At 35.6% G+C, this 72,089-nt stretch overlaps 1 long non-coding RNA gene across 1 annotated transcript; it reads left to right on the top strand.

Moving 5' to 3' along the window:
* The first annotated feature begins 31,292 nt into the window (after positions 1–31,292).
* On the top strand, positions 31,293–53,708 carry LOC149786928 (uncharacterized). The gene is made up of 5 exons (XR_016425231.1): positions 31,293–32,184; positions 32,696–32,817; positions 43,548–43,662; positions 53,039–53,145; positions 53,598–53,708. It is a non-coding gene; the product is annotated as an uncharacterized LOC149786928 (long non-coding RNA).
* Positions 53,709–72,089: the final 18,381 nt, after the last annotated feature.

The raw sequence follows: 72,089 nt of genomic DNA, 5'->3' as shown, positions 1-72,089 counted from the left end.
AAACGTATGCATTATACTCCTCGCAAAGCGGCTAATATTCAATTCTCTAAATAGATTCAAAATGGATACAGTCATTTTTAATATTTTATAAGATCATATGACGGTAACTAAATATAATGCAATTCTTTGTGCTTAGTCATTTCTCAAAATCTTGCTGGGTCAGTGGTGGATAACTGGGCTTAAAATCATAAAGTTCGGTATGCTTTTACGATCTGTCTTCATATGTTGTTGTGTCAGTAGCGTTGCAGTATCCAGTGGTTATTCCCGTCGATGGACACAAGAGTCAAGAGTCGTGTACACTGATAATTTTTGTCTTAAACGCATCAGTCTTTATTCAGTGGATCTATCTACCTATCTATCTATCTATCTATCTATCTATCTATCTATCTATCTATCTATCTATCTATCCGTCCGTCCGTCCATCCATCCATCCATCTATTATCTAAATATCTATATATCTGCTTCACACCACTTTCTCTCTCTCTCTCTCTCTCTCTCTCTCTCTCTCTCTCTCTCTATATATATATATATATATATATATATATATATATCTACACACAATCTAAATCTGTCTGTACTGCATACCAATCTTAAATTTAACGTATGCAAAACTGTAAATTCATATATATTCAATATGAAGATGGCCACCATATTATGGATCCTTCCACTTCACCCGTCTCGGCCAAGAAAGCGTCTCTAATTTTGCAATGTCTTGTTTGCGTGATGTACTCTCTCTCTCACACACACACAAATATATATAGCTTATTTTTGCAATCTGAGCTGACTATCTGTTTATTCTTTTTAGCGGCTGTCTCTCGTTTCATTTTTCCGGCTGTTGTCTCTTTTTTCTTCTTTTTTTTTTTTGCTGCATATGCAGATCTTCTTTTTGCAACATTTTTTCCATTTCCATTTCTTTTTGTTTTGTTTGTGTCTATCTCTTTTATTCCCCTTTTTCAAGCTCATGCTTTCTTAACTGTATTTCATGCTTATATTTTCATTTCTGTTCCATAAGGTTAGAGCCAGATTCAGACTTACTAATCACATCCAAATAACTGTTGTCCAAATTACTTTTTCACAAAATATTGAAACAAGATATTTTTTATTTCTTGTTTTAACAAAGATGATTTTGCATCTGAAAGATCATATTGTCTGGCAAATTTAAGCAATTCGTCCTTTTCAAGGTCTCATACCGCTCCTGGCTGGGATTTAGCATACTTTTTTTCACTTTACTTGACAGTATGAAGGCTTGTTGGTTTCACTATATAAAATCAAAATATATGGGGGTAAGAAACGTTTGAAATAAAATCCATTTAAATTTCAAAACAATTGAAATTTCTCTGAAATTCCTTTTCCGGACGGGCCCTTAATTTCCCATAACGACTCTGTGTTCAAACAACCAAGTAACAGTAAAAAGCAAAACCAACACATTTTTGCAAAACTTACCAAACAATTTAACTATTAAGGTTATAAAGAAAAATGAGAAAGGATCTTACAATATTAAGGAGTGAATGCAAACTAAGTCCTAAATTAGTAAAAATTTCCAAAAAAATTAAGAAAAAAAAAGAAATGTTCCACCCCTTCAGGAACTGTAACGTTGTCGAGATGGAGTTGTCCAGAATTCCTAGAATAACTTCAAACTGTCTATATAATAAGCATTTTCAAATTTAGATGAAGAGTCATAACGAATGTTTCTCCTCTAAAAAAATATATACGTATACTGTAAATCAAGTCTGCAGACTTATTACAGAAAAACAATAAGTGAGAATGACTCCAAAAACGGAATACAACTGACTGAGTTCTTTTCTCGTAAACAGCATATATTGCGTTATGTTTTGTAAGAGAAACCACGTGACAAACAATACTACTGATTTGATATGTTAATGGGAAGTTACTAAATCCTTCTGGAAACTTCGAAATCGTTTCAGCGAACGAGAACATAAGCCAAAGACGCTATTTAAATCTTATTATTAAGATTATTGTTAGTAATGTAAAACACACGTAATCATCTATTTATATAACATCTTTGATGTTATTCTCTTAGTAGACTCATGCCCTGTAGGCAAACTTAACTAAATATATTTAGCATAATTTAGAGCCATGAATACAAATTAGAATATTTCATATTAAAAAACAATGTACCAAGGGTAGTCAAAAATTATATATTTACATAACATAATATATTGCCCATATCTGATACTATCAACACATTAACATAACACGTCAACACAAACAAATGCAACACATTAGCAAGGCACTACCAGCAAATTGCTCCGATCGGACACTAACATAGTTGTTAGACACTTGCAATACATTGCTCCGGTCTGACGTTTACAATGTTTAACTTGGTTTTAGTTTTAGTGTTGTAAGGTGCAGCAACCTTTTAAATTTTCATCGACCATACGAAAGCATAATACAGGGGTTTGCTTCAGGACACGCCACTGATATGATCAACACTCTTCTGCTCACGAATCTGACATGATAACCCCTGAATGCCGCATACTGTCATACACTTCGCAGGTTGACCGATATCATGGAACAAACACCGCACTTCAGACAAGCAGCTGGTAATACGCGGAATTATAGTGTGCTGGCTGATCTTCAATGCATATATTTTAAGATGTTGACTAGGCACAAGATATTGTGCATTATAGTTTAGTTTCTTGTTAACTGCCCTGAAGCATGGCTACGCATGTGACTCGATATACAAGAATTAGAAATTTAATAATATGTAGTCAAAGGAAATTTATACTATTCGGGTCAGCTTCAAAAACATTTAATACATAAATAGAACTATGTATTTTCAAACATCAACCAAGAACTATATTATGTGCAATGTTTTAGCTGTATTCAAATTTCTAAATTTTCAATTCATTTGTCTTATATGTAAACAGCGACTTTGGCGTTTGCCTTTTTTCTGTGTCTACATCTCGGCTGCCAATTAGGAGGTCGTGAGTTCGAAACTCGCGGCTTCGCAGTTTAAACAAAATAAATACTGTTTTATGTGTTTGCTGAAATTTTCTTTAAACTAGAGTTCCAAATGTTTATTTTTAAATTTTTATTTTTATGTTGAAACTTTGTTTAACGACTCCCGTCCTAGGACGAGTAATTAAACTTGTTTATAAATAGTTCTCAGTATGGTGCATGATCAGAGTCTGAAAGACGTTCCTGGGAGGTTTTAAGTTGCACAATCATCGTCTGAGTGAACGTGACTGTAAATTCAGCAGAATGCATGGTTCCGTTTGAAAAAAAGGTGACTGTAAACTAACTATGGTGCGCGACTGGCGTTAATGGTATAATAATATTGCAGCAGTTTAGTTTATACATCCATTGATTCATCCATTGACTGGAAATGCAGGTGTGTGTGTTTGTGTGTGATTAGAAGTTTTAACTTAGCTTTAAAAAAATAATCAGTCATATCGCTACGATGTCTCCAGTGTGGCCGTTTATAGTGATGTCTAGCACTGGGGTATCATGTTAACTGGTTTTGTAATTAAATAAATGTTTTAAGTTGATAGTTCAGATAAAGTAATTTATATTGATTAGCGGATATTTGGATAAGATTGCAATTACTGCAGATAATTACATAGCAGCATTCCATGCAATCAAAACTGTTAAAGGAAAAAAAAAACATAACGTAGCAATTAAAATTATGAAATAATATACACTAATCACCTTGTATTAATATCAAACTTTGCACGTGTTATAAAGAAAAGGTACATAAACCAATGTGCACTTTAGCAACACTAGACTAGTTGTCATATCACTTTGTCGCTGTAATAATTGCCACTATTTTCAGCAGCTTGCTTTGCACGTTGTGACGCGCCTCTAGGTACAACGCGTTGGATACCTTTTATGCGTCGATTGGTAAAATATGTTGAACAGTTGCTTGTTTGTCATGTGTCGCTAGGGACAACGTGTTGAGCAGTTAGATACTTTGGCCCGGATTCATGTATTTGATGTAACATAGTATGGTAAACAACATCCTGTTTGATATAGCCATTCATCCAAATAATAACTTTTCTTGTTTTCTTCTTTTCGTCAATTATGTTTTTTTTTTTTTTCTTCTTAGGGCTTTTCATTAATATCTGTCCTGTACTTCAGCTAGTGCTTTACCACATACGATATTACATCTACTGCCAATACTAATAATAATGCTAATAATAATAATCTACATCTTTGTCTCTTAATACGAGTCTCTACCTCTCCTTATTATCTCTCTCTTGCTTCCTCAATCCACTCTCCTATTCTCACCCTCTCTATCCCTACTCATTCAATCTCTTCCTGTTATCCTACTCTCTCTATCTCTCGCTCTCCCTCTTCGCTCCAACTCACCCTTACTCCATCCGAACTATGTCTTTCTTCTCTCTCACAATCTATCTATCCCTACTCTATCTTTGTCTCTCGCTATGAACTTATCTTACTTGCTCATTATCCCAACTCTCCCTCGCCTTTCTCTCTCTCTCTCTCTCTCTCTCTCTCGATCACCATACTAACTCTTCCCATACTCTCTCTTTCTCCCTACTCTCGTTCTCTCTCCCCGCTCTATATCCCCAATCTCTCTCTCTCTCTCTCTCTCTCTCTCTCTCTCTCTCTCTCTCTCTCTCTCTCCATGAATATACATCTCCGTCCTACTCCCTCACTCTCCAGACTCTTACTTTTTCCATACCTCAACTCTCATTCTCTCGCTTTCGTTCCTTTTCTCTTTCTCTCTCTCTCTCTTTATTTACTTATTCTCCTTCCTAACCGTCTCTCTCTTTGTATCCCTACTCTCCCTCTCAACTTTCCCTTCCCCTTTCACAACTATAGCTGTTTCTGCTCTCCATCTTTCTGCAATCTCTCTATATACATATATTACTCAATCTCCATACCCCAGCTCTTTCCAGTCTTACTATCTCTACCTAATCTCGCTCTCTCCATATATACATATATCACTCTCTTACTCGCTACGTTACAATCCAAATCACACAAATCACTCTCACATTCCCACTCACTATCCAGACGCTCACTATCCAAACTCTCTCTCCGCCCTAAATTTATCTAACACTTTCTCTCCCTACCCTCTCTATTCCAAATCCCCCTGATATATATATATATATATATATATATATATATATATATATATATATATATATATATATATATATATATATTAGGACAGAATTTTTTCAGTACAAGTAACACGATTGAAAATTCCTCTAAATTGTATTAAGAGTAAGTTTTGATTAAATTGTATCAGAAGTAAATTGATAAATCATATTGGAAGCAAGTTTCTACTAAAATATATTGAGATTGAATCCATTTATTCGTGTTACAATTATATACTACTATTCAACAATGATTACGCTATTATGGTCAAGTACGAACCGTCTTATACGCACATTACTTGTATCTCAGACACAGCACAAAAAGAGTACATTCATTAGGTTACGTAAATAGTGAACTAGACAGATTCCAAAGATTCCTATAGAAGGCAAATGTGCTGATCTTGCAGAAGTACCTACGTAATAATGTACATAGACCTAGACAATCATCTGTAAGAGACTGCGAAGCCCCACTTTGAGATTCTGGCCTTCGCAAGGAGTTAGGAGCGCGCCATATTTGGCGTTGTCTTAAGAAACTGGTATAAAAGCCCCAGCCACGGGCCGACACCAGTTTTGCTGGCCAGAAGCTCAAACGGGCTTTATCTTTGCAGGTAAGATAACCGTCTATGTACAATTTTTCATAGCATAAGACTTTTAGTGTTATAAGAATTATTAGTGTTAAGATGTTAACCTAACATCAGTATCTTTAAACATTAGATCATTTTAATATTTCTTTACTATTATTTAACATAATGCATTAGAAAGTTTAACTGTTTGAAGAACTCATATTTACTTATAATTATATTATTGATTATAGTAAAAACAACGTTCGCTACCAACTTCATACTCAGTAATAGTTAATTTAGAAATAAAATACTCTTTAAATAATAGAGCTTAATATGCTGACATTTTAGAATAAATTCAGTAATCATCTGTATTACATTCTAAACGGCAGATATTATACAAGTATGATGTTAGTAAGTGAAAGAATATCGTAGTTTTATATGTATTTCTTATATCCGAAAATTGAGCTTGTTGTAGTTTGATATTGAAATGTAAGTTTATATGTTGAGTATTTCAATAACGTTTTGCTGGCCAGAAGCTCAAACAGGCTTTATCTTTGCAGCTCGATCCCGAGTACCTTCAATTCCCCAAGAATGTAGTCACGTCTTCATCATCGAGTGACACTACATCAAATGACTTGAACTTCCTTCCTTTCTTCTCTCTCTCTCTCTCTCTCTCTCTTGGAATTGAAACGGATTGACTTAGAGTTTACGAAGCAAAACACTTCGTAATATATATATATATATATATATATATATATATATATATATATATATATATATACAACGAACAGCACAAAACTTGTTTCTAATTAGCCTGAGTGCTTTCCACTCTACATTAATCTTTTTTCAGAGGCAACTACAACAAAGAGACAAGGCAAACTAAAAGAAAACTACAAACAAAAACGATCGTTAAGGTTATAAAACTTATTAACTCTACATGAAATAAAAGCTTGAAATATTTTATGTCAACTTGATCCTGATGCTGAACAATATTTGTATTGACTTATAAATCGTTGAGCCATATCGCCATTTGTTAATCGTTAGTGACACCCGTCGTCCCTAGTTTTAATCAAAGCGACATTTCACTAACATGACAGCCACGAAGCCCACTCTAAGGTTCTGTTAGTGACACCCATCAGGCCCAATTTTAATGAGACTGACACGTCCTAACATGTCGATGACTATTCCCAGACTAAAGATCTGTTGGTTAAGTAAATCGAGTCTGACATTGATCCGATTGACTTGTACCTAACATGTCTGACATTGATCCGATTGACTTGTACCTAACATGTTTGACATTGATCAGATTGACTTGTACCTAACATGCCTTACATTGATCCGATTGACTTGTACCTAACATCTCTGACATTTATCAGATTGACTTGTACCTAACATCTCTGACATTTATCAGATTGACTTGTACCTAACATGCCTTACCTTGGTCGGATTGACTTGTACCTAACATCTCTGACATTGATCAGATTGACTTGTATCTAACGCGCCTTACCTTAATCCGATTGACTTGCACCTAACATGTCAATCAATAAGCTCATACTTATGTTTCGTTGGTGAAGCTCATCTTGCCAAATTTTAATCATCTTTGGAAGACTCAAACAAGCTAACTCCTAATACTTGCTGTACAAGTGAAAATGAACAACAATTCAGCTACATGCGGATGTGCACTCTGTAATCACTATAAAGTTGTTATTGCGGCAGTAAAAACCAATGTTCTATACAGAGCTTATAATATTCCATTATTATATAATACATCGTTGGGATAGAAATTTCAATGGCTTTAGATACACGTCATATATGGCAATTTAAGCTTTCTTTTCCTAATATTTAACTATGCAAGTAAATATCGTAATTATTTAAATAAAAGTCTAATTTTTAATTGTGATTTGTCTGGATTCAGATTCGATCATTTTAATCATAGCCTATATTGCTGGCATGAGACGGCATTAGCTTGAACGTATCAGGGTGTATAAAAACAACTAAACAAATTGATGGAGAGCACAAACATATAAATTCAAATCAGATCATTGAGCGTGTGCCAGAGTTCTTAAGGCACATAATATTCACTTTTGCTAAATGTATAAAATAGCGGTACCAACGGAGTTCGAATATCAATTCGGATTAATGTGTAATTCGCAGTTTTAAAAGTTGTCCCCTTACGTGTCTCCTGTGGGTTTTATTATTTATTATCTGCATTTGGTTTAGTGATTTTAATAAATCTATTTTAGAATGGTATAAGCCACTAACACTATCTGATGAAATACCTTGCATTTTATATGCAGCCGCGTTAATACATTTGTTATAAATTGAAGAGAGGACTAAGGGTGGCTGAGTGGTGTAATACGTTCGCCTTTAACGAGCACAGCCATGTCAATCAGTCTATTGATGTCTCTTCGTGTCGCGCATCCGGCCAAGCTGGTATGTCAGACAGCTTGTCAATAGCTTTCCTTGTGTCGGCGGAATCTTCGCGGAGAGTTCCCGGTTCATTTCTCCTCTATTTACACAGGCCGCATTATCGTTAAACCCACAACAAGAACAACAAAACAGACAGTTACAAGCTGTGTCCGCTGAACTTTTGTCATATGGCAACAGTCACCTGCGCAGATCGTCGCGAGGAAGGCTAATTACAGAAAAGCCAAAGTAATGATATTCATATTGTTTAACATTTTTATGGTTAAAAAAGTATTTCTTTATAAAAAAAATGACTGGCGTAATGTATAGAGGTATATCGTCAAGAGAAGGAATGTTTAATGTTTTACAAGTCTACTTATAACTACACCAACAAATATACAGAAGTATAAGTAAATGTCCAGATTTAAAGCTAGCAGCTAGTATTGTATTACCATAGGGTAATTATTCATTGTTCTCTTTCTAACATTTATTTTTAACCATCGTTCCTATTAACTAAACCTGAATGTTTAAATTGGATTTGTACTACTACTACTATTGCTAGAGTCGCTCTTTGTGATAAATATAAATATATATATATATATATATATATATATATATATATATATATATATATACTATTATTTAAGGTGGGTCGTGGGCAGTTTTGTCGTCCTCAGACGGTTTCGTGGGCAGATAAAAGTTCGTGGGCAGATTTCCATCTGCCCACGAAGCACGTCGTCCTTTTCTGCACTCTTGCCACAAATATCAATAAAATAAATGCATATTTATGCTGCTGAATGTTAAATATTCGATAAATATTCATCTGCAAAATAAATAATTGCCTTTTTACCTATTTATTTCCATTTTTTCATTAATGAATTGAATTGAATAGCACAACTTGAGTTACCTCCCATTATGTACTAGTATATATTGCACCTTAAAAATAGATTGACCCGGAAGTAGTATGTTTCAAATTTACTGCCCATGATGACAGGGGGTCGTTACAAAGAAAATCAAGGGATGGGGTTCTAACCTGTAACAATATAATATGTTAATAGTGTTACAGGTTAGAACCCAAATCTGTTGATTTTCTTTGTAACGAGCCACTATGCCCGTGATTATTATTGTGAGAGATCAAAACTGCCCGGGAACCAGGATGTGGAGTGAATAATCTGCCAATGTCGCCAACAAGCACCATACATATATACTATTTATTTTGATATCTAAGAAGTTTTCAATAATGCTAATTAGTAACATTATAATGAGTGAGCTGTTATATGTCTTTCGAAATACCTCTATTCACTATTGCTGGTCTTGAGCCCAAACTAAGAGGATTGTGGCTGTCATTAGAAATACAAGTGATACCATTTATTTAAATCCAGGCTTAGTAAGTTCATAACTTCACTTAAGTTCATATTATATGCTGCTGCATTTTCTTCTCTCAGTCTACCATTAACAACGACAACAAAAGAAAAATGGTGTTTACTCAGAATTTGTTCCTATATTTATCAAAAAATTTGTTTTGGAACAGATATTTTGTTGGAAAAACTGAAAGAATAAAATTGGGGGAAAATCATGATGGTATAATAATACAATTGTTTACTTATAATAAAAGAATACTGGATTTAGTGTACAGCATCCTTGCAATAATTAAATGGCATTGTGAATATGCAGAACCCCAATTCTTTAATGTACATGTACTGTTTAAGGTACAAAACTGTTTTGCATACTTCATAACTTATTTCTCTAATAGTGCAAATAATAGGAGACAGAAGACATTTAGAAAGAATTAATTTGTCAAAATAAGTTAAATATCAAGATTAGTTTAATGGACGTTTGAAAATTTACTATTAAAGTAAAATTGCCTATTTTTGAGAGAAACATCCTAATAGTAATACACGTAATTTTATTTAAATTAGCAGTAATGTAGAGGATGCTGATTTATTTATGAAATATACCATAAACGTGTGTTTCATGTTCATTACTCCAAAGTAAAATACCCAAGAACCACCTCAGAAAATCAGTAATGACATATTCACGTAAAACACAAAACACAATTCTAAAAAGGTGATGGAGATGCAGTTATCAGCTGTGAGTCACATAGCTAACACATGTTGAGTAGCAGACTGGATGATTGGTATGGAACGAATTGTATTTGCCTTGTCAGAATAGTTGGTAAAGATTTTAAGAGGACTTCCTGGTTGGAAAAAAAGTGAATTGGAGAAATGTATTATTTTTTTCATCGTATGTGTCCTTGTTTCACTTCATTAATAATAATGATATGACTTTTGACAAATCTTTTTGTCCGAGTGACTCAATGCTGATAAGTGTAAAAAAATGTCGAGGCTGCGACAGATGTGTCCTCTGTAGAAATGGGTGTTTATTAAACTAGGTCAAAATTAGGTAGTGTAAAAATAGGAAGTGGAACAATACACAATATGGAAAACGCTCGCTGTGGAAGACATTGGGCGGACATACAGACACATCAAGATGTATTTAATAAGATTCATACACATATTATATACTGTTGTATAGCTCTCCTTGTATGCTTCAGATTTATACTATAAACATTGAAGTGTGTGATACCGAGACAAACGGCAATGGAAGATGCACGTATCAAGGTTATGAAGATTGTTAAATTCACAAGCGATACAGAGTCAAATATACCAAAACTTTCATATTGCATTTTCTTACATTTCTACTATCACAGATCGATTTAGACTGATGCGAAACCTATCAATTTATATCAAATTTGTCAAAATCGGGGTTTATTTACTATTGTTATGAGTTATTCACCTGTATGGAAAACGATCGTATAGGAAGACATTAGGCGAAATGACAGACAAAGGAAGATATACTTAATAAGATACATACACATACTATTTACAGTTGTACGGCTTTAATTATATGCTTTAGATATATAGCAATAGCATCGAAATATGTAGTACGATCGCAAAACGGCAATGGTAGATTCACGTAGCAAGGATATGCAGATCGGTAAAGTCGCACCCGATATTCAGTAAAAAGAACAAAACCTTCTATTTTGCATTTTCACACATGTCTATTGGCACAGATCGATTTAGTATGATTAGAAACATATCAATTAAAATCAAATTTGTCATCTGATATCAAATGTGTCAAAACCGTTGTTTTTGCGATTGTTATGACTTATTCGCCCATATGAAAACTTTCGTATAGGTCGGATCTAGGCGCACGGACAGACAAATAAAGACGTGCTTATTAAGATATATACACACATTTTATAATATTGTATAGTTTTAATTCTATACTTCAGATCTCTAATATTAGCATCGAAGTATGTGCTACAATCACAAAACGGGAAGGGTGTATTAAAGTAGCAAGCATATGAAGATCGGTAAAGTCGCACCCGATATTCCGTAAAAAGTGGAACTTTTTTATTTTGTATTTTCACACACGTCTATTGGCACAAATCGATTTAGGCAGATGAGAACCTATATATTAATATGAAATTTGTCAAAAGCTGTGTTTGTTTACTATTGGTATAAATTATTCACCTATATGGAAACCGTTCGGATAGGAAGGCATCGGGTGCACAAACAGACATATGAAACCGTACTTAATAAGATACATACACATATTATTTAATGTTGTACATCTTAAATTATATGCTTCAAATCTATAGTATTAGCATCCAAGTATGTGCTACTATCGCAAAACGGGAAGGGTAGATGCACATATCAAGGATATGAAGATCGGTAAAGTCGCAAGCAATAATGAGTCATAAATACCAACTTTTTTATTATTAATTTTCTCGACTTTTTTTGGCACAGATCGATTTAAACTGATGAGGAACCTATACATTGATATTATATATGTCGAAATATATGGTTGTTTAAGATTGGTACAACTAATTTACCTATATGGAAAATCTTTGTGTTGGAAGGTATTTGGCGCACGGAAAGACAAATGAAGACGTACTTAATAATATATGTAAACATGTTATATGCTGTTGTTTAGCTTTAATTTTATGCTTGAAATCAGTAGTATTAGCATCGAAGTATGTTGTAACCCCCCTCCCCTTAGTACGCTACTGCGAGCAGACTTTGTTAAATGCTAAGAGACACTAATTGCTCGAAAATTATAATTTAAAAATATTTATGTATTTATGGACTCGTATATTATAACCTTATAATGCGCCTTCATTTTCCATCAGGTAGGTCTCCAGGTCGAGTTGTCATGAAAAACAGGAACCAGTATCGTACATTCTTTACTAAGCGACTTCTCCGATGGTGCAATGTGTCTATAGAGCGTCCGCCTCGGATGCGAGGGGTCGCGTATTCAAACCCCGGCCGAATCATACTAAAGACATAAAAATGGTACTAGCAGCTGCCTCTTTTGGTGCCGATCATTAAGAGGTTAGTGTTCGGATTAGTCGGCCTGGTGTCAGGATAGTGTGACTGGGTGGGACAAGTTTGTCTTATGTCCGCTAAAATGCAAAAGCCTACTGAACCAAGTCGAACAGGTTACGTATTATACAACTTATTTTCGAGGTTTCAGCGCCCCCCCCCCCTTAAATGCGTACATATATTATCAGTATACCTCCATGCTCAAGCCTATGCATTTGGGTTACCCCACCCCCACCCCTCTATGCGTACATACTAAATGGACGGCCCCTAACCATTCATGAGATGGTATTGATTCAAATTTACGAGTGCGATTGTGATGTACGCATTTCCCTACACAAACACGGGATGGTATTATTCAACCGTACATGTCCACAAAACTATATATATTTATAGATATATGTATACAACCATGGTACATCAATTAGGTATCTAATTACATAATGACAGTGTAGTGGTTAGCAAATTTGAGAAATATACTTTTTTATTCAGACACCATGCCAAAAGGAAAGAACTAACTTACAGTTTACGCTGAACTAAATTAAATTTACTATTTTTGTTTCCAGCATGGTCGGAATATGTTTACATGTTTCATATTAGGAAACAATTTGCATTATGGCTAAGTATATCTAAGAAGGAAATAAGATGTTCTTACAAACTCTTATTTTGTTGGTGTATTGGTTACCTCTCAACATATGAACCATTCTTTGCCATCTCACGATTATAATCCGTATGTACTTAAGCGTTGTCTCATTTGTAGTGTTAATTTTTAAATGTATACTTTGCTTGTAAAATGATCCCACTTTATATAAATGTACAAACACCGCAATCGTGATGTGCTTACAGGAATACATTCTTCTGAGTTCTACTGAAGTCAGTTATTCAGTATAATTTGTAAAACGATATGGACTGATTGATAAAAGTGACTGTTTTCTTTACTTTGGTTTGTCGCAATATTTTTCTAACACAGTACTAATATACACTGGTCACACATGACGCCCCAAAGAAGCAGTTGTAGTTAATTCTTTTTTACCTGTAGTAATGGGATTTTTACAATATATGGCTGTGGCAGATGTACGTCGATTATCAGACAATGGTCGGCTTTTGCACTATTCGCTTATTTCCCTACTTCGAGTGCGGACTGATTGACCGTTAAGCAAAATCTCAATTAATCTCTGCGATTTATGTGCAACGTACGATATTGTCCCCAGTGTTTATTTAATTCCATCATCGTTTAACAAAACTTCTTTTCTTATCCTCTCTAAATCAACTTTTGTTGACCAAAGACAATACATTTTATAAGCAAGGCAGAACGCAAAATCACATTACCCATCCACGAGTACAATGAAAATATGTAAACAAAAATAGTTAATAAAATTCCAAGGTATGTATAATATTGTAATATATTTTGGAGTATGCGCATTTGTTTACCGCTCTCCATTTTAAGGATTCCTTATATACTTGCTTGAATATGGGAAGTCGGTGCTGGGATTATAGTCTTTAGACCAAAATAATTAGCCAGTTACTAGGGGCAAACGTTACGGAGTGAAGTGTAAGTGAGTTTCAAGATGACATGGTTTACTTTTGGTGAATTCAGGTAAGAGCCGCATGAGTATCCCTGTCACTCAGTAGTCCCTATTCAAATCTAATTGCGTGAATTGATCGTGTGACTCCAGGTGCAGTATTTATGACTGGAGATTGGTAAATTATACAATGGAATCAACAGAAAAGGACTGTTCCGCCGTCGGCGGGCGCCATTTATTGTTGCTGTGGTGGTAAATATGTTACAAAGTTACAGGCGAAATGAAGCTAAAAATCATGATTTAAAAGGCCTAAGGTGGCGTAGTAAAAACGGTTCCCTGTATTAGGTTGTTGAGTTGTATAGTTTCACGGCGTGAAATACTGGCGGTAAGTTACGGAAAGTTAACGAAGAGAAGCTTTGCAGTTGTGACATTGACATACAATTGGGAAGTTGGGATTTGTGGTCATGTATTAATTAGAGTAACATTACTGATAGATTGGACGCGTTGGACTTTCCAGTTTGCAGAAGTAGTTGTACAGGATTCCTTTGAATCGGGGAAACCTATGACTCGTAGCGGGATTCGCGCAAGGGCTTGACATCGCTCGGTCAAGAAACCCATTTGGTTGATACAATATTTCTTGCGTGAGCATAATGCAAATGTGTATATTGGCTTGCACTGTTTGCAGCTATGATGTACGATGTTAAGATCTCAGTCGGTCAGGATATTCTTTAACAACGGTATCTTTTATCCTAACACGTCTTTCAATACGGTACCGTTTACCCCTTGCAATAAAGTATATCAGTTGGAGGTTGAGGATGAACTAATCGATATTGAATTTCTCTAAGTACTGTTTGGTCAATGTTCGGATCTCATTATCTTGTTACTGCAAAAAATATATATTGGTTATAATCAATTACACCTTTAGTTTTATGATTATTTAGACATTCTATATAAATCCAGCATGGTATCAGTTAATATTTCGACGATATTGTTATATGTGACCAGTACATTTGAACATGTATGATTATAAACAGTAAAATTAGGCATTTAAACTGTAGGAAAAAAAATTCTACTGAAAAATGTTTCATCAGCATAAAAAACTAAGGCTTGTCAAATCCGAGACTAGCAATATTTTATAGTACCTATATTTGCTCTTTTCAGGCCAAGTTCTCACGTAATGGCTTGTTTTAGTAAATTGCTTGTTTTTGTGTGGGGTTTTTTTTGGTGCTCCCACACAAAATGCGCATGCGCGGAATTTATTTTCCGTTGCCATGACGTATAAAAGTTACCGGCCATGCACCAACATTTTTCTTTATACATCAGATTTGCATAACATGATTAAAAGTAGTTATACTTGAACAAAAAGAACCAAAAAAAACCTATAAAGTGTACAGAAAAAGTAATTTAATTTCTCGAAATAAAAGTATACATCACTGTTACTTAGATACGATTTTCCACCTATAGAGGACGCCAGCAGGAAATGACGTACATTTATCCCCACAAGACGAAGTACTGGGGGGGGGGGGCCGGCACCAGACAGACCCCCCACCCCACTTTTCCAAAAAATTATAGTGTTTTATGTGTATTTATCCCCCCCCCCATGTGTTGTATGTTTTATATTATGCAAAAGAATTTAGGTCAAAAAAATTTAATTCTCCTTTTTAACGGGGTATTTCTTTTAAAACCTAGTTTTATCTATAGGGTTGTTTTTCCGAATAGGTTTCCATCTTTCCATCACCTGACTTGAAATCCCTTCCCTATACTCTTGGTTGACCTTGGCTAGAGGTCGCCTATATCCCGTGTGTGCTATATATATATATATATGCTATAGTTTGTGTATGCTATATTTTGCTTCCATGTTGGGATAGCCTTTATTTTTTCCCAAATCTCCCCAGTAATCTTAGGACCTTATAATCGGATCAAGAAAAGGTTTATTTTTATTTATTTAATATATTTTTGAATTTTGGCTAAGTAACGGTGTATTATAATTTAATTAAGAAAAAAAAAACTTAATGTGTTCTGTGTGCAAATATATTGTGTCATTATTCACATATTGGATTTGTAAATTGAAATCCGCTGTACTCGAGTTGGAGTCCATACACTTTTTTATTTGCTTGTATTTCTCCCACCTAGAGTTAGGCCGTCTCAAATTATTTATTGGATTTCTGCCAAAATCTCTAAAAATGGTTGTTCTTCCCACACACACACACACACACACACACATACACACACACAGTGGGGATTTACCGTGCAGTGCGACAGCTGCACATTTTGAGCAAATAGAATTAGAAGAGAGACTTATTAGATCCTTTGTTTTCGTGTATGTATGTAAAGTTTCCTATATGAGGTGTTTTTCCCGACTCTTTCATAGCCCCATGACGTCATTATCTCGTTCTTTTCCCATATAGTTTCTCTGTCCCGATAATTAGGATTTGTGATAGTTTACGTAATATAATTAAAGTCTATTTAATTATTTAATTTTAATTGTAATGGATAATAAAAAGAAACTGAAGCTGTTTAGGAAAATTTATAAGAATCTAAAAGGGTGGCGGCTACAGCAGATTCCAATCCGGGGTGGGGGTATGAGGGCAAGGGTTCACTTTGTGATGGTCCCCTTTAAGGGGAGATTATCCATTGCCCCATCTCCCTCCCCTTCTTTTCACCCTTTGCAGCCCCGTCCCTCCCATTCACAAATCTTCCTAGAAGTTCTTTTTTCTAATTAATTTGAAAGGATTACAAAAAAAATTGCCTATTCATTTTTTTTATGTTTATGACTTGGTCACACGCCATCATGGTTTTAGTTATGTTATCTGTTATTTTTCCTATTAAAGTTTTGTTAAAGTTGCCGTCTTGATATAAAACTTGGTTTCTTCTGTATTTTTATTTCTTGGATATCTCCATAATTAATTGTATCCTGTCTTGTTTCCTAAACTCGCACTGTGCCATCGCATGATATTTTGTGAAGTTCGCACATTTGCACATGAGATAATTTACATGTATGCATATGTCGTGTAGATATTTGAATATCAAGCTTTGTATTTTTGGAGAGCCGATGTTGGTCCAGTACCTCTAAGGTCTGTCCCAATTAACCGAGATATTTCCTCCTCTACTTTATTTTTAATTTTAGAGGTTAAATTTTCCCTTATCCAATTATATGTTTCCTTAGTTTCAATTCCCCAAAGTTCCTCATTTTCCCTATATTTACATAAAAGTTCCTTTATACTTCTAAAGGTCCTTGTTGTTTCTAGTCTTTTTACCAGTTTATTATTTTTGTAGATGTCACTTATGTTTTTCATGCTAAAACCAAACCAGTAAATGTATAAAGCTTCCTAAGGGGTTTTGGGTTGGATATTTACTTCTTTTACATTATAAATTAAATACTAGAGAGGAGGCCTAACTCGAATCGGGAGAAACACAAATAAATAAAGAAAGAAAGTGCGGACCCTGACTCGAATACAGCCTACCTCATTTTGAAAATAGACTTTAATGTGAGAAACACCACACCATAGTCAATCACATAAAACAAAAGGTTTTATTTTAATTTCAAATGGTAGTATACCGTTCATCTCGCCGGAATTCTAAATTGCAAATTAATTCAAAAGCAACTAAATTTATACCAGGACAAACAAATAAATTTGAAAAGTCCATAGAAAAATATATATTAAGACAACAGAGACAAATTTGACATAGTATTGCTGTCCCTACACACAGACTATATAGCATACACACACCATAGCATTGATACACATAGCATACACGGAACATAGAAAATTCTTGACAAAGATCACTAAAAATCAAGGATATGAAATCTGAAAATGGGAATAAGACCCATGTTTCAGACTACTACCCTTTAGAAAACACTAGGACTAATTATAAACTAAAAGTTTGATCAAAATTCCTTTTTTAAACTTTAAACAAGCACACACATCTTGGGGTATACAAGAGTACATGAAAACACTTTATTTTTTATGTGGTGGGGGTCATCTGTCTGGTGCCCCCCCCCCCCCATGATACTTTCGTAACTCATACCTGCGAAAGATTATCATTTGCACTCACATTGTATGTTCTTTAAAATAATGATTTTTTTTTTTATTTGCGAGATATCGTCGTATAGTTAACCTGGATACAATATAATCTTGGTCCGTTTGCACCTTGAAACTTATCATGCGTGAATGGCAGCGCCTTCAAGCAATCTGGTGATATTTTCGTCTCTTTTGCGATATTTTTTTTATCTGACATTAGCGATACACACACAGTAAGGATGCATACGCATGCCGGCATCCGCTACATTTACGGAGTTCGTTGATATATTTTGTTCTGTAAATTTCGCATGATGAAAAAAGAAGGAATACATTATAACAATGCAAGGTTAGTTTCTTTTATTTTATTTTCAATCAAGTGTTTGTTTATTGTACCGTGCCGGGGCGGGGTGGGATGGGGGGGGGGGGGCACAAATTCAACACAAAATTAGTTCCTTTCTTATCTGCATGGAATAATGGAGCAAATATGATTGACGATATTGACTAGTAATAACAAGCTTTCAATTTACGCGCGCACACACGAAGACAACTTGAAAAATAGAAACAAACAATAAAATTAACTGGTAACTTCGCACTTGCTCAAGGCTTTGTAGTTACAATGGGGGGTGGGGTCTGTGCTATTATCTGGTTAGGCATGACTATTTCGCAGAAATACAAACAAATCTTTTGAGATGAGCATAAAATACAATTATTTCTTTTCCTCCATACATTTACGATGCTCTCAAAGGACCCACATATTTAGGTAAAAGTATGACCGTTACCAGGCGTTACCGAGTTGAAAATATGCCGAGTAAACTTACGAATTACGCCACGTACAATGTATAAACAACACTTGGCAACTTTTAATGATAAAAGATGGTGTTTTTATTTATTTACTTATTTATTTAGTTATCAGAACTCTTTCAGAATAACAATGTAACTGCCGATTATACAGCTCGCCTCTAAGAAGATTTTCGTAGTTTCCAACTGCCATGCATAAAATAAGTTTATGCCAAAGTGATCGTGACCTACAAAATGTTGGCCATTGTCACAGGGCATAAAATTCATAAAACAATAAAGAACATTCCTTTTTGTTCTACCAAAGCAGCGGAACCATAATGAGTTGATAAAACACAAGGATATTTGTTGTTATTTTGCAAACCATTGCTAATAAAATCAGCTTCAGAAACTATTATTATTGTCCGCCCTAGAGGAAAGATTTTACAAGGTGGAAATCACTGACTGTCAGTATCCCTGGAATGACAACCAGTATGACAACTATAACTAGTTTGTGCATCAGTAAATAATCTTGAGTAGCCACTGCACCTGAAATGCGTGCAGTCCATTCATCGAATACCTCCTATTCATTCATTGTATAATACACATTTTACTTACTAAGAATACCCTATCACAGTATAAATGTTTAGTCATAAATCGGGAAAGTTTACAACTGTATATGCATATTTATTTCTATTTTAACCGTACTGTCATAAAGGTACTTCTGTGGAGGCTAGTGTGTATATGTCATGATGAAAGCTTATGTCATTAATAGTTTTCTTTCTTTGCTCTTTACAAAAAATCAAAATAATAAGACTTTCGTTATCTTTTGTCAGATTTCATATTTTCTTGAGAATTTTTTTAAAAATGTATCTGGAAAGTAAACATAAAAAATACGATAATTTAAAAAATGAAATTTGGGTCTCCATCTAAAGAATTTATATATTCTTAGTTACTACTCAGTAATTTTTAATTATTCATAAATGATTGTAAGATAAATTAGTTTTACAGTGTAAAAGTGCGAGTTTGCTCCATTTACAGAAGGGTTTACTTGCTATTCTCTTTGTATAATTCTCCCAGCTTTAAACTACAGATACAGAACATTACATAAGACAGCGAATTTCAGTCTTAACCTAAAGCTCGAGGCTGGAGAAGAGGTCACTAAATTACCGTTTCCATAGTTACACACTGGTCAGATAGAGCAGTCTCCCGCAGGTATCATTCCCTATAGATGAATTAGAGGCCAAGTAAACTGCCTTCATTTCATGAGCTATACTAGTGTAGTATAGATGAAATAAGTTTTAAATTGCAAAAGTTGTCTCTTTTGTAACCAAAGTGCAAATCAATAAAGAAATATAATGACATGTAAAATTACATGAACAGCAATGAAGGATCTTTTCACGAGAGTCGCAAAAGATTGAAACTATTTAACAAATTTCATAAATTTCATTTTAAATAAACTTAAATGTAAGATTATGTTATGTGTATCACATGACAGAAATGATATTGAATAAAAAGCATAAAAATAGGTTACATAATTGACTTTAAATTGCATTCGTCATTACACCTTCAATTCATATGTCGTCATGCCGGCATTTGCTGAGTTACTGGGTGTTATTAAACGTATCATATAGTTACGTATGATACTGGAAAATATCATATGGGTATATTAATCTTAAGAGGAGCAACATTGGCTCAGTGGTTAGCGTCTCAGACCTGCGACCGAAAGGATGCAGGTTCAACCCCTGCCATCGGATCAAATCCTCGACCTTATTGGAAAATAATGAGATAACAAGTACATTCTACAAAGACATGGAACCTATTACCTCCACTGAAACGTACGAAATGATCATCTAAATTTGCAACAAGTGATCAGGAGAAGTGCGACCTGTTGAACTCGGAAGTTTGATATGTTACACGTTTAAAAAATTATGATAAACAGTTACCGCATTTTGAAGTTAGAAATGAAACTTTTATTTCTGCCATCATTATATATAAACAAGAAATTATAGATGTAGTAACTAGTCTTGACCTAAACAAAACCGCTGGAACCAATCCAATAAGTAATAAACTTGTACAAGTATAGTTGAAGAAATGTATGTTCCATTGCAAATACATTTAAATAAATCACTCCCAGCCAGCGTGTTCCTAACACAGTGCAAGCTAGCGTATGACATACCGATGTATAAGAAAGGAGATAAAACACTACCGTCTAAATGCAGACTAATTGTTGACTTCAGCTAAATTATATACACTATTCATAAGTCCAACCTTAGAATATACTTCTGGAGTCTGGGATAATTGTTCTATTGAAGATTCGGAAAGATTAGAATAAAGGGGGGAAAATCAGATGGAAGATGCACGGATCGTTCCAGATCTATACCCATGAATTCTTCTAGATAGTCTCTTTATGCGGAAACTGCTTGGTTTGCACAACGAAGGAAAAGGAAGAGATTATGCATTATGTATTCGATTATAAATACTCAAGTACCTAACTATTTAAACGAACTTCTTCCACAAAGGAGATATGAGGCATCTAATTATCGTCTACGTTACTCTCAAAGTATCACACCAATCTCAACCAAACTTTATATTTTCACACGACCTTTTACCATATACGATTCGTCTTTAGAACTCTCTGCCTGATGATATCCGAAATCCTCCAAATCTTTCTATTTTTAAGAAACGTTTCTCTAATTTAACTAACGGGTCATCACACAAGCAGAAAGACATCTTATTGTAGGTGAGTAGTCACGTCACTTTTCAATGATAAATCTAGACTTAACCAAGAAGTGTATTGAAAGGTAGAGCGAAAGAGCTGGGATCTTTGGCATTAGGTAAGGGGCAATAGACAAAGTGTTCAACTTCTTCATTATCATAAGCACATGCACACGTGAAAGAGTTAACTAAATTCACCATGTAAAGGTCGGATTTCAGGAGACTACCTGCTTGTCTAAGTTTAGTATGTAGGATATTAAGGTGACATTTGTCAGTAGCGTAATTTTAGCGTGATGACCCGTTAGTTGAATTAGAAAAACGTTTCTTAAAAACAGAAAGATTTGGAGGATGAGAAACCTATAAACTAATATCAAATGTGTTAACATCGGTGGTTCTTTACAATTGGCATGACTTATTTGGTTATATACAAACCATCAAAAAACGGCAAGGGTAGAAGCGGGTAGCAAAGATATGAAGATCGGTAAGTCGCAAGCAATACCGAGACAAAAAAGGCAACTTTCAAGGTAGCATTTTCACACATTTATATTGACACGGGTCGTTTTAGACTAATGAGAAACCAATGACTGGATATCAAATAGGTCCAAATCTTTGTAGCTTTTTTTACGATTAACATGACATATTTAGCCTTATAGAAAACGATCATGTTGCAAGGATATAGGCGCACGGACAGAGAAATGAAGATGTACTTAATAAGATACATACACATAATTTTTTACTGTTTTATTGCTTAAGTATATGCTTCATATCACTAGTATCAGCATCGAGGTATGTGATACCATCGCAAAACAGCAATACTAGAGGCACGTAACAAGGATATGAAGATTGGTAATGGTAAAGTCGCAAAGGATACTGGGTAAAATATATAAACTTTTCTAGGTTGCATTTTCACACATTTCTGTAGGCATAGATCAATTTAGACTGATGAGAAACCTACCAAATAATACCAGATTTGTCAAAATCTGTGTGTGCTTACGATTGGTATGACTTATTCGACTCTAAGATAAACGTTCGTGTTGTAAAGATCTAGGAGCACTAACATTCAAATGATTATCATCGAATTATATGGTACCATCTCAAAGCGGCAAGGGTAGAGGCACGTAGGTAGAATATAGAATATGATGATCCGTTGATGATCCGTAATATCGCAAGCGACACCAAGTAAAAAATATCAACTTTTTTACTTGCATTTTCACACATTTATATATTTCACAGATCAATTTAGACTGATGAGAAACCTATCAATTGATATCAAATTCGTCTAAATCGCGTTTTTAAAAAATTACTAATGTTATAACTTATTTGCCTATATGGAAAACGCTCATTGAGGAAGACATTGAGCGGACATACAGACACACAAAGATGTACTTTATAAGATGCATACACATATTATATATTGTTGTATAGCTTTCCTTATATGTTTGAGATCTATAATATTAAAATTGAAATATGTGGTACCGTGGCAAACTGCAATGGTAGAGGCACGTATAAGTCGCAACGGATATCGAGTCAAAAATACAAACTATTTTATTTTCATTTTCACACATTTCTGTTGGCACATATCGATTTAGACTGACGAGAAACCTAACAATTGATATCAAATTTTGCTAAATCGGTGTTTATTACTATTGTAATGACTTATTCACCTGTTTGTTAAACGATCGTATAGAAGACATTAGGAGAAAAGACAGACAAATGAAGACGTACTTAATAAGATACACACACATATTATTTACTGTTGTACAGCTTTAATTATATTCTTCAAATTTGTAGTATTAGTATCGAAATATGTGGTACAATCGCAAAACGGCAATGGTAGTTTCACGTACCAAGGATATGAAGATCGGTAATGTCGCACCCGATATTCAGTAAAAAGAACAATCTTTTTTATTTTGCATTTTCACACATGTCTATTGGCAGAGATCGACTTAGAATCATGAGAAACGTATCAATTGATATCAAACTTGTCAACATCGTTGGTTGTTTGCGATTGGTATGACTTATTCGCCTATATGGAAAATATTCGGTTAGGAAGGCACTAAACGCAAGGACGTACAAATGAAGACGTACTTCATAAGACGCATACACATTATTTACCGTTGAACAGCTTTTATTATATGTGTCAGGTTTATAGAATTAGCATCGAAAAAATGTGATACGATCGCAAAACGGGAATGGCAGATGGACGTAGCAAGGATACGATGATCGGTAACGTTGCAAGCGATACTGAGTGAAAAATACCAACTTTTCTATTTTGCATTTTCACCCATTTATATTGGCACAGATCTATTTAGACTGATAAAAATTTATCAACTGATATCAAACGTGTCAAAATCGTTCTTTGCGATTGGTATGACTTATTCGCCCATATGGAAAACTTTCGTATAGGTCAGATGTAGGCACACGGAAAGACAGATAAAGACGTGCTTAATAAGATACATACACATATTTTATAATTATGTACAGCTTTAATTCTATGCATCAGATCTATAGTATTAGCATGGACGTATGTGCTACCATCGCAGAACGGGAACGGTATATGAACGTAGCAAGGATATGAAGATCAGTAAAGTCGAACCCAATATTCAGTAAAAAGTACACTTTTTTGTATTCTGCATGTTCACACATGTCTGTTGGCACAGATCGAGTTAGACAGATGAGAAACCTATATATTAATATGAAATTTGTCAAAATCGGTGTTTATTTACTATTGGTATGACTTATTCGTGTATATCGAAACCGTTCGTAGAGGAAGGCATTGGGCGCACGAACATACATTATGAAGACGTACTTAATAAGAAGATACATAAACATATTATTTACTGTTGTACAGCTTTAATTATATGCTTCAAATCTATAGTATTAGCATCCAAGTAGGTGCTACCATCCCTAAACGGGAAGGATGGAAGCATCAAGGATACGAAGATCGGTAAAGTCGCAAGCGACAATGAGTCGCAAATAGCAACTTTTTTATTATTCATTTTCACACATTTTTTTTAATTATTTTTTTTTTTTTTTTTTTTTTTTTTTTTTTGCACAGATCGATTTAAACTGATGAGAAACCTATAAACTGATATCATATATGTCGAAATCGGTGGTTGTTTACGATTGGTACAACTTATTTACCTATATGGAACATGTTCGTGTAGGAAGGCATTTTGGCGCACGGAAAGACAAATGAAGACGTATTTAATAAGATATATAAACATGTTATGCTGTTGTTTAGTTTTAATTTTATGCTTCAAATCAGTAGTCAGCATCGAAGTATGTTGTAAACTCCCCCTCCCCTTAGTATGCAACTGCAAGCACACTTTGTCAAATGCTAAAAGGCACTAACTTTCTTGAAAATTCTAATAATCAAAAAAAATTCCGGATTCGTATATTATAACGTTATAATGCGCTTTCATTTTCCGTCAGGTGGGTCTCCAGGTCGAGTTGTTATGAACAACAGGAAACAGTATCGTACATTCTTTGCTAAGCGATCGCTCAGGTGGTGCAGTGTCTGTACAGAGCGTCCGCCTTGGATGCGAGAGGTCGCGGATTCAAACCCCTGCCGAATCACACTAAAGACATAAAAATGGTACTAGCAGCTGCCTCTTTTGGCGCCCATCATTAAGATATTGGTGTGAGGATAATGTGACTGGGTGGGACAAAATGCTGTATGTTTGTGGCATGATGCCACATTGCTAGACATCATTATAAACTGTCACAATGCAGACATGGTAGCGATATGATTGCATTTTTTTTTAAAGCTACGTTAAAAATTACACACACACACACACACACACACACACTTTGCTTAGTTATTTGCTATTTGAAGAGATGGAATATTGTTCATATTTCAACCGCTTTTTATTAATGATCATCGATGTGACCAACATATACGATAATAATACTCCCGATGATGATGATGATGGTTGTTGTTCTGATTTCTGTATTACTACTGCTCCATGGGTATATTATATATCGAACTTGAAAACAGAAGCACTACCAGCAATAAAGCAGCTTTGAAAACAAATCGCACTTAATCGATATCAATATATATTGACATCAAAATGAACGTCAAATGCTCTGTGCAACTGTATCGAAATGAACTATTACATGCTGGGTTTTTTTTCTTTTTTTTTTGGGACAGTTTTAGACCGAAAAAAGTAGTACTTCAAGGCTCTGTCTATGGTATAAATATGTTCATGTACACTTTTCCATTGTAACTTTAAGTGTATAGACTGCAAATACGATGAAGCACAAATCGAGGACGTCGAGTGTTAGCATTGGAACAATGTTACTACTTCGGTCGAGAAGGATAACGACCTATATATGTATTCCTGCCCACTACCATGTAGGATGTATCAAACTGTATATTACTCAAGCGCTCTTTGTCGAGCGTGCTGGTGTGTGTGTACAAAAACAAATGGAATATAATAACTTTAACTGAAATATATACAATTAAATTCTATATAAAAGTGATGCGGCACCTGGGAGTAAAGCAAAAATGGAAGAAACAAATTTCCGGATCGCTACTATCAACAGCAATGGGATAGACAAAGCGAAAGCAGACAAAGTAGCCAAAGAAACAAACTTTGGTGTAATAATGATACAAGAAACACACTATAGAATTAAGCCAGAGTTCGAAATTTTAGTAGAAGACAAACTTAACGCAATAAAGATATGCAACAATTTTGCAAATAATGATATTAGAGTTGGTTGCAACAATAATATTTTTAAAAAGCTGGGAAAGGTTTGAGGAGGGGGGAATTTTTTAAGGGACGGTTGCTACGTGTTAAAATGTTTAATTGGCATATTATAAATGTGTACATGCCAGCTAATAGAAATAAGAAACTAATTTTAAAGAAAACTTATACACCTACCTACAACAATATTCGATGGAAAATCTAATCATAGGGGGAGATTTCAACTGGGTAACTATAAATTAAACCAGTCTAGCAGGATTGATAAATTTTACGGAAATTTTTATGATCCATTAATATATATTAATACTGCAATAACCAACCAAAAGCTATCAGACCATTTCATGCTCACTATTGACCTAAAAATGAAAAAAATAGAAAAATGTGGGTCAGGACTATGGAAACTAAATAATAAGATTTTAAATGACAAAGAATATGTCGAAATAATAATTAAAAAAAGAAATTGAAACCGTCAAAAATGAAGAAAATATTAATATAATAATTGATTGGGATGTTTTAAAAAACAAAATAAAAGGAATAAATATTCAGTACTCAAATAGAGGGCGGAAAAACCCCAGAAAAAAAAGACAAACACGAACTCAAATTAGAACTAAGCAAAACAACAAACGACGATGGAGAAAGAAAAAAAAAACGATTGACAGACAAAATTAAAATCGTTGAAGAAGACGAAAATCAGGGGAGAATAATAAGGGCGGGAAAATTTACAGAGATCTACAACGAGGCAAAAAACGTATATAAGCGAGAAGAATTTAGAAAAGGGGGTGATACAATTTTAAACAATATCAAAATAAACAATGTAACCCATACTGTAAAAGAAGATATCCTAAATAATATTTCCAAATATTATAAAGAACTATACACCACACACCACACAGAACATATACTTCAGCACAATCGACAGCTACTTAAAAAATGTCGACTGTGAGATGACATCAGCAGTACATAGAGACCAATGTGATGATGTCATCTCAGATGAAGAAATCACAAAAAGTATATCAACACTCACAAAAGTCACCAGGGAAAGATGGACTCATCGTGGAATTCTACCAAAAGTTCCACGGTGAACTGACGCCGATCTTAAACGCTTTGTATAATAATATAGTTTTAAGTAAAAATAAAATGACTAAATCTATGAGGGAGGGAGTTATCACAATTATATACAAAGGGAAAGGGAATAAAGACGAGATTAAAAACTGGAGGCCTATATCACTTTTAAACACGGACTATAAGATTTTAAGTAGGATTTTAACAAATACAGTAAAGGGTAGGATAAACAAGATAATTAATGTAAATCAAACTTGTGGGGGAGGGATATACAAAACAATATTTTAAACATTAAAACTATAATTAACTACATAAATGAAACTGGTATGATGAGTGCTATGGTACTCTTCGACCAGGAGAAAGCTTTCGACTGATTTGAACAAAACTGTATAAAGAATGTTTTTAAAAAATTTGGTTTCGGACCCAATTTCCAAAATGGACCAAAATCCTACACACTGGGATAATTAAACGGGAAATGCACGAAAGAATTTGAAATACAACGATCAGTGATACAAGGATGTCCACTATCAATGCTAGAATACGTAATGGCAATATAAATCCTACGTCACACGATAAGAGACAACCCAGATGTGCAAGCAGGGGCGTATTAACCATTAAGCAGACTAAGCACGTGCATAGGACACCAGGGCCAAAGGGGGCACCACAAAGTTGAGAAAAGGGTGAAAAGAAAGAAAGAAAAAAGAATGAAGATTTGTAAAAAAAACTAATACAACTAGTGCAAATTGATCATGATGTTCTGTTTCTTGATCATGGTACACCCTAGGGTTATCTTCTCAGGTGTACGTGGAAAAGAGGGGCGCGCCAAGATTTGTCAGTGCTTAGGGCACCAGTGAGCCTTAATCCGCCCCTGATTATACAAGGCATACAAATACCAAGCCTAAAAAAGAATTAAAAAATGCTCTAACATGCATATGATTGCAACATCTTTATAAGAGAGGGGAAATGCTATAAGCGTCGGGTTCCAAAATAAACCACAACAAGCACGAAATCTTAAAAATAGTTAACTGGAGGGGCAACCACCCTGGATTATCGCCCCCCCCCCCCCCCCCACACACACACACTTACTGAGAGACACTGTAAAGGCTCTAGGGGTTTACTTTGGTAATAAAAAAAAGAAGCTGTAGAAAATTATGAACATATTATCAATAAAATAAGAGAAAATGTGAAAATCTGGCCATGGCGCCATTACCTATCATGGAGCGGGCCCAAGTGGCCAAGACTTATTTATACTCAAATATTAACTACATAATTAAATCCATAGATATGGATAATACAATTTTAAACAAAACAGACAACGAAATAATAGATTATATATGGAATCATAAAATGCATCATGTAAAAAAAGAGACATTATATAGGGCCAAAAGTAGAGGGGGCTTGGGGTTGCCGAGCCCTCTACTACTATAATTAACTAACATAATCAATAGATTAAAAAAAAAATGCACTCAGACCCGGCTACAGCGTGAGAAGCACCGTACATCTACTGGTTCGGCTTCACCTTGAGAAACCGACCAGAGATATACAAAAATAACAAATTAATATAAAAAAATCGAAGTGCCACGCAAACATATGAGAACTAATTTTAAAATATAGAAACAAAACAGATTTATGCAAAATTTAATAAGTAAAAGTCACGCTTGGATTAGGGAGGAGGTAACCAAAAATATAAAATGTAGAGTAGAGCAGGACAACTGAGGGGGTAAATTGGACAAAAAATTGGAAAAATTGGGGAAAATAAGATCTGTCAAAACACAAAGTATAATTTTTAAATACCTGCACAACACCTGGCTAACAGGCGAAGAAACAATCAAACATCGTATGCTGAGGATAATGCCGAAATGCCCTTTATGTAAAACAGCGAACTTCACCAAACTACATACGATTGTCCAATGTGATAAATCTAAACATAATAGGATAAAGTTAATAATGAAAATTTGCAAAAAATATAAGTATAACAAAAATAACATTTTATTCATAGATTTAGACTACGAAAACAAAATCGTTCTAAAATGTATAGACTATATAGTAACTACGATGATATCCTGTGGACAGGTGATAAAGATTTTTAAATAAGATACGTGGTAAAAATAAGAATATTAACCACAACAAGAACTCAATACGTCTTACGACGAATAGATACTTACCGTCAGGTTGATATAACGCAATTGATGTTGGAATTGGGGGAGAGAGGGGGAGGGAGGAATAGGTATTACAGACCGAAGGGTCGCGTAGCGCAATTGCGAGCTGATGCCATACCCATACCCCCTCCTCGCACCCCACAACAGCCATATTTCAAAGAAAATTTCAAATTCTATTTCAAATATTTCAAAGAAACCCATATAACTTTTTTTTTTAAAAGAGAAAAGGGAAGAAAGGAAGAAAGAAAAAAATAAAAGAATTTTGTAATTTAATTTTTTTTCTTCTTTCTCTGAAAGAAAATTCTAAAGACAAAGATAGGAAGGGATACAGGGAAAATATAAGGGGGAAGTAAATGGCGATGACATCATGGGGCTAAGTCACAGGGCTCAGTGAAGTGCATAGGCCCATCATGAGTCTTTGAAAACACCCAATGTAGAACATAAACAGACAAAATAAAGACACAAATACATACTGTATAACACTTAGTTTAAAACCCTACTAACTTCTCCCGCACTGCATGGTTGACCACTATAGAATAATGTGGTCTCATAAATACGTTTGGATCTTTCAATAAAGCATAATCAGATAAACTAAATAAAGGAGGCCTAACGCGACCCAGGAAAAACACATAGAGAATAAAGAAGCGTGAACCTTGGATCGAGCGTAACCTACCTATCAACATCTTTAAAGACTATTATGAGGAACGACACATATTATCACTCGAATAATAAAATAGGAAATTATTTTTTTTAAACAAAGTCTAAATAGTACACCATTCCATCGTCAAAATTAGAAAACCATAAAACAAATTAAAAGATACAATATAACATCATAAAGGAAGAAATACAACTGGGAAAGATATTTGATCTATACTTGCTGTCTCAAACATAAAGAAAATATAGCATACACACAATATAACACCATTACATATAGCAAACACTGAGACCTAGGCGACATATAGCAAAGGTTACAAAACATTTCAAGGGAATGAACTTCGAGCAAGGTGAGGGAAACCAGACTCGGACGAACAACCCTTTAGATAACACTATGGAAACATAAATACCCCATCAAAAATTCTAAAAACTAAATTTTTTATATAAAATTTTGTTTTAATAAAACGTAGAACACATCTGAGGGGGAAATACACAAATATAAAATACTTTTTATTTTTTTGGGGAAATGGGGGCATCTGTCCGTTGCCCCCCCCACTCCCAAAAAAGTGTGTGTGTGTGTGTGTGTGTGTGTGTGTCTTATTATACCCATTACATTACTTGCAAAATATATATGGTGCTGACATTTTCGGCAAGAGGGAGACCTACCGATATTCTGCATATAATTATTTTAATGTTTTTCAGAGCGAGAGTATTGGGGCCTGATCTGTTCAATATATTTCTCAACTGATACAACAGGTATAATCAGAGGCGTAGCGGGGGGAGGGGGGGAAGGGGAGTACATATGTCCCCGGGCGCCAAGGTACAGGGGCGCCAAAATGAGGCTTACAACGTTACATTATAATAAGTAAACAAGGGTAATATTCAAAAATGTGATTAAACGGGGAGGGGGCTGGGGCGCCAATTTTATAGTTCGTCCCCGGGCGCAAAATATCATAGCTACGCCTCTGGGTATAATAGAGACCCCCCCCCTCCCCCGAGTTTGCCACAGAGCGCTCGTGTAATATACGGTTTAATACAAAATACATGATTGTGGGCAGGAATATACAAAATTTGGTCGATATACATGATCGTTGGTATCTATTCAAACGAGGGCCATGAAATACATTAGCAAATTCCTACAGTATTTTAAGGCAGGCGATTACGAATTATTTAAACCACGTTCTTCATCTGTCACAGATTTTATAATCATTTTGAAGTGGCTGCTTTATCTCGAGGAAAACGAGCGGTAAGTGTTATACAAAACAAAATCTTAATAGCAATTTGATCACTTTTGCGTCATTTGACAGTAAGAATAGTAATAAATAGAGGATAATTTCTTTTCCTACGTTAGGCCTAATACCTGGTATGTTTTTTAGTGTGGTACACACACAAAAAACAACCCCAAAACAACACTAACAACATTTTAAAAAACCCACAAAAACGAGTGCCGTGCCGAAGCCACGGGCTAAAATGCTTTATTATCATTTTTTTTTTTATTTATAGCATCAATCACAAATTGAAATATATACAGTATTAGCGTTGGAAAAGAAAGTTTTCTTTTTGTTATATTTTTTTTTTCTCACCCTAGCGAAACACTTTCTGCAAATGACCTTAATAAAGAAAAATAATAAATTAACCTAAACCACTTTGAATGTCGACCGTATCTTTTATTTACACGGCATCATGCGCGGAAGAAAATACCAACTGAACCGGGATTTGAGACAGCAGATGAATTGAAGTTGATTCATTGAACATCATTAGCAATTGTACAATCAAACAGATGCAACAATGAAAAGTGGAACTATGAAAAATCGAGAATGTTAGATTTGCGAAGGATTTATTCCGAATCATTGTCTGCTAATAGAGAATTCATGTCAGTTGCTGTGTCGGCGATGCCCACACAGCGCGCCGTCCAAATGTGAAGTTGCGTTTTGCTGACAGACATAACACTGTGCCATAATTTATCTGATGGCATGTAAAGAAGCTGCTTAAATTATAGTATTTAAAAGTTTCTTCATTTTGTAAGAGCTCAAGAAATTAATTCTGGTTTGAAAGACAAGATGACGGTAAAACTCAGAAGACGTAGCTGTACAGTACCGTTGGTGTTGGAGACGTCATAATAAAGGTAACTGCGTTAACTTCGCTTTTTGTTTGGTAATTTGTTGGATATTATCTTTTGCTGATCTTCTTTGAGCTTGGAGTAAATTTTACATTCTGAACATTTTTATTTGCACTTATCTGCTTAATATGTATTGCTGGGATATCATATAGAATATGAAGTCAGTGTAATGGTACTATATTACATATTTGAATGATAAAAGACTGGTAAATGATATAATGATAAACTACAAAATAAATAATTTGCCCAATATCCCAAATATGTTAATTAAAACAAACATTGAATGTAAATTCAGATATAATGAGCAGTTGTAAGAAGTAAGAAATAACATTTTATCCATTGAACCTGTTATGTGTTATCATCATCAGTTTTAAAATAAACACATGGAGACAAGTTTGCTTAAATTCTAAAATTAACACACACACACACACACACACACACACACACATGGTATTTTAATCTAATACAGAAATGGTAACATTGATATATGCAGACCAATAGTTTTTTTCTTCTACAGATATAAATTAAAAAGCCTAATTCTGAGAGTTTCACCTACAACATTCATGATGGGAAAGGGCCACTAATTAAGAGCTGACATATGTGGAAGAAAAATACCATCCATGTTGAAAAGGGCTAGAGGTAATGTGAGAAAACATAATTTATCAATCTTATTTAACATTATTGTTGATATTTTATCTCAACTGGTCAAAAGGCTAAGTGGGTTTATGTAATGGTCCAGAGTGTGTTATTTATTTCACATCCCCTTCTGTCTTTCAACAGTAAGAAATTAGCTACTTTGGAGTCCATAGTTCTGATCAATTTGTTTATATAAAACTTGGTTTTGGGCTTAAATCAACATCTTGGATAAATCTAATAATGAGCAAAATCCAAGTATATACATGTGATCATGTATAAGATTAGTTGAGTTTTTTAACCAGCCTAAAAGCCATACTTCCACAATATAGGCTAAAATCATTAAGTTGTCCTTGAAGTTTGATGAGTGTTAACCATTAATAATAATAAGGTGATCTTTCATCTGAGTATGTTACCACCGCATGCAATATTTATACATGTAGTGCAGTTTTTACTAAACGTAGAATACATGCTTATATAAATGAGATCTAGATTGAAGAAGTGAAGATGCATACAAATACATGAGGTTATAACCACTACTGCTGATTCAAGTTTGATCATGCTTGGCCATTGGGCTTATAGAGTCAAGTTTCACAATGATGCTTATTATGAGTGTGATAAAGGTATGGTAGTGAAGTGACCTTGCATCTGATTGGCAGAGTTTCTTATGATTTGCACAACAGTGTTTATGATCCAATTTAGATCTGACTTGTTTAATTATTTGCTTGTATGTCTGAGGCTATAAGCAAAATCTATGCATATAATGTGGTGGTTCTACATCTCACTAGCCATTCTTGCTACTGCTCTTAAAACTATTTCTCATTAATTTCATCAGACTTGGTGAATAGATTTATCTCATCAAGATATAGCAAAAGAGCAATTTTGTAAAAAAAATATTCATTCATATTAAACTCAAATTCTGCATCTGATTGGTTGACCTTGCAAATACTATAAGGGCTCTATTTCTGACAAAAAGATTATTTTGATCTAATGTAGCAGAAATGCTTATATGATCAAAACATTGAACATATTTGATGACAAATAAGAAATAGTTTTTCATGCAAATTTGATAAACATTGATAAATCGGTTCATATCATTAAAAGCTTGGAAGAGTTTGATTACATGTGAGACCATCACATATTAATCATTCTTTATTTAGAGAATTATTTTTGTCAGGATTTAGTAAAATATGTAAAATCAATATGGACTGGTTTTGTTATGTACAGCAACACTAGTTGTTTACTGAGTACTGAGGGAATTGGAGTAAGGCAAGGGTACATTGCAGTAGGTAACCTGGTTGACTTGATAACAGGATTTTAACACAAACATTTTTATCAGGAGTCTAGCATACTAACCATTGATTCACTGCAGATCCTGCCCCCATTAGTTACCTTTTAATACATAAAGCATTTGGGTTTTTTATGTCACAAATCCCATAGGGATTAAAATTAACATCATAGGTCTCACTGGATAGTTTCGTATTTTGACATCCCTCTAATTTTTAAGGTAGAAGGCATGAACCTAATTATCACAAGCCTAGCATTTATAAATTTACACATAAGCTAAATCTATAATGTGGTTCAGATTTACTTTGAGTTAGGCATGGAAATAGGTTGGCTTGTTGGTGACTGCCTGTCACAGTTAGATGAGCATTGGAGATCATATGCGTAACTTAGTCTGCAAATGAGCTGCCGACTTTTATTTGTGTCTGCTACAGAGGTAAATATAAAAAAATCTTGATGGTAGAGGGGTGATGAAAAGTATGCTAATTTGTTATAGTACTAGTGAACTTTATTCATGCATAAGGCACATACTGATTCTTTTAGTTGCCTTGTCACAGAAAAATATTGAAAATAGCTATTTCTAGTAAAAAATGAATGTAAAATGTACCTGCATCCTTTGACCCTACCAGAACCAAACTAAAAGCTCAAATTTGTGCAGCTGCTTTTGCTCATCACAAACATAATTGGGAGTATAACTGCTAACCCTACCCTCTAGCACACATTTCATTCATTCATTGGATTAAAGTCACGTGCACCTTTCGGTATGTGCGACTGTTTAGTTTGTACACGTTTGTGTACTTTTTGAATTTAGCGATTAACTTATACAATGCCCCCAAGCAAGCAAGCCGAAGCCCAGGTGCCCCAAAAGGTCCCGCCCAGGCTCTCATCGCTGCAACCTTCTCCATCGTTGTACTCCGTTGGTGGTCTGTTTCTGCATCCTGCATCTCCTTCCTCTCTCATTTCAGGCAGTAACCGAAGCACACCAGCAGCAGTATTATGAAATTTTCGTTGCAATCAATGCCCAGTTCCCTATATTTATTGGGCTATTCCTGTACTATCTTGCCAAACATGTGATTGTCACATACGCTTCAGATATTCCTGAGTTGTGAATTTTCCTATCTTTTGTAAGGTCTATTAAATTTTGTGTACTTTGCGTACTTGAATTTTCCGAAAATTTTTTCACATCTAGTAGGCTTTTAGTAGCCCTTTATTTTGTTTTGGAGATCTCAATTTGGTTAAGTATTTCGTACGTGTGGCTTTAAACCAATCAGTGTGTTTCAGGGCCAGTAAGTTGTTGGTCAAAAGAGGGCTTTCGTGGGTCAGAATGAAAGCCCTATGTGGTAAAATTTGTTTGTAAAAAAGAAAAAAAAAAAGAAAAGAAAAGAAAAAAAAGGTGGGTAGGGAGTGTGTATGCTATATTTGTGTGATGGCTATAGACATTTTTGTTCGTTTTTCTGCTTTTCCCACATATCCCGACAACACACATTCACGCTCACTTTCTCATTCACACTTATAAGTAGATGTGGGGGGGGGGTGGCCTTATTTCTTTTGTTTGATTTCGGGAAGGCAATTCTTTTCATACTGGGGGGTGGGGGTGGTTTGATTATTTGAGGCATACTCTTTTCATTGTTTCTGCCTTCATTCCCCAAGGTCTGCAAGTGTCCTGTTCTTTCTTCTTTTACTGCCTTAGGACGTTTAACTTCATCCTGTGCCTTTTCCTGCTCTTCTTTATTTCAGCTCTTTCTGCCTTATCCCGTGTCCGTTTCTATTTTGGTCTTCTCGTCCTTTTGATACTGCCATGTTCGCCGTGAGATGTTTTCTTCGAGGGAGGTGGTTTGATTGCCTTTGTTTCCCTTCGCTTTGACCACTTGGCTATTTACCTGTTATTTTTGTTTAGCTTAGCTATTTGTGATTTATTTTAATGTATATTTTTTTTATTTTTATTTTTTTATATTTTTTTTATTTTTTTTTGATCCTACGGGACCTAGCATGCCGTTATAATTCCGAAACAGTGATTTTGTAATATTTTGTCCTTATCTGGTTTTTATTGTTCAGGTTATGATCGGCTGTGCCAGTCTGTGAACCCACGATACCGAGCCGGCTGTCACAATTCCCAAACAGTGATTTGTAATATTTTGACTGGTCTTTGATTTACTTTTTAATATTTTTTTTTTTGTTTTTTGTTTTTTTTTGTTTTTTTTTTTCCTTTTTTTCTTTTTTTTTTTTTTTTTTTGAACCTACGGGGCCTAGCATGCCATTATAATTCCAAAACAGTGATTTTGTAATATTCGTCCTTATCTGGTTTTTATTGTTCGGGTTATGAGCGGCGGTGTCAGTCTGTGAACCCACTAGCCCGAGCCGGCCGTCACAATTCCCAAACAGTGATTTGTAATATTTTGATTGGTTTTTTTCTTTTTTGGTTCGATCTTTTAGGTTTATTGGTTTTAATTTCTTTACATGGTCTCTCTTTATACCCAACCCTTCATTCGGTTTAGATTTGTCCCCTTTTGCCTATTTTGTTAATGAATGTCATGATGTTATTATAGGTCATTCCTATGTTATTGTTTTTTGCCACAAGTAACTCCGGGTATGTCCACCGTTCTCCTATTTGTTCCTGTTGAGATTTTAGTTCGGCCCTTTCCTGGTTGTATTTGGGGCATATATTTATTAAGTGTGCGATTGTTTCTGGAGTTGGGCAGTAGGGGCAGTTTTCGGTTGGTCCCCTTTTTATGTGTTTCCCTGCGCATCCTGCCAATAGTGTTTTACCTGTTCTTATTCTATTTATTATTGTTATATCGTATGGATTTTTGAAGGTCGGACTTTCGACTTTTCTACTTACTTTTTTCATCATTGTGTGTATTAGACTGTTTGCATCCGATTTTTCCTATAGCTCTTGCCACATGTCATTGATCTTGTCCCATGTTATTGATTTCAGTGACGCTGTATGCTATATTTTGGGCTTTTGGTTCGTTTGTGGCGTTTTTTGCTTCTGCATCTGCTTTGTCATTGCCTGGGATTATGGATGTGAGAGGGTATCCATACGAATTCAACGTGTTTGTTGTTTTTTTCAATCTCTTTAAGTAGCGATCTTGCATGATTAATCATATTAGGTCTGCTCTTGGATTGGTCTGTTGCTAACGATTGTAGTACACTGTAAGAGTCGCTTAGAATGACTGCCTTAGTTGTGGGGTATGTTTTGACGTATGTTAATGCCATTAGTATTGCCATGAATTCTACCGTGTATATAGCGCATTGGTCTGGGAGTCTTTTTCCAACGGCGACATCTAATTTTGGGATCACTATCCCTGCTGCAGTTTTATTTGGATTTTTGGTTTTTGATCCATCTGCGAAGATTTGCGTGTATGTCTCGTATTTGTTGTCAATGTACGTTAGTATTGATGCTCTTAGTCCTATCGGGTCATTTTGTTTTTGTCCTAGTTTACATAAGCTAAGATCTATTTGTGGTGTGGGACAGGTCCACGGGGGGTCTGGGTAGTACCTTATTTTTTCTGGGTTGATATTTGCGATTTGAAATTTCCTTTTTAATTCTATAATTATTTTCCCACTAGGTATTTTTTTATTTTTTCCTTTTGTATCGAATGGTTTGTCGCATGCTAAGAGGGCTTGTAGCGTGAGGTGGTTGGGTTGGTGTATTGATATTCGAGTCGAGTATTGCAGCATCAATTCCTTCCGCCTTAGGTCTAGCGGGGGTTCTCCTACTATTATTAAGATATCTTGTGTGGGGGTACCATTTAGGACGCCGGTGCATACCCTTAGCGCTTTTGATTGAACTGTGTCTAGTTTCTTTAGTAACGTGGCGTTCGCCGCTCCATATACCTGGCAACCGTAGTCCAATTTTGCTCTTATAAGTGCTCTATATAGGGTAACGAGTGTTTTTTGATCAACCCCCCAATTCACCCCTCTGAGGTTTCTGTGGAGGTTGATGTCTCGTTTGCACTTCGTTACGAGTTCTTGGATATGAGCTGCCCACGTGAGTTCGTGGTCGAATACCATACCTAGGAGTGTCGCTTGTTTTTCGAATTTGATGGGTACCCCCTTTAGGGTTAAGTTTGGAGTGGGTGGGGGGTGGCCACCTCCCGGATTGAAAACTATGCCTACTGTTTTTAGAGGTGACAATTTAAATCCCCATTTATCTGTCCAATTTCCTATATCGTTTAGTCCTTTTTGTAAGTGCTTGGTCGTTTCTCTGCTGGCTGGGTTGCCAGTTTTCCATACGGCGCTGTCATCGGCGAATTGGGATAAGTCAAGGTGGTTGGGTTTTACCGCTGTTTCCAGGTCGTTTATCATTATATTAAATAAAGTTGGGCTGATTACGCTTCATTGTGGCGTGCCATTTTCCAGTTTGTATCGTTCGGAGTAGTCTTGTCCTAGTCTGACTTGTATCTTTCTATCGGTTAGGAAGTTAGCAATAAATTTGTATATATTGCCAGTTATTCCGTATGGTTTAAGTTTACTTATCAGTCCCTTAGTCCACATTAGATCATATGCTTTTTCCATGTCTAAGAAGATGGCTGTAACATATCTGGATTTTTAAAATTTTTCTCTAGATGCTAATTTGACAGCGGTTTCTAGTCTCATGAGTTGGTCTATTGTGCTTCGGTAGTTGCGAAACCCGCTCTGTGTATTAGCTAGTAGTCCTTTGCTTTCTAAATGGTATTTCAGCCTGTTGTTTACCATAGTTTCCATTATTTTACATATATTGTCTGTTAGTGATATGGGCCTGTATGATTTTATATCGCTTGAGGGTTTTCCAGGCTTAAGAATCGGGACCACTACTGCCTTTTTCCATCTTATAGGTATGGTACCGGTTTCCCATATTTTATTAATGAGGTTAAGTGCAATTGTGACAAGTTTTTTGGGTAGGTTCTTGTACATTTCATACCCCAAAGTATCCTCCCCGGGGGATGTGGTCTTTTTGCCGGCAAGGGCCTTTCTCCATTCGGCTTCTGTAAACGGAAGGTTTAGTGGGCCGTCATTATTTCCTGCTTCCTTTATGTTGTCAGAGTTGCTTTCCTCAAATTGCCTTTTATGATTTTTAAACTTATCCTCTAAGTTGGTATTGCTACACATGTTGGCGAAATAGTTTGCGAATAATTCTGCCTTATGTTTGTTGTTTTGTCCAGGTATGTTGGGGGTTATTGATTTAGTTTTGCCTCTCATTTTTTTAATTCTTTGCCACACCTCCTTCGATTTTGTGTTAATATCTAGTTTTGAGCAGAATTCTCTCCATGAGTTTTGTTTAGCTATCATAATAGTTTGTTTGGCAGTTTTTTCCTTTTCCTTGTAGTAGTTAAAGTCCCTATTATTTTTAGTTCTTTTGAATTTGTTTAGAGCTCTTTTTTTCTCTTTAATTGCTATTTTACATTCATTATTCCACCAGGGCACCGTGGGTTTGGGTGCTACTCCTTTAGTTTTAGGAATTGTTTCTTGGGCCATTGTGTTAATGGTTTCTATTAATTTGTCATTAAAGGTGTCAATGTCCCGGTGATATATGGTTTCTGGGTCGATTGAGTCACCTATCTGTTTGAACCTAATCCAGTTGGCCTGTTCGTATTTCCATCTTGGTGTGAAGGACGCTTTATTTTGAGGTATTCTAATTTGTATTTCTATATTTATAAGGTAATGGTCACTTCCCATAGGGTCGCTTTCATCAACTTGCCAATCAGAAATGCCTGTTAATCTTGGTGTGCATAGAGATAGGTCTATTGCTGATGTGTGGCCTGTTCTGTCATCTATCCGGGTGTGCATTCCGTTGTTTAGAAAAACTAAGTTGCATTTTTGTGCCCATTTTTCTACAATTTTTCCTTTAATGTCCGTCTTTTGACTCCCCCATAGTTCATTGTGCGCATTGAAGTCCCCGCATATTACCACCCATTCTCCACAGTCTTTAATCATTTTGATTGTTTCGTCTGCACTTAAATTGCGCTGCTCATTTGTTTCATAGAGGTTAACGATTAGTACCTGCTTAGTTTGAGCGGTTATTTTGACTATCTGTATTTCGAAGTCATTGGGCGGTCTACTATCTGTTAATTTATGCATTTCTGATGTAATTCCATCTCTAACAAAGGTTGCTAACCCCCCTCCTCTTGCTGTGGGGGATCGATGCTTTAGGTATTTGGTGTTGTAGCCTATGATGTTTGGGATACGTGAGGTATCATTTAGGTGGGTTTCCTGTATGCATATAACATCTGGTTTTCTTTCCTGTTCAAGTATTTTGTTATTTAGTTGGTCAGCGTGGGCCCTAAGGCCGCGTGCATTCCATTGCCATATTTTGATTTCTGCTCTGGAATCCATCTCTAGTGCAAAAAGTCTTAATAGTTTGTTTAATTTACTGTTGTTTTCGTTTTATGCGTGTTTCCTACCAGTGAGGGTGCTACCTATTTATTTTGTTTTTGGTATCCTGATTTTTGTTTTGGCCTGCTTATAGTTTACCCCATGGGAGATCATATATTCGACTATTAGGGCTTCTCTAAGAGCCCTGGGGCATTCTGCGTGGTTTGGTTTGTGGTTACCACTACAGTTAGCGCAGTGCTGATTGGTGGCGCTACATGTTTTCCGGTCTGGGTGGTGAAGACCACATTGATTGCACCGGAATAGGTTTCCGCAACTCTTAGAGTAATGCCCCCAATTTTTGCAGTTGCCACAGAACCGTGGTTTGTTTTTGAAAGCAAAAATTTTTTTAGCCTCGAGTTTTTCGGCTATTTTGATAGTTTCTGGGGTGGCCCCCTTAAAAAAGAGTACCACTGCAGTGCTATCCTTTCCCCTTCTTGTTTTTAGGCGGATTGCTTTCTCTACTTCCTGTCCTTTACTCCTTATGTAGTCAACTATTTCATTGGTTTTATTTTGAGTTGATACGTATATGACTCCTTTGTTGTGTGTTTTTGGGGGGTTTGGGTCTATGTGTTGTTTTGTTCTGTTGTGTCTAGTGACCTGAACATTTATTTGGTCTATTCTTTCAATTTCCATATATTTGGCAATCTGTTGTTCAGTGGTGCATTTGATTATCAGCAAGTCGTCTCTAGTGCTTTTAAGCGTAAATTCTCCTTGGTGATGTTTGTTCAATTGCCATGCTATGGTTTTAAAGGCTAACTTCGTTATTTTGGAATTTACTCCCTTGACGATGAGAGTCAGTTCAGCGGGGTGTTTCTTGTTTTGGATATTTTGCAGACTGGTCTTTTTTCCCCTGGTGTTTGTCTCTTTAGCTGACTTTGTTTCGTTGTCCATAACCGGCTTGCTGGGTCTTGTATTCTGACAGTTAGTGTGTTCCTTATTCTTTCTAACTGGTATTTGGGATTTGGTTTTCCTATTATTCTTACCTTTTGTTGAGTCGTGTGTGACTGCTTTATTTGTGGTAGGGTGAGGGCGTTCTGTTTCATCTAGTAGGTTCTCAGTTTGAGTCCCCTGGCTGCTAGTGTTTTTAACCAGCGTGGTCTGGGTTGTTTTTGTGCTTGTTGAGTATTGTTCCTCAGTTTGGGTACTCATGTCGGATGTAGTTTTGCGGTTACTCGGTAGATTGTCCACATTCTCGTTTACGCTTGGTGACAGGTAGAGTCTACTCATCGAGTCAGTTGGGGTCGAGTTAAAAATTGGTGTTAAGAACTGTATCTGTCGTTTTTCTCTTAGGGGGGATGAGACTGCTTCGGAGTAAGTTTGCCTTAGTTTATCTGCCTTTAGGTTGACCAGGCAGCTGAGATAACTATTTGATGATGTGACATTAATTTTGTTGTTATCCATCTTGAGTTTCTTTATTTGATGTAAGGTATATATGACGGGATATTTCTTTAGTTTTAATCCTGGGTTTGTTTTGATTTCTTGCAATTTATTTGAGTTTAATTCTAGCTTAAAGCTATCTGTCTTAACTATACTTTATTCTACTTAGTACTATGAAAAAGCAACAGCTGTAAGGGGATATGCAAATAGCTTTTATTCTGATTTGTGTAATTAATTATTATATTACTATTATCCAATTTAAACTTATTGAAAATTATTTTCTAGCCAAATGGTCAAAGTAAAAGGTTTTACTTACCCCGATCCAATTTTCTTTTTAAGATCTTTAGAGTTTTTAAATACAGCCTTCTAATTATACAAGTTTCATTACATTGGTCAATAATTAGTCACATGTGATGACACTTGTAACTAATCAAACCACAGCAACTGAGAGCAGACTAAGCACTGATATTTATATGGTACAGTGGCAATATACAGTCTGTCTGCCGCAACACATGAAACAAACTGGACAAATCTGAAAGCCTTGAATTTGACTTTATTTATCTGTATGGTAGAACAGAACCTGAGTTGAAAAGCTTTTAAAGAAAGACCTTGATATCAAACCTAATAATAACTGCAGGAGTTATATTATGGATAATTAACCATTCTCTCAGTTTCAAACTGGGCATTCCATCCCATGGGGTTCTAAATGTAAACCAAGTGTAACTGATATCCTAATGAACTGTAAAGACCATAGCAGCACAACAGCAGGGGACCAGGTATGTCCAGATCCAGAAATCACAGACCAGTTTCAAACTGATGATGAACCACATAAAAATTACACATCTGCTAGAACTTATGTTATGAAGATAACTTAAATTGCATTATTATTAATCCTCCTCCTCACATTCATCATAATTGAGATGCATCATATATGTTTTATTGTAAAATAGTTTATGCAACATAATTCAGTGAAGACCTTTGCTGCCAATTTACCAGTGAACCATTTGTTTCAATGAACATATTTTATGTTGTAACAAGGAGCATCATTTAAACATTATGATACACTTATCATACCTGTATATGAAATCTTAATACTAACACTTATACTTGCAATACTACTACTAATAAAAACACCTGCATTGATAATTTGATTATGTTCAATTGGACTTGTATCTAAATGATCACCAGCTGTATGAAAAGACATATTTTAATATATAGATATTGGATGGAATACTAGTTACCACAATTGAATAGTCATATGATAAATGATATATTATTTTAAACAATTTATATTTGCAGTGAAACATACTTTTACATTATTTTCACTTAAATTTCATTTATAGAGCAGTATACTCTGCATTCATTAAATTACTGAAATGGTTATAATACAACAACAAATACTGCAACTTCCAGAATCACAAAAATCAAAAGATATAAACAAAAACTTCCCTACATGTATCAACAGTTGTCACTTAATAGACAGAACTCTGAAGATTTAGAATAGGATGTTAACAAATTAGGTATTCAAGTTAAAAAGAAAAAAATACCAAGTAAGCTTACTACCAAAAAATCAAACAATAACTGTGAATTTTAGTACATTCCCAGGAAACAGAATATATGATTTTTCTTAACTTGATCTGATACATCTTAAATCTATAGAAAATGATTCATATTGTATGACTAAAATATTATGTAAACAAAAATTCCATCACTTTTTTCAGATGCAACATGCATACCCCAACCTATCCTTCTTGATCATAAAGTATACCAGCATTCCACTATAAGATGGGGAGCTGTAGTGGCTCAGTGGTTAGCTTTCTGGACCTGTGAAATAAGGTAGGTTCAAATTCTACCATCAGACCAACCTGGGTTAGCTACCATGGTGTGTCCTTGGGCAAGGCACTATACTTAAAGTGCCTTGGCACTAAATAACTTACTTGTGTTGGTTTACCATAAAAGGCCAAACCAAACACAAAAAAACAACAACTTTAAAATATGAGTTTTGTCAATACTAAGTAATTGAAAATCATACTGAAGAAATGTTTTTGTTAATACAGATTAATGGATCTAAAAAATCTCTTTCTTCTGCAGGAGTTTAAAATGTTAAATTAAAAAGGTCATGGTACACATTGCTTTGTTCGTACACATCAGGCTCCGTAACCCATATCCAACTAAAAATTTTAGTAGAGTCTGAATAAAACATATTTTAATCTGGATGATAATATTCTTTCTCCATTCATATATTACACCACCAAGATTGATCCAAATAAGATTACATTTTACTATAACACTGAGGATGAGTATGCCTCTTAACAACTTACAAATGTGGAGAGAATGGAGTTAAACTGAACTTTGATTTCTTTTCAACCATAGCACAAGATGATCATTTATTATGAAAAAACCTGAATAAAGTTGGAGTTCATAACCATGACAGTCTTGATACAATATAAATTCAATATATTATTGTTGTCTTGAGGTATAGTTCTGTATATTACAATCTCACACAAGATCAGGGTATATTTTAGTACCATACAGTTAATTCGGGATTGTATTAATACCTATTCTGGTGAATGAACATTAAATAAGATTTACTATTTTGGAACCAGTTGCAATAAAGTTTACTAAACAAGAGAAAATATGACTTTACTATAATATCTAAAATGTAAAATCTGCAAACAGAATACTTGCTTGACTTTACACTTCAACTATATCATAATATTTATTTGAAATGAATTTATACAAATGGCATTAAATTTGGTTTCAGGCTGGTAATGACAATGGTAGTAGTGAATAGGGACGGTCTAGGGACTAGGGAACTTCCATGTTAAAAAGGGTATATCCACTCTGGGGACTATGTAATTTAACATGGGAGAAAAAAAAAAATATCCATTCTAGGGACAAGGGGAATTTAACATGGGAGAAAGAAAAAAAACTATTCACTCTAGGGACAAGGGAAATTGAACATGGGGAATAAATCGTGGGACTGTCTTGGGACTAGGGGAAATGGAACAGGGTCGGGACCCTATTTTAATAAGGTCCCGACCTGATGGGTCTATGAAAATGGAACAGGCGAAAATTGAAACAGGGAGGGGTCTCTATTTTTTTATTATTTTTTTAAACAAAAAAATAAAAAAAGGGGTAGGCAATTGAAAGTCAAGATCTTTTCGAGAGATAGGAATGGCCCTGAAAAGGGCCTTTGGTTTTATGTTAATATACCCTTAACATAAAGGGCATCTGTGACATCTTCTTCTTGACCTTAGGCTGTGCCTGACTGCAGGACCATAGATTAAGACTCTTTTGAGGCATCCTTGATGCTCCACATAAGATTCTTCGCATCCACAGGCTGGTGTCTGTCCTGTGGATAACTGTCCAGTTGGATCAGACATACATTGATATGTCCGTCCGGAACATCATCGAAGACACAAGCGTTGAAGATTGTACATCGGTCCACATGTTGGGGTGCTGAGTAACAGGTGAAGGAATGCAGTGAACTGTACTTATTTATAGGGGGAGGAAGGATTGAAACGGATTGAGTTTGTTGACCAATCCAAACACGCGTTACAAAATTCAGTCAGCCCACGTCCAATCCGAAGAGAGCAGTCTGTGACGTCACATAGTCTATATAGATTCGCTAGCGCCTGTGCGTAGTCAATCTAAGCGACAGTTTTTCAACATGACGGAAACTCAGAAAACGATCAGTTTGGGTGCACTGATGGTGGAGACTACCCAAGGGAACCCAGACTTACTTTCAGAAGAGGTGAATTGGGATTTTGTGGATTTTTTTACCTTGCAAGAATTTGTTCCTGAACCTTCGTCACCTTCTCCTTCATTACCGCACATGGAAAATTTTAGACAGAGACAGAAAGAAGAATTGGAGAAATTTATACAACAGCAAAAGGAAGCGGAACAAGCTTTTCTCCTACAGCAACAGCAGCAAGAAGAAGAGGTAAGAAAAAAACAAGAAGAAGAAGACGCAGCAGCAAAGAAACAAGGGTGTCAAAATCAAACGGTCACGGTACTGTTAGACATTTTAGTTAAGAAGTCTGAAACAGATGTATCAGACTTCTTTGTTACGGCCGAAGAGAATACGACCTTCCCAAGCTAAACACTCCAACCCTGTGACTACGCCTACTGCACCATCCTTAGTGATTTCAACGAAATCATCATCAACAGTACGCAGTCCAGAAGTAGGCCTTGGCCATGGCAAAGGCTTAAGACAGTTAAAGTTGATTGTTTAAACTCACCCCTTACACCAAAAAAGGCCCTTTTCAGGGCCATCCACGTCTCTCGAAAAGAGATAGGCTTTCAATTGCCAATAACTAAAAAAAAACATTTTACCCAATAGTACCTGTCTGTGTATGAGTGTGCGTGAGTGTAGGTTCTTATTTTAAAATCAAAACCCAAAGACACTTACCTTTTATAATTAATTTATTCTTTTATAAATATTTACAATTCACAATTCACAACAGAGCACTTTAAAAAGTTCATAGACTTATTCTGTCTCATTGTTCACTCTCTGTTTTTTTAATTTCTTCACCGTCATAGTCTTTTCCTCCTCTTCCTCCTCACTTTCTTCCCTTCTTTTCTTCTCCTGTTTCTTTTTCTTCACCTGTCTGTTTTCTTCCTCTTCTTCTTCCTCTTCCTCTGAAGAATCCCTCTCTTCTTCTGACTCCTCTTGTTTCTTTTTTGGGCAGTCTGGTGACCAATGTCCTTTTTCTTGACAATAATAACAGGTATCTTGACTTTTGTCTCTTCTAACCCCTTTTTTTTCTTTTTTGACGGTCTGGACACTCTGAAGACCAATGCCCTTTCTTCTGACAGATATAGCAAGTATCTTGACTTTTATCTTGAAAGGAAGGAGAGTAGTCCCTCGGCTGGTCTGAAGAGAATTTTCTAATGACCCCTCGCAAAGCTCTGATGAAATGTTCAATCTTGGTAGTCTCTTCCATTGTTGTGCTCAGTTTGAGAGTGAAATGAATAGTGAAAGGACAAGACACATACCCTTTATATACGCTGGTCTGCTATGACTATAAATTAATCCATGGTGTTTAAACTTTAGTCATTTGACCTTTTGCTATCGAGATGAAATGATCCAATTCATTTGAGAAGAAAGAAGAAGAAAGTAAGAGGCAGAAACGTGATCTATCGCCTCGTACTAGGGCTGAAGTCTTGGCACAAATTCATGCCAGTGATTTTGAAGAGGACATGAGTGAACCAGAATCCAAACCCTCTAAACAAAGTTTACCACCCTTAGTCAACCCTGAAAAGTACTATGACATTCGAGAGACGGAAAAGCATCCCTCTAGAAAATTTAGAACTACGGCTTACAAATACACAGTGAAGTTTAAAGATTTCAAGTCTGAAGTACTGTTAGAGAAAGCAAAAGGGTTCATCACCGACATGTGGGATTCTTTGCTCACCACACTCAAGCGACAATGTCAACCCAAAGAAGATGATCGCTTGAGACTTTCCATACAACATGACGGCTTGAAATCCCCTGTTTGGATCGAGTTTAGCAGCCCTGCAGAATTGACCACTTCCAAAGTCATGGACAAGATTCAACACGTGCAACAATCTAATGACCAGTTTGACATCACCGATGGAAAAGCCACACTGGACATGACCCACGTCTCTCCTCCTCAAGGGACCGGACAATGCAGAAAGACCTTATTGGTCAACAACCTTCGCATTACCAAAACAAGTCTTGTCCAAATTAACAATTTTCAAGACCACATGTGTTTAGCCCGAGCCATCGTGGTGGGATGAACCTATGCCGACAAGAACGACACGGTAGAATGGAAAAGAGCCTGGGAGAACATTCGAAAATCGAACCGAGCCAAACAACGAAATGAAGCAGAACTTCTGTTACAACAAGCATGCCTGTCCAAAGACACATCCTGTGGCATTCCTGAGATGCAAAAATTGCAAGATGCCCTAGCTCCACGATACACCTTGAAAGTGCACCCTCAAGAAGTGCGCGGGTCTCTGTTGTTTCGAGGGAAAGACTTTAAGGATGGAAAATACATTCACCTCTATCATCATGATGACCATTTCGATACCATTACCACTATCACTGGATTCCTGGGATACAAATATTACTGTGAGAAATGTGACTTATGATGGTTATAATAATCGAGAGCAACACAAACATTGTGGATCGAAATGCTCAGGATGTTTGGCCTCTCAACCCTGTCTGAGCGAAGGGCAAGAACCAGTGCATTGTCCTGCTTGTCTGCGCACATTTGTCAGCCCTGCCTGTTACCAACAACATCTGAAGATGCAAGGTTCACAGAAGAAATGTGCTTGTCAACTCCTGAGATTGTGCCCAATGTGTGGACAAGGTCTATGTATCAACAGTACCAAGGCACACGTATGTTCAGGAAAGAAAAAATGTCACATTTGTCACTGCATTGTGGACTTGGAACACCAATGCTACATACAAAAATACCAATCCCAACCAGAGAAAGAGGATGGTCACAAGAAGAAGAAAGGCAATTTCATCTTTTTCGATTTCAAATGCATGCAAGAGATCAGTATTCACATTCCTAATTTCTGCGTGGCTCATCGAGCGTGCGAGAAGTGATTCAAGAACCTATCTTGAGTTATTGCCCTCACTGCAGTAAGATTCCTGGAGGGCGTGAAAAAATCTTTCAAGGACCGAACACACTAGCCGATTTCACACAATGGGTCTTAGACCCCATCGACAAGACGTGGAGCCAAGAGGACATCGAACATTATTATGGAGATTGTCATTGTCATGCCACGGTGATGGCTCACAATTTCTCCGGATATGATGGACAGTTTCTTTTGAGATGTTATATGGAACGTGGCATCGAGCGTCCTAAAATCACTTTGAACGGAGCCAAAATCATTTTCATGCAAGTGGGACAAGTGCAGTTTAAAGATTCGATGAGCTACTTAGCCATGCCTTTGAGTCGAATGCCTAAAATGTTTGGAATGACAGAAATGGCTAAAGGGTACTTTCCACACTTTTTCAATACAGAAGCCAATCAACACGCCGTTCTACCCCATTTGCCTCAGGCTCACTATTACGACCCTGACAACATGCGTACCGAACGAGAAACTTTCTACGCTTGGTACCAGGCTCACGCCTCCGACCCTTTCGACTTTCAGGAAGAAATGCTAAAGTATCGTCGTTCCGACATGGACATTTTACGGCGATGCTGTGGAAAATTTCGAGAACTGTTCATGGAACACGGAGGGGTTGATCATTTAAAAGAGGCTTGCACCATTGCCAAAGCGTGTTCCTTAGTCTACCGACAACGATTCATGCTTGAAAACACTGTGGCTGTCATCAGTCCTCAAACGACCAACTATGTCAAACGTCAATACTCGGTCAAAGCCCCATGCTGGTTGCATTACTTGTGCGACAAGGAAGACAAATGGATTCAGCATGCCCGCAACGGACAGGGCGAAAGATCATCGGAATGCATTCGGTCAATGGCTGGGACTTAGAAAACCCCAAGATCATGTACGAGTTTAACGGTTGCTTATTTCACGGATGTCCCGTCTGTTACCCTGACCGCGGCACTAAAAATCAGTTCTTACAACGAACCATGGAAGACTTGTACCAGGCCATTTGTCAGCCACGCCTAAAGTTAGAACAGGAAGGATACCAAGTGGTGGAAATGTGGGAACACAAATACAATCACCGTTTGAACACCGATCCCGAGTTTAAACGCCTCATGGAAAGTTACCAGTTCATGGACCCCCTGAACCCAAGTAATAGTTTGTACGGAGGAAGGACCAATGCCACCTGTTTGCTGTACCAAGCTGATGAAGAGAAAGGAGAAGAAATCATATACTTGGACGTGTGTTCACTGTATCCCTACGTGTGCAAATATTGTTGCTTTCCTGCAGGGCACCCACAATTGTTCACCGAACACATCGACCTAAGAAACATTCGACAATACGAAGGCTTGATCAAGTGCAAAGTTTTGCCTCCCACGAACCTATACCATCCCGTCTTACCTCGCCATTGCCAAAGCAAACTTATGTTTCCTTTGTGCCGTACTTGTGCTGAAACGTGCAACCAAGATCAACCTTGTCATCACACCCAGGAAGAACGGGCCTTGACGGGGACATGGGTCAGCGTAGAATTGTTCAAAGCTCTGAACATGGGATACCAACTGTTAGAAGTGTACGAAATTTGCCACTTTCCCAAGACACAATAATTCCACAAGGGTGACCCCACGCAGAAAGGCATTTTCGCAGACTACGTGGATGCCTTTTTGAAACTGAGCAAGAAGCCAGTGGCTATCTGTCCTGGTGTCACACTCCCGAAGACCAAAAGACATTCAGAGAGAAATTCTGGGCACAAGAAGGCATTACTTCAGATCACATTGAGAAAAACGAAGGCAGGCGATCGTTTGCCAAAGTGATGTTAAATTGCTTGTGGGGTAAAATGGCACAATGACCGTGTTTACCCAAGACGGAGTATTTGACCGAACCTTCCCGCTACTTTCAGATGATTCACGACAAAGCCAAATTCATGAAACACGTGGACGTCGTTCGTGAGGATTTGATCTTGGTGAATTACGAAGAAGATCTGAACTTTGTAGAAGATGACCCCTTTGGAAATGTCATCATTGCAGCTTACATGACAGCTCATGCTCGCTTAAAATTGTACGAAGCTTTAGAACTGTTAGGGGAACGTGTCTTGTACTTTGACATGGACAGTTGCATTTATATCGATCACCCGAGTCAACAGCACCCTGACATCGAAGGAGACCGTTTAGGAGCCTGGACAGACAAGCACCCCGATGACAAGATTCTAAGTTTCGTTAGTGGTGGTCCCAAAAATTACGGCTACGAATACTGGGCCAAACAAGGAGAAGTGCACACGAAGTGTAAAGTGAAAGGACTTACTCTGAATTATCGTACCAGTCGAGTGGTCAACTTTGGCATATTGAAAGAAGCCTTGCAGTCTAGAGATAGTGACCACCTATCAACCCAACAAGATTGTACGTTTACCCACACACCACATCGTCAGTCGACCCTTGGAAAAAGTCTATCAAATCGTGTAGCAGAAGCGAGTGCGGCTTCCCACCCACTTTACTTTGCCGTATGGACATGTCGGTATAAAACATTGGTTGTAAGAGGATAGCCACCCACCAGAAGGATGACTTCGCCGCAGCAAGAATCGAGTGAGAAATCCAGTGAGAACTCCAAGTTCAAACCCTACCATTTTCCAGTCTTCTTACCTGACTATTGTGATTGTGCCCGTCGATTGGACATGTTTCAAAAATGGCCTACGGATAGGGAAGGATTACCTTCTTCGTATGTTTTAGCTAGAACAGGATTTGTCTACTTCGGACCCGAGTCAGGATTGGGATACGAAGTACAGTGTTTCGCTTGCGGACTGAAGTTACGAATGGATCTATGTATCTACAAAGATTCAGCTATTCTGGAACATACTCGATGGTCTCCGCACTGCCCTTACCTTTCAATGGCCTTTCCACCCATTAAACTACGGTACAATTATGACGGTACCTTAGAGACGGTACCTTCCAAAACTAGACGTAAACACATTGCATCCTATTTCATTGTTGTTTCTTTTCCACATAATAGCTTATTTTTTATAAAATGTTAAACTTTACTAATCTTTTTTCAAGATCACTTTAGTTTGCAAAAATACATCTTGTCATTTATTGGCATTCTACATTGAATTTTGTAAACTAGCTATAAACCTGACCTAATTACTCAACTTAACTGCTGACAGAAACAGTCTACAGTAAATGTATTTCATTTCTATAGCTCGATGGATAAACATTACATCTTTTAAAGCTGTGCACAGAATAGGCCGACATATCACGAGTCAGGAAAACATGGGGGTGGTATCCCCTGTGTCCAAAATTAATATCATTTTGAATAGAATATTCTAGTGACAATTGCCTCTTTTCAAATGGTAAGCATTGCTTTTTTTTTATTTTCATCAATCTGTCAAATTCGGTATGCATTTTGCTTTAATATTTGAGATGGAAACCTTAGGTGCATAGAAATGTCAGACAGCATTGTACATCATGGATGGTGTCCAACATACTTTTATGATCATAAAACAAAATCCCATTTTTTAGTTATGGCCACTGATTTAAAAAATATTCATCCAAGCTAAATATAATAATAATAATAATGAGGACTTTGTATAGCGCCTAATCTTTAGAAGCTCTAAGCGCTTTGCAACATTAGACAACATAAAAACATACACAATGATATGATTACAAAAACAAACACCATGAAATTAGAAAACATAAAAAACATGCTGAGAATATTTAAGGTAGTTAACATTATTAAGTCATTAAGTTTGTTTTTGTAGTCAGAATAAGTAGTTTTGAGAGCACTCTTGAATGGGATCACTGCGTCTTTGTGTCTAAGTTCAGTGGGCAATTCATTCCATGTTGCTGGGCCCTGGTATGCAAAAGAATGCTGTCCATGTGACTTTGTTTTCATAGTGAGAATAATGAGTATATGATTGTCGGAAGAGGAGTGTAAGTATCTTGCTTGTGTGTACACATAGGTGAGGTCGGATAGGTATGTTGGACTAGAGTCTGTCAGTGAAACGTAGCACAGAGAACTAATGTTGTGTTTGATTCTGGATCGAATGGATAGCCAGTGTTGGGTACAGAGCAGCGGGGAGGTGTGCTCTGATTGTGGTACTCTAAGTATGATCCAAGCAGCTATGTTTTGAACTTTTTGAAGTCTCTGCAGTAGATATTAAGATGAACCAGACAGAATTGAGTTACCATAGTCCAGTTTTGAAAGCAGTAATGAACACACAAGTGTTTTAGTGGCATCAACTGAAAGATATCTGAGAATGGAGCTGATGCGTCTCAGCTCAAGATACGCAGCCTTGCATATGTTCATGACATGTTGGTGCAATGTGAGAGTACTGTCCAGAGTAACACCTAGGTTTTGTACTGATTGTGTGAATTTAATGTTGGTGTTGCTGATATTTATTGTGTGAGGTAAAGGATGTGAATGAGAAAGTCTTTGATAAGTAAGTATGGCTTGATTTAAATTGTGTTTTTCATGTGACTTGCCAGAGATTTTTAAATGAATTGATAAAGTAACTTGAGACACATTTCAAAGTACATGTTTTAAAAATATTCCATTGATTATTGCTGGCATTTAGAAAAATGCAATGCATCCTTTGTTGTGAAACTTATTTTAAAACATTGTATTACTCATGCAGAAGCCTGCTTGAAAACTAATGGCAAAGCAAAGGCAAATGGAATGGAAGAGACCATATCAGAGACCCTCAAATATGCACCCAACCAACGCAGAATGATAAAAAACAAGGTAATCCAAATGACTCTTATTTCATCAATATTGGATTCAGTTTCGTCTTTTAAAGCATAGTATTTGCAAAGCGGATGCATTTCTAAACTGATAACAAAATCAGCTTATCCTATTGCCCAGGACTATCAGAGCTAGAGTCCAGCTAACTACAATATGCATATATCTTGTCTGATCGGACAAGTGCCTCCATTTGGAATTTTTATTCACATGAAATATTTGGATGAAATAAATTCATCTTTGTGCAAATTGATTGCACCATCCACTTGCCAGAAATGACAAGTAAGTGCAAAGTTATCTTGTATCATGGCTTAACGATAGTAAGGGAAGCACAAGTGCAGTGAAGAAAATTTCATACATTTTTATAATGCTGATTAACATGACTTCTGCATATGTAACTAGTGCTGAGACGATATGACTTTATTTAAGCATTACAATTTTGTTTTAATTTGCAGGTGCCTGAGCAGAAGAAGTAATAGATAAACTTTACAGTGGAGTTGGAGACTGATTCTGATTCATAATCTTAATTAAATCTAGAAAATAAACATTAAAGTCATATTAAAATATCTGTTGTATTGTTTCCTTCTTTCATTTTTCTCTTAAAAACAAATGTCTGAACCTTTAGTCTGTAAATTCAGTGGATTCCTTATCAGCCCATCTACTTTTACTTTACACCATGCTACTTTAAAAAAAAAATGAATTATCCCCATTGGGGTAGGTCCCCCCAACCCCCCACCATACTTTGTCAACTTACCTGCCACATTTAAATCTAATGGAAGGCCCTGCTGTAAAGCCTGTTAGTAAAACTACCCAACAAGAGGATTTCATACATGTGCAACTCCTAGATGGATGGTAATGTTTTCATTTTTGTAATGTAGATTTGGACATTCTTGCCACCAGTATGGAATATGTGTTTCAGAAACACAAGCAGCTTTCATCAGATTTGCATATAGGTTTTATATGTTGTGAGTATGTTGTAGGAAGTTTTTTTAAATAACATCATATGAGATGATGCCAGTGGAAATGGCAGAAAAGTGTCTGTATTGTTCACCAACTACACCTTGTTCTTACAAAATGTGGCTGTTACACATTCCCATGATGATGTCACTGACAGCCATCAGTGAGGAATGCCCCAACAAGCATAATGCAAATTGCTTCCATTGTAATTGTTACAATTCCATTCTGACCACTCCGGTGTCCTAGTGGTTAGAGCGTCCGCCTCAGAAGCGGGAGGTCATGGGTTCAAACCCCAGCCAAGTCATACCAAAGACTTACAAAAATGGTATTAACAGCTACCTCGCTAGACGCTCAGCATTAAGAGGTTAGTGTTAGGACTGATCGGCCTGGTGTCAGGATAATGTGACTGGGTGCAACATCATACTACATGTTTGCAGCATGATGCCCCAGTGCTATACATCACTATAAACTGCCACACTGCAGACATCGTAGCAATATGACTGAAAAATTATTCAAGCTACGTTAAAAATCCAATCACACACACACAATTCCATTCTACGATCCAGAACCAACACTAATTCCGTACTACAGTTCTTGCATTTCAATCCAATTTTGCTTTTGAAATGTAGTGCCACTCAATTCATAATGAACCCATTCATTTCAAACACTCGCAAATACTTATTATTCCTGTCTACAACTGAAAAATATCTATATAAAAAAACGTGTAACTGTGTTTTATGCAAGGGCATGGAGATGCACAAAAACTTGCACCTGAAGCTTGAATAAAACCCCGACTGTGGATAAGACTTTACCCATCGATTACCCCAGCTTGGGGATAAATTCCGACCGTGGCGATTTATTATATATCCTATGACTGCTCCAGCTTGAGGGCAAAATCCAAGCACATCCCTAAAAAGATAACAAGTATAGCGGCTCTTTACCTTCTGTAAATGCCACTTGAGCTTCCTGATGCTGTTGTATCTGCCATTTGACAGAATCACGAATGTGGATATATTTCTTAATTGCCTCTAGTTGTTGAGCTAGTTTAGCTGTATGAAATTCCTTTGTGCAGACTCACTCATTATTAATATTACAACAGTGATTTAATTACACATCACCTGTCAGCACACCGATGATAAGTCAGTTATTTTATAACACACCAACAAGCTTGCCCCTTGCACCCCCCCCCCCTTTTTTTTTTATTTGGGCACCTGTGGACATGAATCTGCAAGGCTCAAATTGTCATTTTTAATATAAGATCTCAACATTTTTAAGGCCTTAATTTTAAAGACATCCTTAAAACCCCCAAAAGGTTATCAACTGGATCACCAGCCTTCGTTTAGAGTAACAGCAAGTATATATATATATTTAGGTCTAAGGAAACACAATAAAAATGTTTGATTTAACAATGACATATTTGCCTCAGGTCTGTGATCCTGAAGTGAATATTAACTGTCCATTTATTTTCTTGGCTTTTCTTTACTAGGAAATTGATTATAGAGATTTCTGCAATGGTGAAGGCAATGTAAAAATTGGTTACTATAACATACTTTTTACGCCATGTTTGAAAAAATAAATCCAATGGAAAGGTTATAGTCTGAAAATCTTCATTAAATTAAGTTAATATAGGGGAAAAAACTTTAAGAGTTCATAAATATTTTTCAGTGCTGAATAAAGATATAACATAACACTTTCTGCTGTGATTTTAATAGTTTCTGAGAGCATGAAAAATTTCTAGAACTATAATGTATAAATGTTTTCAAAAGATTATATTAATATGAGGGAAAAATCTGTTATGAAATAAACCGACAAGATCTTGTATGAATTCATGTTATCTTTAAATATGATATTTGTGTGAAAATATCTGGAAGAAAAAACAAGATGGTGCCACTCACACATACAATGTGGTTGCCACAGTAGCCATATTAAGAAACTTTTTATCGCTACTTCTGAATGGATAATTGTGTCAGCGTGTCAACATGTGTACAAAATACTTATGTTGATGTCTAGCAGGTCCTGAATGAGAATTATGGTGCTGTACAGACATCCTATAAGGCCACCAATGTGGCCATCCTGAAAATCTTGGTATAACTACTTCTCCTGAATGAATCGTCATATCAGTGAAAGACTTCTTATGTCTAGTTGGACGTAAATGAAAATAGTGCCAATCTAACCTCCAATATGGCTGTTTTAATGGGCATCTGGAAAACCCCTTCCTTGCTACTTCTCCTAGATGGCTGGTCATTTTGACATTGTGCTTTCACTAGATGACCTATTTGATGTCTGGTTGGCCGTAAATGGAACTATGCATATGGTTTTGATGTCTAGTTGGTCCTAAATGTGGTTTTTGCTGCTCATAAACTTCTAATGGTATTATAGTTGGTTCCTTAATGAAACTGCTGTACAAAATTAAAAGGCCTTCTCACTTTCTGTCAAGTTGGATACAATTATCTTTACCAGCTAGGATTTCTTGATCCTCTTTTTTATACATCAACCCTTCGCATATGTAGTTAGCTAAAACAGTATTTTGAACAATTAATTGCCCTCTTGCAAATACAATCCCAATTGCATGCTTTTACCAGTGTGAGAGCTCCTTATATAAGTAGCTAAGTATTCAGTAACTGAATTTCCACATCCACATGCATCAACTCAGAATTAAAAGTTGCAAAACATATACAAATTTGAAAATCTTGAGACATGTGTCACTTTGCATGGTGGGTGTTATGATTTAAATGCAACAAGGAAATTGAATTAGGGTTAATTTCTTTAAGCTGTATTCAATCATGGGGCCCTGGATTATAGAATGGTCTAGGCATACACATCACTAATCAACTCTCTCTAGTCCAACCAATGTGTGTATATGAGAAAGCTTGCCAGTAGCGTTATGTGTGTTGATTTCTTCCAATAAATATGTTGGCTGCCATGTAAAGTCTATGATGTCCTGAAAAATGGTGTTAAGCTCCATACAAGCAAGCTAAACAATCAATGATATAATGGAACAGTAGACACCATTTTAGCTAAATATGCCAAGAATTGATTTAGAGACTTGGTTAGTGATGATGACTTAAAATTGGCAAGGGATTGAAAAGATAAAAGAAATGACCTTTCATGGCACTGTAATATAACAAATGAGGAAAAACAAAAGTTTATTGCATTTGAACCTTTTGTTTTTTCACAGTTTCAATTTAAGTCATAAGGCCCCTTATTTTGCCTTACCAAACATATAGCAAGTTATTACCTCAAGCCCTAGCACTAATAATGCCTCACAAGTAAGCAGTCTTTTATGAAGTCTCAGGTCTGAGTATATGTCTAGCAATACTTATGTCCAGTTTGTTTATAAAATTCTTTCTCACATGGTACAGTTTTCAGAGAGACACGATAAATTCAACAAGTGTGGTAATGAAGGGACAGGCATTCTTTATTTATGCACACATCCCAAAGGGACATTGCTATGTTTGAATCAACACTGAACTGAAGAATGGAGCATCAGCTGCATCAATTAAAATATTGTGGCCCACACAAAATACTGCAAGGACTATAATCAATTTATGAGTGCAATGGGCATGAATTACTGTAGCAGACTGGAGGAAGTAATCCGAATTTATTAATATCTTGAAGCTAAATATAGTAAAGTTTTCATCTATAATCTGTGGAATCATTTTTGCACACAGTTTGCAGGATTTGTCTTTGGGTCATCGTTTTTCTTTTTCTTCATCTTTCTAGCTTATGGTATCTTGATAAGTCTTATGGTGCCGTGCAACTGCACTTGATGATTACCACAGCCAGTGACATTGTATCAAATCTTCTGGGATCAGATGATTCAATGCAAATTCCACATAACCTATCACCATCCTCATGTTTGCCATCTGACTTACTAAGTTATTTTGCCTAAATAATAATAAAAACAATCTGGTCTGATGTATTGATAGCGTTCTGAATGACCATAATATATTCTCTGTATCTATCCTAGAAAATCCTGAGTGGATTGCTGTTTGGTTTTAATAAACCAAAGTAATCCAATGAAAGGTATTTTACAGACACAAGTGTCTGTTTCCTGTATGCAGTGATTAAATGATAGTATTACGTCTTTATTTTTTTAAAACTGATGATACATATGATCACCTTCAATGTGCAATATTAGTTATGTTAATTAACGAGTGGGCAATATTTGAATTTCAAAGATAAAAGTGTATGCCATGATCACTTTAGTAGGATGATTTGTCAAGTGAGGTTATCTTTTCTGTTTGAATAAATATTGTTAACTAAACTATTTTCGCAAGTTATGACATAAGAATGATTCAAAGAAAGAAAATTCATTAAATTGAACATATAAAATGTAATACTGCAACAGAGTCTAGATGAACTATTTCTTCAGAGACACAATCCAGACTCTGTGGCAGCAAAATTATCAAATAGGACACAACTAAGAGACAATCACATTTTCAGTCACAATGGTTTGACAATTATCAATGGCTTGAATTCATTGACTGTGAAGGCAAAGTGATTTGCAGTTACTGCAAAAAAAGTTCCCAAACTGTCACAGATTTTAAATTCTACCAGTGGACTTGTAAGTGTAACTGACAAATTCAGGATTTAATCAAGCAAGTCTCATGATAGTATTATACCTAATAAAGCAAAATGTAGCACAGTATATTCATGACACTTAGGCCAGCATGTACAAAATATTCCTCAAGTTACAGTTGCTAGCACTCCACTAAGAAATGTCATTTTATAATAAATAAAAATGTAATGGAAAAAAAAAATCGATAAAGTGATTGCACTCTTTAACATAGCCTACTACCTAACTCAATAATGAAAATGATTTGGTTCATTATATCTTTGTGTTTTATGGAATAAATGCATACATCTGATTGAATTTTAGGCAAGAGACTGAACTTTTGGGTTAAGTTAAAATGTATGTGGAACAAATGCATTTTCTAAAACTACTTGTATCAGTGTGCATTGTGACTTTTCTTTAAGATAACTCTAAATGGTACTGGGTATATATCATTTTCTTCAACTGCACACTGTTGTCTTCCATTTGATTTGATGACTTACAGCTATACTGTCTACACAGTAGGCCTCAACGTCAGGAAAAATTCTGTATACTTCAGTTACAGCTGAAATAAGTTTTGCATTAGTACCTGAATCAGACAAAAAAGGTTGTGTTCTGGTGTGTGAATAGAAATGGCTAAAAGTAATATAGACAAAAGCCATAAGAGTACACAAGTTACATATGAAAACCACCAATTCACTTGCATGTGTGGCATACAAGTTCAAAGATTTGCTTCATGTTTATTTCTGTACACACATTGTTCAACTCATAAGATATTTTAAGAGCTATTTCTCTATTGTATGCATAATTCATTTACAAATGTGATTAGTGGGCCACACCGAAGGCCATACTATTAGTTCACTTGGCAATATGGTAACGTCAGCTGAAAAGCATAATCATCCATTAAAAGAGCATTATGATATGAACATTAGGTATTTAGGACATATAGATTTTTCTTTTCCAAATGGAGTCCAAGTAATTATTGCCCAATCCAGGTATAATTTTGTACACAAGTAAAGAACAAAATAAGATAAATCTTCATTTATTTGCAATTGACAATACACTTCTTAATGAATATACACTTTTGCATCTATTTTGTATCACTTGAATAAACAATATTTCTTTCAGTTCATTTTAAACTTTTATTTTATATCACTTGAGTAAACAATATCTCTTTCGTTTCATTTAACACTTAGAAACAGGTTCTTCCAGTTACAATAATCAACTCTGGAAACAATAAACAAACTGGAACTTTTGACCTAATTATATTACATTTACTAGGGTTAAAACAATAAATTCCTTAACATAATAAATTAACAGTTCCAGTTAATCAAACACAAAATCACCTTTTATACAGGGTGTGAACTGTTAATATTTACAGGATAAAGCTTATAGTTTCCAAATTGATTGAAGCTTACATGTTGCAGTTGCTGGCACATATCTATTTCCAGCATGGTTTGCATACATTCCACCTTTAATAATTTTGTTACTTCCCTACCCCACCCCATTCAGTAACAAGTATCAAAAATCAGGCTCATTCTAAGGCAAAGTCTGTAACTTGTGTACCACAGTCATCAGAGAGACAAAGATGCAAAACTTTATGATGCCTGTCAAAGGAAGAAAACAGTTTGTTGTTTACCCAAGTTTTGAACCAGTTAACTTGAATTCTCAGACCATCAATTGCTACAGCCCCACTAATTACAATTGTTAGGGAATAATGAGAACTCACCTTCAGTTATCTGTGTATATATATAATTTTAATAACCAAGAATACCGGATGTCTGGGAACATTATAGCATTCAATGGTAACGTCAGAACTGAGATGAGAGAATTAAACAAGCATAGTACATGACATAATATATCCATAAACTATTGACTGGGAAAAATACTACAGAACACCATTTCTGCTGGCAGTAAGATGTTGAACCTATATGTCATAAATATCAGGTTGGACATCTAGGACCAGTAATATTCATAATGGGCAGTACCCCCCCCACCCCCCACCCCAAGTGAGAAGGGCCTGATTTGTAATCTAAGCCACCCAACCTATCACAGCCTTTATAGTACTTGAAACAAATATTGAGTAATAGTAAAACAAACTCTGAAAGTTATTAAAACCAATTTGTTATATTTCCATAACTCTGCATAGTTAACTGTGCAAGCAGACTTAAACATATCAGTGTATGACAGTTAAATTGAGCTATAGCATCGATTAACAGAAGCTACGAATTCATCAACAAGCAGTGAACAATCATCTTCACAATAAATGTCAAACATTAGCATCCATAAGCTGTCAAGACAAGTTGTTACACTGGATATATAATCATCCATTTATTTCAAACAAGCTGTGAAAAACGAACCTCACGTCCGCTATATGTACGCTGGCCATTGCAAAGGATGCTTTAATAGATTAATGTTTATCGTCGTGTCTTGACAACCATTTTGCGCGCGCACACCGGAAAGTCATGCTATATATTTGTTACTTGTGAACGTATTCGTGGGCAGTACGCTATATATTGTTCCCGTGACCGTATTCACGGGCAGAATGCTATATGTTTGTTCTTCGTGAACGTATTTTTGGGCAGTTACTTTGTCATCTTCAACCTAAAGGTCAAAACTGCCCATGAAATTTATATATCTGCCCACGAACCGAAAACATGAATAGGACTATAACATAAGTGTATATACTTATTTTCAACATATACATAATTACTATGTAAGAAATACAACCTATGTATATGTATTTTGATTTGAAATGTAAACTATATCATGTCCTTCCCGTAAACCCACTTTCGGGATGACTGCCCACAACGCACCTAAAACGTGTATATATATATATATATATATATATATATATATATATATATATATATATATCTGTTAACCAGTCAGTCAAACATTTAATACAATAAATCAGAACAATCACCGTTATTTTATGTTTAATTATTTATTAGTGGCATTTATCGATGATTTAGAACAAATTAATACGAGAGAGAGAGAGAGAGAGAGAAAGCGGTGGTGCAGACAACAATGCGGGTGTTTTTGAATAACGATTCATACACTCAAGATAGTGTCGTTTTAGATAATATCAAGCAGGAAATAGGTTGTCTCCTGTTTAGATCGTAAACTCCGTAAACTAATATGATGAGTTCTTCTCAAGGTACAATACAGCCGGAGTTATGTTAAACTTCCTTACAATAGAATGTTATATTATTCATTGGTCCCCCAAGTAACTAAACTTTGTGATCATAGAAATATTATCTCTACAGTTGACCCCAAATGACATAGCATTCCTTAGTTAATACATGGTTACTCGTATAGATAGCAGGTAGTTTCTTTATTGTAGATTTTTAAAAAAAAACTAACACGAACTTTGACAAACATAAAATTAATATAAGAAATAACAATTAAAATATATTTTTGTTAATTTGAAAGAGGACGCCAGTGGTTTTAGAAAGAAAAAAACATTTGTGCGTCTTACAAATACGTTTACATCACATGCCGGCGATACCTCAGAAGTGTAGTTTTCTTTGTATATCGTTGTATAACATTCTTAAATGTAGAAATGCAAACGAATGAAGGTATAGTTAATTATTCCTTTATATTCTTTATTTTGCACAAATACTTTGAGTCTTCCAAAAGGTTTATGATTTATCTTCCCGGTTCTCTTGATTGAAGGTAAGGTCATGTCATCATTCAGTGACAGGATAACGTAACGAAAATAGAAAGAACGAAAGACAGAGAATCAAAGAAAACTAATATAAAAAAGGATAAAAATGCGAAGAATTATCAAACAAATTTTGCCGGGCATAATTGCATACAATTTGGCATAATGAATCAGAATCTGCCGGGCATACTTTCATATAGATAGGTATAGTCAATCAAACAATGCCGGGCATACTTTCATATAAATAGGTATCGTCAATCAAACAATGCCAGGCATACTTTCATATAAATAGGTATAGTCAATCAAGCAATGCCAGGCATACTTTCATATAAATAGGCATAGTCAATCAAAGAATGCCGGGCATAATTTCATAGAAATAGGTATAATCAATCAAACAATGCCGGGAATACTTTCACACAAATAAGTATACGTTCATAGAAATAGGTATAGTCAATCAAACAATGCCTGGAATACTATCATAGAAATGGGCATAGTCACTCAAACACTGCCGGGAATACTTTCATACAAATAGGTATAGTCAATCAAACAATGCCGGGCATACTTTCATAGAAATAGGTATAGTCAATCAAGCAATGCCGGACATACTTTCATATAAATAGGTATAGTTAATCAAACAATGCCGGGCATACCTTCTTAGAAATAGGTATAGTCAATCAAACAAAGCCGGGAATACTTTCATTGAAATAGGTATAGTCACTCAAAAAATGCCAGGCATACTTTCATAGAAATAGGTATAATCAATCAAACAATGCCGGGAATACTTTCATAGAAATAGGTATCGTCAATCAAGCAATGCCAGGCATAATTTCATAGAAATAGGTATAGTCCATCAAACAATGCCGGGTATACTTTCATAGAAATAGGTATAGTCACTCAAACAATGCCGGAAATACTTTCATAGAAATAGGCATAGTCACTCAAACAATGCCGGGAATACTTTCATATAAATAGGCATAGTCAATGAAACAATGCCGGGCATACTTTCATATAAATAGGTATCGCCAATCAAACAATGCCGGGACTACTTTCAGAGAAATAGGTATAGTCACTCAAACAATGCGGGGCATACGTTCATCGAAATAGGTATAGTCAATCAAACAATGCCGGGCATACTTTCCTATAAATTGGTATAGTCAATCAAGCAATGCCGGGCATACTTTCTTATAAATAGGTATAGTCAATCAAACAATGCCAGGCATACTTTCATAGAAATATGTATAGTCAATCAAACAATGCCGGGAATACTTTCAAAACAATCTGGATATAATCAATCAAACGTTTTCGGGTTTAATTTTGTACTCCTTTGAATAATCAAATAAACCCAGGCGGGCATACTTTCATGCACCTAAGTTTAATTAAGCCAGCTCTGCAGGGCATAATTTTACACACTTGGATATAATCAATCAAACTATGGCGGGCATAATTTCATAAACTTGGAGATAATCAATTATACTCTGCCTGGCATAATATCACACACCTAAATATAATCATACAATCTTAGCCGGGCGTAATATCATACCCAGAATATACTGCATCAAACCTTTGTCCGGCATAATTTCAGACACCTTGATATAATAAATCAAACTCTTCGGGGTTGAATTTCATACACCTAGATATGAGCAGTCAAATTTTGCCTGGCGTAACGTAACATATATAAGCATTATTGCAATTTGCCTTGCGTAAGTCTGAACAGTATTTTGCATTGAATGAAACTGGACTCTGTTTAGTACTAATTTTTGTTTTCATTGATGTCAGTAACTTTTATTTAATGAATATAAATTAATGTATATTTTTACTTAGTTCGCTTTTCATTTAGCTCAAGGCTCCGACGGACGATAAAACTGGTCATGTGGAATAGGAACGAAGTGTTTTTAAAGGCAAAACAAATTAATAACTGCTGTCTGTATTGAGATTTCATCATGATGCAGGGAGCAAGTATACTTGCAGTAAAATTTTAGCTTACTTCACACTAAGGTCAAATGAGCAAGTTACTCTCTACATTAATTTAATGTTTTGATTTGTCCGACATTCTCAACATCAAATTAGTGCTTTGTCTGATATTCTCTATATACAGTGTGTGTGTGTGTGTAGTCAGAGTTCCTTAACATCAAGTGAATGTGTTGACGGACATTGCCAACCTCGTATTAGTGCATTGCCCTACATTCCCATTATCAAGTGTCTGTTTTGCCTGTTTTCCTTAATATCAAGTGAGTGCGCTGTACGACATCTTCAAAATCAAGCTAATGCATACCCTGACATTTCAAGATCACATGAAGATATTTCCCGACTTGCTCGATGTGAAGCGAATATGTTGTTCGAGATCCTCAACATGAAGTGAATGCGTCGCATGACATCATCAATAGCATGCATATGCGTTGCAGGACAAACGCAACATCAATTAAATGGATTGCTCGATATCCTCAACATGACGTGGATGCCATGCTCAGTATCTTAAACATCAAGGAAGTACGTTGCCTGACGTACGCAATAGATATCACATGGTGCCCTCCCACACCATTCCGTGACAAGATGAATTAACAAAAATAGAGCGAATTAAAATAAGAATCGAAACAACGCGAATGAAGAATTATCAATCAAGATTTGCCCGGCATAATTTCATCACCTAGATATAATCAATAAAACTTGACCGGTCATAATTTCATATACCTAGTTATAATCAATCAAACACTGTCTGATATAATTTTACAACATAAATCAAACTCTCCCGGGCATAATTTTATACACCTATATATACTTAATCAAATTTTGAAAGGAGTAATTTCATACAGCTATGCGGTTTTTTTTGCGATTTGCCTCGCATCAGTTCGACTGATATTTTGTACCCATTAATGAAAAGAGACTTGGCTTTCCATTAAGGTTCATGACTTTATTATGAACCTGGATTGATACAACTTCGTTCTTATATGGTCAGTATGGACTTGGGTTAATGAGCAGGGATTGATATAATGTATTAATCATTAAGTTCGATAACTTGTATTTAATGAAATTGAGTTTACATAAGTTCATACCAATTTTGTTTCTCATTAAGATCAGCAACGTAGATGTAATGAAAATGAATTGATATTTCGTGTTACTTAATTTGTTTTCCGTTAAGGTCAAGGCTACGACGGGCGTTCAATTTGGACATGTTGAATAGGAACAAAGTGGCTTTACAATGGCACACGAATTAACAGCTGTTGCTGCCCCCATCTCTCTCTCTCCCTCCATATGGGTATGAACACATAATTCAATTATCACCGACAGTAATGTTAATACATAAAGAGGAGGACTGGTCTAAATTCTTTGCCTTTACTGATCTCAAAGTGATATGAGATAAAAACGTGCCAGTTGCTGGTGGTTTTTCCCGGGGAGTTGCCCGTCCTTTTCCATACCAGTTATGCTGGCAGCAATGTATACCTTATGTTACTGGGAAACAGTCACCTGCACAGTGCCACCTGAGTGTGAAGTACAATAATGCTATCAGTATTGTGTATTAATAATGTTATGGTTTAAAAAAAATTAAAACTGACTCTCAAAATCTATAGATGTAAATCGTCATGAGAAGAAATGTAAAATGGGTCACAAGCCAACTTTTAACTATACAAATAGACAGAAGTACTATACATGTATGTATCCAGGTAATACAATTAGCAAATAAAAACTTTACATGTAATTAGTGAAAGTCTACAAATTAACATCTATTGAGTAAAAGAAAACAAATATATCAGAATACAAAATTATATAATGTTAACATACCGAATTTCTTGTAATACCAGCATAGAAGAAGGGCCTTAGTAGTGTGAATCTGTCTACGAAAATTAGGGTTGTACAGTGTATTTTCTAACCAGTGGGAAATTTTGGTGGATCATCTAAAAAGGTTTAGTCGCACCACGGACCGTCCCCACTAACAACCTTTTGTTAACTGGTATTTTACTAAACAAATTTATAAAATGTCCGTTCCGTGTCAGCTTGATGGCTACATATATATATATATATATATATATATATATATATATATATATATATATATATATATATAGTCTGATCTAAATAAATGTTTGCCGTCATTTGTATAGGCATTTGTATGGCCCCCGTATCATCGACTACATATATTTATTCTAGAGGGCCACCAGTCTTGGCACATTTTAACATCTGCTGAGCCTGGCAAAGAAGAAGAAGAAGAAGCAGAAGAAGAATAAGAAGAAGAAGAAGAAGAAAGAGGAGAAGAAGAAGTGAAAGAAGTTGAAAATGCAAAATAAGTAGAAAAGAAACCAGAATAAGTTGAAGAAGAAAAAGAAAAGAGCAAATATGGAAATATGCGTCTAAATAACATTCATAAAAGCGGAGAGTCTTCAGAGAGGGAGAGGAAGACAGAACGAGAGAGAGAGAGAGAGAGAGAGAGAGAGAGAGAGAAAGAGACGGAGATCGACAGAGAGTGAGAGCGAGAGAAAACGCAATAGAAAGATACAGAGAGGAAAGAGAGTGAGACAGAGAGACAGAGAGAGAGCTTAGCGTATATTGTGAAATATATAATAAGCTGTTGTCATTATATGACGGCGTCGTGTTTTGCTTAAACAATTGCATTTTAATTTGTATATGTATGTATGTGTGTGTGTGTATGTATGTATGTATGTATTTTTGTAAATCATATTATATGATTTTATCTAAGTTTTAAAGTTCTGATTCATAGTTGTAATATGTACAAATACCTTTACTTAAGCTACGTGACTTGAATATACCATTGCACAGGATCTACAAATGGATGTTTACTTGTGTATTGACGCTTAGTAATAATAATCTTACTAATAAGACTGAAAATGGCGCCTATAGCGAAATTTCTCAGAGGCTGATGGAATCAGGTCAGAATTAGTATTTCCTGTTCAGTACCCACGAATGAAATTCTAGTCTATTTTTAGAACATTTTTCCTCTCTCATTTTGGTGGTGTTAGATGAGTTTATGCATGTTTAGTAGGGATTTAAAGGTAATTGTTTATTCTTATGAGCTCAGGGTGTGATTTTCCGTGTGTATTTCGGCGACAGTGCACAGTGAGAAATATGGCTTTGGTGATGATCCGGAAGTGAAATCTGTGTTATGTGTACATGCTGCTCTGTTGACAATACTGCATTTCAAAATAGAGCAGATCAACCTTATACAAGAACATCACCGTGAAGTCATATTTGAAGGTATTTTAAATTAACATATGTTTTGTACTGATTGTCACATAGTGGAAAGGTCAGTACTGAGAAACAAATGTAGAGAACATATAGTAAAATTAGTTGTGTTATATGGCCTGATGGGATAACGACGTTTTGAGTATAATTTCGTTGCTTCTCATTGGTTGAGTTAGGTCACGTGAATATGCCTAATGGGACGTAAATTCAATAGAGTTTTATGTTATCTGGGATCTATTGCGATGTCTCGTCGCAATATACGCTGCATATAAGGAAAAAACTATACATTGTTTCATTTCGATTTTTGGAGTAATTGGTACTCATTGTGTTCCGTTTGCATGTCTACATACGTGTTTGTTTCGTTGTGCTTAGATATTATTTGAGATTAAGACACATTAGTTTGTACTATTCAGTGAAAACAGACCATAATATTTTTCTGGAATATCATAAATTATTAAAAGGAACTCTTAACATCGTAATGGTTCATGGGTGATCCATGCATTCCAATCTTTGAAATTAATGAGTAACTTTTCATGTACTTAGGACTTTAATCGATCTTTATCAGGACTAGCTTGGATTCACTTCATAATACTGTAAGTTCCTTTCACGTTTTCATTTATTCTTTTGAAAATTAAATGTTTGTAAAGATTTACAAAACTTGTTTATTTTGCTTCATTTCTGTTATTAATGTTTGTGACCATAGCGATGTGACAGTATATATGTATATATGTATGTGTGCATGAATGTATGTATGTATGTATGTATGTATGTATGTATGTATGTATGTAAGTATGTATGTATGTATGTATGTAAGCATGCATGCATGCATGTATGTATGTATGTATGCAATGTATTGTAACGAGCGAGCTAGGTCCTGATAATACTACCTTGGAGTACGGCACCAAGGATGAGTATGCTTCTTATCAGCTGACTAAGGAGGGGGACAATGGAGTAAACTCGAACTCTTGATTTATGTTCAACCATAACACAAGATGATTCATTTATTGAGAAACACTGAATAAAGTCAGTTCATAACCATGACAGTCTTCTTGTTTTTGTACTAAGCCAAAATGCTATGATTGACTTTAGGTACATTATGGTTTATGATAATTTCACACATGGTCAGGGCGCACGTTAACACTATACTATGATTGTCTTGAGGTATGCTATGATAAATTATATTTTCACATAAGGTCAGGGTACACATTATCTAATTATATTATTACTTTTTTGATGATTTAAACTTATTAGGAGTTACCACATGTGGATTTAGTTGCAATAATGTTTACTACAGAAGAGAAAATATGACTTGATTATATTGTGAAATGTAAAATACTGCAAGGAAAACACTTGCTTGACTTTACACCTCATCCATAGCATAATACATATAATAATGTGAATTGATAGACTTACATATGCAAGTAATTTGGCTGTCAAATCGGTGATGAAAACACTCACAAAGATTTAGACAGCTAGCAAATTGTAAAATAGAAACATAAATCAATAAATTATGTTTTGATAGGTAGATAGATTAATCAATTATTGTTGAATTGAATTTAGAATGTCAAGTCGGTGAGGAATACATTCCCATGAGTTAGAGTTTATATTTCCCTAAGACCTTTGTTGGACCTATAATTGAAGAAAAGGAATTATATTTTTATATTGTAGAGAAACTGATCTGCATGTCATTAGCTGAATAAAAATACTTAGATAAAGAAAATAAATAAAGAAATACATAAAAGTATTGGAATGTGAGGACAACACTCACTTGACCATCTAACTGAGTTTCAAATAACAAATGATATAAAACTATATAGTTTGTTTGTAAATATAAATTGCAAATGACTAGAATGCATATAATTTGAAAGATAGAAAAGGATTAAAATTATTTTTTTTTAAAATTCCTTACGTTATATTGATTTGTACTTAAATACAGTTTAACAATAAAAGTTACTGTCCAAAATATTGCCTGAAGTTACATAACTCTGTAACAAACTAAGCAAGAGAAAATAAAACAAACTAAACAACTCACAATAACTGTGATGTACCTAGTTTGATGGCTGCTAGCTGACTCAATCCTTACAAGCACCCCAAAAAGACTTACATACTCATGACAAAACACACAAATCCAACTAAACCTACACAATCAACAACGCCCACAAAACCCACAGTTTTAACAAAAAACCCAAAACCTAAAACGCCTACAAAATCCATAAAACTCACAACCAATAGAGCCAACTAAACCAACAAATCCAACATATTCCACAAGACCCACAACGCCTACAAAACCCACAATCAACAGAGCCCCGAAACTCACAGTTTTATCAAAACCCACAACACCCACACGTTTTTAGAATATTCAAACAAGCATGAGCTAGTATTGCATGTGTATATTTAGTCAATTTATACAATAATTATTTATAGAAATTACCAGCTTGATATTTTACACATGGACACACTGCGATGGTATTGCAAGAAAAGAAAACAAAAATCAGTTTTGTATTTCGCGGCACATACGGTGTTATGCTGTCTCTCATAGCAATGGCTCGAAAACTGTGTTATGCACTCTTACAATATTACCGAGGTAGACAGGGCAGTCAATATGTGTATGTACAAATGAAATAAAGAAGAGAAAAAAAAAACACTCTTAAATGCGATGATGTATATAAATGAAACATCATCGGCTATAAACACATTGAGTATGTATCGTACAACCTTAACCTGTTAAATAGAAATAGTCATTACTCAAATTATCAAGGATGCCATCCGCCGGCATGATACTCCCGATTGTCACTAACTCTAAACATTTGACCATACCAGCTAACTATTATTCGACGAAGTAAACAAAACAGAGGATCATTTAAAATGGTACCGTTAACTCATTTGATCAATTCCCTGGTAATGCACTGATTTAATGAAAATCGAGACCGAATTGGGCGATTTGTATGATGGTGTTTACCGTATACAAGCATGCACACATCACTCCCTATATGCAGTTTATAACAGTATGTAATGTTACGTACATGGGCTTGTATTTAAATAAAAGGAAAAAGTAAAACCCAAAAATCGATGCATTTTCCAAAACTAAAACTTTATTTCCCTAAAATATAAAATCAAATCAATAATGACAAGAATTCCTAGAACATTCTAAATTGTTCTATCAATTTCACTTTCCAAATATATTATGTGTGTTTTTGTTTAGCCGCTCCAAAGAATCACAGTTCTAAATCCAAAAGGTTTCATCTCAAGGTAGCCCCGTGAAGGTAGAATATCATTGAAGTGCCTGAATGTTTCACATAATCCGACATAATTATTTGAATTTTCAAGTCCATGAATAATTCATTTAATCCAGTAGTTACTAATTTGACCATTACCTCATGCATTTTGCTTGCATAAGTAACTGATATAGTCAACTGATCAACAAGACTAAAGTCGTGTGACAAACCGTTAAATTCCTTAACAAATATGCATTGGCCTTTTAATAACAGTAGCAAACGTTAGAAGAAAAGAAAGACTGATGAATAATTAGAGAAGCAATGAAGGAAGGAACAAAAGCTGTATTAGTGAATGCGTGTCGAATTCATGTATGATTTGATACATGGATAGATGCATTAAAAATATGGGTGTTAGTTTATCAATTAAAACTGAAAATTGTAGTTCTTATACTCACTTAATAATAACGACAAGGGGTAGAGTTATAAATTGAACACCGACAGAAGGAAAGATATAAATGAAAGATCTATAAACCAGCGATGACGGTGGTGACGACAACGAGGATGATGATCATTAGGATGATATTAATCATCGTCATATTTACCAGACTGTTGCGTATTAGGATACGTACAAATGTCGCCCTCACATTTCGATGATTTGATTTTAGCGATATCTTACCTCGGAGTCGTTATCCTTCGGACTGGACCTTTTAGTGATTTTTATATCCATACATTTATTGTATTTATTTGTAATTTAACCTTTGGGAAATTTGTAGTGTTTTATATTTTGAGCAAATGATCGAGATGATAAAAATATAAACCTTAAAAGAAACTAACCTGTTTAGTAATGCTATAGTAACGTTTGAAATTACCTATGGGTTGCGCGTGACCCAAAAACATTATTTTCACTAATACTTCAAAGACGACAGTCTAATGATTCTAATCATACAAAGCCCCATGGAAAGAGTACTGATTGTAGTGCAGCACCTCATGTTATAGCGACGCATTGATCAAATCAAAGATTGTATGCACATTAAGAGTGCGTGCAAGGCTGTCGTTATTCGTAGGTTTGCAATCCCCCAATATAACTTTTTTGCTAGCATGCAGGGTCTGGTATAATGAAGAGAATACTTCAGATAATTAAACTTGTTGTCTGTTGTCCCGTAACCTCATATCCCCTCCCCGACACGGCTGAAAGTATGGAACATGAATGGCAATCATATATGTAACATGCAAAAAGTAAAATAGAAGATAGAAGGTAAAAAGTAGACAGCAATAAAGTAACTCAATGCGAAATCAGCCCTGCATAAACTATACATGATAATTCCATGCCAAACCACCCAGATCTCCACCATTGACCATC

This window comes from Sinohyriopsis cumingii, chromosome 12 (assembly GCF_028554795.1).
Source record: "Sinohyriopsis cumingii isolate HCF-2022 chromosome 12, ASM2855479v2, whole genome shotgun sequence".
Classification (NCBI taxonomy): Eukaryota; Metazoa; Mollusca; class Bivalvia; order Unionida; family Unionidae; genus Sinohyriopsis; species Sinohyriopsis cumingii.
The sequence above is the reverse complement of the archived record's forward strand: the minus strand, read 5'-3'. Positions and strand labels throughout refer to the sequence as shown.